The sequence below is a fragment of the Monodon monoceros genome, unplaced genomic scaffold (assembly GCF_005190385.1).
Source record: "Monodon monoceros isolate NGI ecotype Baffin Bay Population unplaced genomic scaffold, NGI_Narwhal_1 Super_Scaffold_12, whole genome shotgun sequence".
In the NCBI taxonomy this organism is placed as follows: Eukaryota; Metazoa; Chordata; class Mammalia; order Artiodactyla; family Monodontidae; genus Monodon; species Monodon monoceros.
This window is the reverse complement of record NW_021703768.1, coordinates 156,465,246-156,516,164: the sequence shown is the minus strand read 5'-3', so window position 1 is coordinate 156,516,164 and position 50,919 is coordinate 156,465,246. Positions and strand designations below refer to the sequence as shown.

The 50,919-nt window shown below is 57.5% G+C and overlaps 3 protein-coding genes, 1 long non-coding RNA gene and 2 other non-coding genes across 9 annotated transcripts; 3 read left to right on the top strand and 3 right to left on the bottom strand.

Annotated features, from left to right (window-relative positions):
• Positions 1-3,489: 3,489 nt before the first annotated feature.
• GAMT (guanidinoacetate N-methyltransferase) lies at positions 3,490-7,313 on the top strand. Of its 2 annotated transcripts, XR_003792808.1 has the most exons (7): positions 3,490-3,730; positions 4,763-4,908; positions 5,119-5,182; positions 5,470-5,537; positions 5,726-5,836; positions 6,115-6,193; positions 6,394-7,313. XR_003792808.1 is itself a non-coding variant. In XM_029218495.1 (6 exons), the coding sequence occupies exons 1-6, from the start codon at positions 3,550-3,552 to the stop codon at positions 6,532-6,534; spliced, it is 711 nt and encodes a 236-aa protein (XP_029074328.1). In that variant the 5' UTR covers positions 3,490-3,549; the 3' UTR covers positions 6,535-6,786. The 2 variants fall into 2 exon arrangements, 1 of the variants encoding a protein (XP_029074328.1); XM_029218495.1 differs by lacking the exon at positions 6,115-6,193 and having other exon boundaries at positions 6,394-6,786.
• Positions 7,314-7,409: 96 nt separating this feature from the next.
• Positions 7,410-14,089, bottom strand: NDUFS7 (NADH:ubiquinone oxidoreductase core subunit S7). 2 transcript variants are annotated; one of them, XM_029218497.1, is made up of 8 exons: positions 13,805-14,089; positions 12,063-12,096; positions 11,312-11,380; positions 10,675-10,792; positions 9,194-9,373; positions 9,016-9,062; positions 8,123-8,211; positions 7,410-7,579 (listed from the first exon to the last, which is right to left on the bottom strand). In XM_029218497.1, exons 1-8 carry the CDS (start codon positions 13,818-13,820, stop codon positions 7,482-7,484), a joined length of 651 nt encoding a protein of 216 aa, XP_029074330.1. In that variant the 5' UTR covers positions 13,821-14,089; the 3' UTR covers positions 7,410-7,481. The 2 variants fall into 2 exon arrangements, with proteins under 2 accessions (XP_029074330.1, XP_029074331.1); XM_029218498.1 differs by having other exon boundaries at positions 13,797-13,815.
• On the bottom strand, positions 14,084-14,157 carry TRNAN-GUU. Its single transcript has one exon. It is a non-coding gene; the product is annotated as a tRNA-Asn (tRNA).
• Positions 14,158-14,289: 132 nt separating this feature from the next.
• Positions 14,290-14,362, top strand: TRNAF-GAA. The gene has a single exon. It is a non-coding gene; the product is annotated as a tRNA-Phe (tRNA).
• A 3,586-nt stretch (positions 14,363-17,948) lies between these two features.
• PWWP3A (PWWP domain containing 3A, DNA repair factor) lies at positions 17,949-35,777 on the bottom strand. 2 transcript variants are annotated; one of them, XM_029217945.1, is made up of 14 exons: positions 35,630-35,777; positions 34,613-34,741; positions 33,949-34,034; positions 32,562-32,632; positions 30,295-31,026; positions 29,049-29,150; positions 27,286-27,356; positions 25,904-25,980; positions 25,382-25,442; positions 23,863-23,938; positions 23,475-23,525; positions 22,624-23,060; positions 21,390-21,478; positions 17,949-18,266 (listed from the first exon to the last, which is right to left on the bottom strand). In XM_029217945.1, the coding sequence occupies exons 2-14, from the start codon at positions 34,667-34,669 to the stop codon at positions 18,212-18,214; spliced, it is 1,965 nt and encodes a 654-aa protein (XP_029073778.1). In that variant the 5' UTR covers positions 34,670-34,741; positions 35,630-35,777; the 3' UTR covers positions 17,949-18,211. The 2 variants fall into 2 exon arrangements, with proteins under 2 accessions (XP_029073778.1, XP_029073779.1); XM_029217946.1 differs by having other exon boundaries at positions 35,753-35,770.
• A 132-nt stretch (positions 35,778-35,909) lies between these two features.
• LOC114893428 lies at positions 35,910-42,394 on the top strand. The gene is made up of 3 exons (XR_003792879.1): positions 35,910-36,134; positions 39,235-41,130; positions 41,281-42,394. It is a non-coding gene; the product is annotated as an uncharacterized LOC114893428 (long non-coding RNA).
• The last annotated feature ends 8,525 nt before the right edge of the window (positions 42,395-50,919 follow it).

Genomic DNA, 50,919 nt, shown 5'->3' with positions numbered 1-50,919 from the left:
TGCATAATACTGCTAAGAACGTGGATGCACAAATAAATGCCCATCTGGTCCCTTTTACTTTAAAACATAACTGCATGTAACACTGTATACACAGAAAACATACAGCTACATGGACATTGCCTGGTAGAGGGGAGACCTGGGCAGAGGGTAGGGATCATGGGGACCTTGTTCTGTCATAGCGGCCATGTGACTTGTAATTATGTCATGTACTTATTACTTATTCTTGTCCATCCCCCCAGTAGGCTATGAGCTCCAGAGGAGTCAGGGCTGGGCCCCCTGAGGTGAGGAATTCAGCATGTGCTGAATAAATGGGTGACTTTCACTTCCCAGGAAAGAGCTGCGGGCTGCTCTGTAAGGGGGGCTGACAAGCTTTCTGCTCAGGGCCACACAGTAAATATGTTTGGCTTTGCCAGCCTTCAGGTCTCTGTGGCAATGACTCTGTGCTGTTGTAATTGGAAAGTGCCAAAGTCCATATGTAAACAAGTGGTCCTGACTATAAACTTTATTTACAGACATGCCAGTGTGACTGTTGTATAATTTTCACGTGTCTGGAAATAGTCTTTTGATTTTTTTCAACCATTTAAAAATGGAAAAAGCAGGACTTCCCTGGTGGCCCAGTGGTTAAGACTTCATGCTTCCCCTGCAGGAGACATGGGTTCAATCCCTGGTCAGGGAACTAAGATCCCACAAGCCTCGCAGCATGGCCAATAAATAAATAAATAAATAAAAATGTAAAAAACATTCTTAGCTCACAGGCTGTATCAAAACCACAGAAGGGGGATGTGACCTGCAGGCCAGAGTTCGCCAGCTCTATAATGTTAGAATGTTTTGATCAACTGTGTCCCTTTTCTAATCAGAAAATAAATATTTTCCTTCTTTTAAAACATCTTTTAAGACTGTGGTCTGGAGTCAGGCACACCCCTGTTCCCATCCCCTCTGCCACTGATTTGCTGTGTGTCCTTGAAAAAGCCACCTTCCCTCTCTGAGTCCGGGTCTGCAAACTGCAGATAACAGCAGCACACTCACGCTAGACTCTCTTGAGAAAAGTGGACACAATGAATGACCACGTGTCGGTAATTCATTTGAAGACATCAGATGGGCAAGAGTGGTCACTCCACTGAGAGAAGAGGACCCCAGCCAAGGCTGGAACACAGACCCCTTGGCTGAGTCGCCAGCCAGATTGTGCCATGCCATCAGCCACTCTTGGGGCTAGAGTCCAGGCTGCATGTAGGTGACCACTGGGAGGTGGCAGCTTGGCCAGACACGGGCGGTTCCTTATTTCCTGGGCACCAAAGCTGCAGGAAAGGATCCCAGTTGACCACCACCTCGGCTTCCTCTTAGTGTCTGTGTGGGCAGTAGCCTCTGAGACTGACCCCTACTTCTTGATATTCATAGCCTCCTGGGATTCCCTACCCTCGTGTACCTGGCTTCTAACCTGTAGGATACGGCCAGGGAGAGGGGATGTCCTTCTGTGATCAGATGGCAAACGGTTCTGACTTCCGTCTTGCTAGAAGCAAGTTGTCACTTCAGGGAGCCCCACATGGCCAGGGACTGAATGGAGTCAACAGCCAGTGAACAAGCCTGGAAGCGGATGCCTTCCCCAGCTCTGGGCGACACCTTGACTGCAGCCTTGCCAGAGGTTGTGAAACACAGGACCCGGCTAGGCTAAGCTGCACCTGGATTCCTGACCCACCGAAAAATGATAAACATGTGTTGCTTTAAGTGGCTACATTTGGGGTAATTTGTTACATAGCAGTAGCTAATGAATACAGCCTGCCTTCTGTCTCCGGCCGGGCATTCCAGGGCATTGCTTGAGTTGGGTGCCAGTAGTGAGTGCCACCTGTTTACGTGGGTGGCCCAAGGATGCTGGCATAAAGATGCCTGCAAAGCCCCCACCACAGTAACCAGGACAGCTGTAAGGAAACTAGACAACACAAATTCACATGGGCTCACGAATTCAGCGTGAGCCCAGCCCTGGTGCCTGGTGACATCTACTCATCCTGCCTCCGCCTGAGGGTCTCATGGAATCTGTGCTGTCCCATCCAGACCACATTAGACCCAATGTGCCCTCAGGAGTCATCAAGCATTTTCTGTGTGCCAGACGGGTCGGACAGACGATATACCCATGAAGAAATACCTTCGCTGAGTGAAATACCAAAGAGAGGTACTGAGAGATGAAACAGCTTCAAATGGGCCATAACCAGCCTGGGGGGACCCGGGGGGCCTCCCAGAGGAGGTGTGGGCTCGGGCATGAAGCAGAAAGAGAAGGAGACCAGACCAGGAGAGAGGAGAAGCTGTCCAGGCAGAGGGGAGAGCGTGTGCAAAGGCCCAGGGGCAGGAGGGACACAGGAGCTCTGCGGGGAGTGGGAAGGGCCACGGGGAGGACTCTGGAGCCACGTTAAGGCTGTGAGCAGCCATCCAGAGGTGGACACAGAAGGGCAGGGCTACCTGGGTTCAAACTCTGTGACCTCAGCCTCTCGGGGCCTCAGTTTCCCCACGTGTTCACTGCGATGTGCAAAACACTTGGCCCAGATGGGGTGTTCCAGGCTCACAGCTGGTGGCCCCCTGTGTGCAGATAGATGGGAAGGGGAAGTCATGTTTCAGAACCTGGAGGAAACCCCAGCTTACCTTGGGGGCTGGTCTCAGCGTGGCCGGCAGAGGACACAGCTGACCCCCAGGGCTGCCCTGGGGCAAGGCTTTAAGGGTGGGCGCTGCAGGGCTGCCTCGCCTGCCGTCACGGGCTGGAGGGCCCGGGGACCGCTGGGGTGGGCATTTCAGTCCCAGCACCGGAGGCCCCTGTGCGCTGAGCCCCTCATCAGGCCCCTGGGGTCTGAGGTGCCCTGGGAGAGTGAGGTGAGCTCAGGAAAGGGGAGAGGCAGCCCCGCACAGGAGTCAGAGTGGGGTTCATTAGGGGTTCCCACACCCCACCCTCCCGGCCATGAGATTACCCGCTTTGCCTCTGGAGCCTGTTTCCCCACCTGTAAAATAAGGACGATAGAAGAAACCACTGCAGCGCTTCTGAAGATTAAGTGATTGTATTTATTTTTTCTATTTATTTTGGCCGCGCCATGCAGCTTGTGGCATCTTAGATGCCGGACCCGCGTCCTGGGCGGTAAAAGCGCAGCGTCCTAACCACTGGACCGCCAAGGAATTGCCTAAGTGATTTTATATACTTAAGGCACTTCCAACCGTGTCTGGAAAATCCTTAGACCCTCACACCCCGGCAAGGAGGGGGCTATTGACGCGGTGGTGACAGACGAGGAAACCGAGGCAGGAAAGCGACTGGGTGAAGACTCCGAGGGCTCGCTGCTCTGGTGCCGAGTCCGCCCGCCAGGCGCTGGCGGCCCGGGAGGCGGGGGCGTCGCGGGGGTCCGGGAGTCAGTGGGGGCCGCCTTCCCCGCTGCGGCCGCTAGGGGCCGCGCGGGCCGCCGGGCTGTGCACTCGCGCCCCGCCCCCGCCCCGCCTCCCGTCCGCCCCCTGCCCAGAAGGCCCTGCAGGGACGCGGCCGTTCCCTCCCCAGCTCCCGGGGCGCGCCGTCCAGCCCGCAGCATGAGCGTCCCCGCCGCGACCCCTATCTTCGCACCCGGAGAGAACTGCAGCCCCGCGTGGCGGGCGGCGCCCGCGGCTTACGACGCGTCGGACACGCACCTGCAGATCCTGGGCAAGCCGGTGATGGAGCGCTGGGAGACCCCCTACATGCACGCGCTGGCGGCCGCCGCCGCCTCCAGAGGTAGCCCCCGCCGGGCGCGCGGGGTCGACCGAGGCCGGGGCCGCTGGGACCCGGCGCCCGCCCGCTCTCCAGCGACGTGGCGGAACCTCTGCGCTCTTCTCTTTCCTCGCCTGGAAAACGGGGCCGCTCGCGAGGGCAGCGGGGTAGTCCTGGGGCGCTGCGGGCGCCCTGAGTACCGGGAACCCTCTCTCCGGGGGTCACCGAGGCCCCGACCCCAGGAAGGGGTCGGGGTGGGCCGGGGGATGGGTTCTCAAACGCGGAACTCAGCCGCCGGACCCCACCCGAGGTCGAGGACAGGGGAGTGGCGGCCTGGCGAGGTGCTGCCCAGGCCCACGTGGGTAATGCTCCTGCCCAGGAGTCGCGGGAGGCCCTGCCCTGGCTAAGAATAGCTCTGGTAACGCTGAGGCCTGGAGACAGCTGTCGGGAGTGGCCCTGCACCTGGTGTCAGAGCCCGCGGGGTGCTGAGGGCTCCCCACGACCCCCAGAGGCCGGGTGCACCAGCTCTGGGCCTGTGTTCCCATCTGGCAAATGGACACAGCCAGTGTCCCTGCATGGTTAGGGCGTTTCTCCCCTCCTCTTTGACCCAGAGGGGCTCGACCCCCGCCCCTCACTGTTCCAGGCCTGGGCCTTGAATCCTGGTCCTCCCTTGCCCTTACTTAGTAGACTTCATTGTTTGTTGTGGGGGGAGGGGGGCAGGGGATGCTGCCCAAATCAGGAGATAAGCGCCCTCAGTGCAAACAGCATGGGCCAGAGCTCAAAGTCCAGGGTCTGCCCTGCCCCGTGGGCCAGCCCAGAAGCCGCTGTCCGTGGCCTCCCCGGCAGGCCACCCTCTCTGGCTACTGGCCCCGGGCCCACGCTGTTCCCTCTCAGGGCTGCTGTGTTCTGTCCCACCCCCCACCTTTGCTCTGCCAACCTGTTGCTCCTAGTAGCAGTCGTTTCTCTCTGCCAAGGCCCTGCCCCCGCGCCCCCTCCTCCAGGCAGCCTCCTCAGCCCCACCCAGTGTGTAAGGCGTGGCCCCCTCTGTCTGCCCAGGGGGCCGGGTGTTGGAGGTGGGCTTTGGCATGGCCATCGCAGCTACGAAGGTGCAGGAGGCCCCCATCGACGAGCACTGGGTCATCGAGTGCAATGAGGGCGTCTTCCAGCGGCTCCAGGACTGGGCCCCGCGGCAGCCACACAAGGTGCCCGCCTCTGCCCGAGGTCCCGCTCCTCACGCTCCTTAGGGGGAAGGCCCTGCCCGCGGAGTGGGCTGGGGACCTGGGGTGGTCGCAGACTTGGGGGAGGTGGTCTTCTCTCTTGGGAGTTCCTCTGCCCCCTCCCTTGCAACAGGTGGAGAAGTCCTGGGCCCCCTTTGACCCTCAGCCTTCTCTTTCTTTCTCCCCTGCACCAAGGTGGTTCCCTTGAAAGGCCTGTGGGAGGAGGTGGCGCCCACCCTGCCAGACAGTCACTTCGATGGTGAGGGGCTCTGGGCACTGGGCGGGGGGCCTCTGCCTGGTTTGCCAGCCCCTCCTTTGCCTGCTTCTGAGGCACACATGCCTTGATGTGTCACTGGGGTGGCAGAGCCCGGGGGGCAGGCACAGACACACATACAGGACCCTGGCACTCAGGTGCGTGGACATCTCAAGAACGACCGGATGGGACACAATTCGTAGGGGCAGCTGCAGCATAGCGAACTCTGGGTTCCCGGCCGCCTCAACTTGCAGCCAGTGTCCTGACCATGTGGCTTCTGTCCTCCCGTGCAGGGATCCTGTACGACACGTACCCGCTGTCTGAGGAGACCTGGCACACGCACCAGTTCAACTTCATTCGGGTAGGATCGCTTGCGGTGGGATGGGGTCTGCCAGCCCTAAGGTGGGGGTCAGCCCAGTGGGTGCGCCTGCCGTCCCCACAGGAGGCACCTCTCCTTCCGGCGTTCCTCTGACCTGGCGGGAGGCCCGCTGGGAATGCCTCTGCCCATCCCCACCCCCTCCTGACCACTGTCCCCCCAACCCCGGCCAGGACCATGCCTTCCGCCTGCTGAAGCCGGGGGGCGTCCTTACCTACTGCAACCTCACTTCCTGGGGGAAGCTGATGAAGTCCAAGTACTCGGACATCACCACCATGTTCCAGGTGCTGCAGCCTGGGCACTCCCTGCCCCGCCCCACGCCCCACCCCTGACAGCAACTTTGGGTGGGGAGGCAGATGGGGTCAGCTGAGACCTGGGGAGGGTCCCTTGCCTCTGGCCCTGGGGGCTCATCTCTTGGGTGGACTCTGAGCCTCCACTTGTAAGTCAGGAGAGGTTTCTCCCTAGCTCAAGGACCTTAGATGGCTCCCAAGTGCCCTCAGGATACAGGGATTCAGCCCAAGGTCCCCAGCGGCATCCCCTCACTCTGCCCTTGTCCACTCAGGGTGCATCTTTATGGGTCTAGCCACCCCTTGTCTTGGGCCTTTGCCTACTCGGTTCCCTCTGCCTGCGAGGACGTGTGGGTGAGCAGCCTGGTGATACCCCATGACAGCCAGGAAGCTGTGTGTGGACACCTGGAGATTCCCACCCAGACCTGGGCTTCAACATTTTCTTAGCAGCCCCGCCCTGCCCCCAAGGGCCTTGGCACTTTTAGGGGTGGCTGGCAGGGTGCCTCCTGAGGCCCCAGGGCCCTGGAGGTGACTCGGCACCTCCCTCTGGCCAGGAGACACAGGTGCCAGCCCTGCTGGAAGCAGGCTTCCGGCCAGAGAACATCCACACACAGGTCATGGAGCTGGTCCCACCGGCCGACTGCCGCTATTACGCCTTCCCACAGATGATCACGCCCCTGGTCACCAAGCACTGAGCCCACTGGGCCCACCGGCTCCGCTGCCCACGCCACCCTGGGGGCTCTGGGCTTCAGGAACCCCTAACCCCCAGACCCCTACTGAGCGCCTTCGTGGCCGGGAGTGCAGGCTCTGGCCCCTCGGCCCTGGTCCAGACCCACACCAGCCACATGACATCAACAAGCTTCCCTAACCTTCTCTGCAAGGGGACGGCCACTATCTTCCTACCATGGTCCTGAGAATGAAATAAACACTAACACTGGGTTTAGCCAGTCAGCACGAGGACACAAACGTGTGCTTGCTTTACTCTTCCTGCCCCTCCAAAAAAAAGTGAAAGGAAAGAAACCTGTTAAATTGACCACCACCGAGGCAGTGGCTCTACCACTCCAAAGTTTCTGATCCTGCCTCTGAGCCCCCCGCTGAAGACATTGTCAATTAGTGCCCACTGAAGACATTGCCAATTAGTCACCCATGGCCTCTCCCGTGGCCCTCTGGTGGGCAGCTGGGGTCCCCAGAGGAGGTGGAACTAGGTCAGGACCTCATAGCGGGTGGCAGCCCCAAGGCCCAGACCCTCTGGTCCCACCCAGTCAGGCTGCACCACGATGCCTCGCTCTGAGTCGACGCCCCTCCAGCCCCAGCACAGGGACACCCTGGATCCGTCTGCCCTGGACCCTGGTGCCCAGCTGGTCGCCACGGTGTCGTCTGCTTCACCCCGACCCGCTCTTGGATGCGTCCACTCCCCTCCTTCATGGGTGGGGCCTCCCACTGGGCCACGCTGGGCCCGGCTGTCCACTCCAGGGGCCTCGGCACCTCCAGGCACAAGAGACAGGCCTGACCCCGCCCCCCTCCCAGGCCCCCACCCCGGCCCACACACCGCGTGGAGCAGGGCAGCCAGGCGGATTTATGGGCTTTATTGACCGCCTCTGGGGGAACAGCGCAGACGCCGCAGGGCGGCCAGGCAGCAGCACTACCTGCGGTACCAGATCTGGAGTCTCTTCTCGCGCTTGATCTTCTTCTGCAGCTGCAGGATGCCATAGAGCAGGGCCTCGGCTGTGGGCGGGCAGCCTGGGGGGCGGGTGGCACCTCAGTCTTCCTGCCCTTCCCCCTCCCCTCCGCTCTGCTCCAGGTGGGGGCAACCAGGCCACTTCCCAGGGTGGGGAGGGGCGAGACAGGGCTCTGCACCAAGAGAGCTGGGGGGCTTGGCCCATCACGGGAAAGGAGCCAGAGGCGGGCAGGGTGGGCAGCTGCTGACCCCAGGGCCGAGCTCCCAGCCAGGATGAGGGAGGCCTGGGCTACCCCTCCCAGGCCGAGCTGCCCTGTCCCTGGCCCTCCCGCACGTGACCTGGCTCGGGACCCGGGAGGACAATGTGGGCTGCCTGCCAACCCCCAGGCCACGCCAGCGTCCGGTGAGGACCCTTGGAAAGGAATGGGGGCAGACTCTTCAGACTAGGAGACCCTCCAGAGACAGCGAGGGGGAAAGGCTGCGGTGTCACTCTTATTCTTGGACCCAAATCTGCTTATTCTTAAAAGGGGGCAAGCTGTCTCAGTGGGGCTGTGGGGATTCTGTGAATCGGGTGAGGGCCGCGTGGGCACCACCTGGGGGCTCACCTGGGACGTAGATGTCCACGGGCACAATACGGTCGCAGCCCCGCACCACAGAGTAGGAGTAGTGGTAGTAGCCACCTCCGTTGGCGCAGCTGGTGGGGAGGGGAGCGCCAGCCGTGAGAGTCTCTCCAGCGACCCCGGCCTCCGTCCCTCCTTGCAGCCCCCAACCCGCACCCCCTTCCAACCTCAAGCAGGTGCCAGGCGGTCAGGAAAAGGGCAAGACTGGGACACAAGTCACAGGAAAGACAGCGGCCACCTGAGACCTTCTGTGGGACCGGGTAGGACAGAAACAAACCGTGGGACTATAAACAGACGACCCTCAGTGAGAGAAGCCAGATGTGAAAGGACACAGCATGTGATTCCATTGATGGGAAACGTCCAGAACAGGGCAGTCCACAGACAGGGAGTGGGTTCCTGGTTGTCAGGGGCTGGGGGAAGGGGGGGGGAGTGACTGCCGATGGAGACGGGCTTCTATTGGGGTGATGGAATGCTCTGGAATCAGATAGAGGTGATGGTTACACAACACTAAGAATGCATTAAAATCCACAAAATTGTACGTTTTGAAAGGGTGAACTTTGTAGTATGTGAATTCTACCTCAACCAAAAAAGTCAGGTGACTAAATGGCTTTTAATGATATGGAGAAATGAGGTGCTGGCTAGACGGTGAGGAGGCTGCAACGCCCCCCCGAGCAGGACGTCCTTCCTGTGGTCATAACACAGAGAAACAGAACGAAACTGGACAGGCTGTTGGGGTTGGGGAGCGACTATAACAGGACAGAAGGGGACGTTCTGGACAACCCCGATCAGAAAGCAGCACAGAAATGAGACTGGAAGAGACAAGCCAGCGTGTCACCGGCGTGTCTGTTGCTGGAGCCCCCGCCCCGCCGGGCACTCACCTCCCCATAGACACGACGTAGCGAGGTTCTGGCATCTGGTCATAGACCTGGAAGAGACAGGGGTCTGCGTGCCGCTCGAGCCTGGGGGTGGGGGGGCGGGGCGGGGCTGGGAGGAGGGGAGGGGAGGGGGTTGGGGGAGGGGGAGGGGAGGGGAGGGGAGGTTGACGGTGGGACCCACCTTGCGGAGCGCGGGGGCCATCTTGTTGGTGAGCGTCCCAGCCACGATCATCACGTCGGACTGGCGGGGGCTGGCGCGGAAGACCACGCCGAAGCGGTCCATGTCGTAGCGGGGTGCTGCCATATGCATCATCTCCACGGCGCAGCAGGCCAGGCCAAAGGTCATGGGCCACAGGGAGCTCTGCAGGGCGGGGAAGTCGGCCCGTGAGTGGACGAGTGGCCCACTGTGTTTAAAGAAATTGGACAATTTCACATAGAAAAATCTGTTTCTAGCCTTTTCTGGGCCCTGCCCACAGCAACCATGTGACCTCCAGACCCCGAAGGCCGCCCTGGACACTGGTCATCGGCCTGAGCCTGATGCCCCAGCCCAGGACTGTGTGACAGGAGGGCCAATTGAGTTAGGCCCATGGGTCTACACTTCCCAACAGCCACATTACCAAAAAGAAAAACAGACAAAAATAAAACCAAGTGCAATTAGCTTTAATAATATAGTCCACATAACCCAGCATATCCTAAATCCCGGCCTCCAACATGGGCACTTGCTGCTCTGAGTGCCCAGTGGCCACACACAGCACAGGTCTAGACCCTGGGGCTCAGCACCCTGGAGGGTCTTGTTCCCAACACCGCCTGGACTCAAAGTGCCAATTCCTCCCGGAAGCCCTCCTGGATGCCCTCTGACTTCTCTCTATCCTTTGGTGCCTGATATCGCCCCTGCCCCCACCCACAAGCTGTTCTCCACCAGAGCTTTCTCTGCTTGTCTGTGTCCAGTCTGGGATCTGGCCAAGGTCCCTGCTGTCCTGTGGATGACCCAATTCAGGTAACAGGGCTCGGGTCACACAGCAGGCAAGGGCTGCCCAACACGGCAGGACCATGACTCCACAGCACACGGCCACAGCGACCATCGCCACCCTGGAGCTGTGGGCCTGGAAGGACACTCACTGTGGACTCGCTGGTCACACACAGATACCAGGACAGCACCAGCCCGCCCGTCAATGGGGGATTGTTACCCAGCTGGGCGCCCCGAGAGCACTGAAAGGAACCACTGTCCTGGGACAAAGGACACACGTCCAGGGGGAGACACGGACAAGCACGTGAGCGAGCAGACTGTCCCACGGCGAACGTGGGGGTGGGGTGGGGGATTAGGATATTTGCTGGGAAGGAGCTACTGTTTCCATCGTGTATTTCCAGTTAAAAACATGGGTTTTACGTTAAGAGAGAAAAGAGGGGAATGAACAGAAGATGGAAGGAGAAGAACAGGAGGGAGGTGGCTCATCTTCTCTGGGGGCCGATGCGGGGGGCAGGGAGCACCGAGGGAAGTCAGGCCAGGAACTGCTGGGGGCAGGGCAGGGGTCCTGAGACAGAATCAAAGCCACAGGTCCCCACACGGAGGGGCCCTGGGGGAGTCCGGCCCACTCCATAGCCATGGGAGTGTGGCTGAGCAGCCAAAGGGGGCCCCACGGACGCAGACGAGGAGGGGCTCACCCGGCGGGCCCAGTTGATGAGGTCGTCCAGCTTGGCCACCACATACTCGCCCCGGCTGCTGGGAAGGGCGGCGGATTTGGGGACCACGGCTCCGGCCTGGGACACGGCGGGGTGGGTGCTGGGCACGGGACACAAAGCAAGGGGAGGCGTCAGCCAGGCAGGTATCCTGGCCGGGCCCAGCCCAGAGCAGCCTCTCCGAGGGCAGGACAAAGCCGTGGTCACAGCGGGTCCCCAGAGCAGCACTGGGAGTAGCCGTGAGGCCAGGTCTGCAACGTCCCTGCGCCCTGGCCTGGGGCAGGACATGCCTGCTCAACACCGGAGTGAAAGATGGTGTGGACAGGCCTCTACCGCCTCACTGAGGCCCAGCAGGACCCTGTCCTCTCGGGGACTGTTTCCCCGTCTGGAAAACAGGCTCGGCTGACACACTCTTTAGCGAGGGCCCTCCTGGTCTGGAGTTGTGCAGCCATTGGCCTGGGCGCACAAGAGCGGGCTGGGCAGGACTCTGAGGGCAGGGACCCGCTCACATACCCCGCTGGGTGGCGGGAGTGCCCCGGAGTTGCCACGGGCTGCTGCTGTGCTGGGGTGGGGGGATGTGGAGACTTCAGGGTGTGTGGGCTCCCGGGAAGGCCGACCTCACCTGCTCGGGCTGTCAGCAGCCAAGCTCGGATGGACCCCACGCACCTGCAGAGCTGCGCCCATGCCGGAGCTGCGGGGAGACAGACTGCCCATGACTAGCAGCCCAGGGCGCCCCAACACGCTGTGACAGGGTTACCCCGGGGCCAGGATGGGGAAGCTGACCAGGGGGTCTAACCCAGCCCACTGCCGGCTTTCGTAAGTAAAGTTTTATTGACACATAACCACACCTATTCACTTCCTTGGTGTCTGGGACTGTTTTTACAGAGGCAGAGCCAAAAACGTTTACCATTTGGCCCTTTAAGGAAAAAAAAATCTGCTGATCCCTGGTCTAGAGAGTGCCTGGTTTTCATTTGATACTTCCTTCATTTTCCCCGTCTTCCCTTTGCTTTGCAGTGAGTGTGTATTTTATCTGTAGGAAAAAGGCCGTATCAAAACAAACTCAGCCCAAATCCGAGGGCCTGGCAGCCACCTGCCTTCCTGCCCCAAGGAGGCCTACACGGGGCTGCCATCAGAGCAAACGTGCTGAATGCCTTTCGTGCGCCAGGTAGCGACTGGGCTCTGAGGGTACTAGGGCAGGCAGATGTGGGGCTGGATGCCAGGCGGCCCCTGGCCTGGTGCTGATGGAGGGCCCGCCCGGATCTGAGGCCCCCTGACAGCCCCCTCTGAACCCCTCCCTGCCAGGGCCTCACTGCGGGGTGTCAAGATCAGAGATGCAGACACGCAGGCAGGCAGGCAGGCAGGCAGGCACTCACCGAAGAGCAAGGATCCCGCGGAGCAGGCCAGGAGCTGCAGAAAGAACCACAGGGTGGGGGCAGTGAGTTGTGGCAGCACCAGAGGCCACAAAAGGCCCAGACGGTCCAGCCTCCAGGTGTTTGCCCATCAGGCCCCCCACGTGGTGCACCCGCCCTCTCACCCTCAGTCTATCTACATTCCACTTAACAAACAATTGATAAAGAGCAATCTTTCAGGGGAATTCCCTGGTGGTCCGGTGGTTAGGACTCCACGCTTCCACTGCAGGGGGCCCGGGTTCGATCCCTGGTCGGGGAGCTAAGATCCCGCAAACCGCAAGGTGTAGCCAGAAAAAAAAACCCAGTGATCTTTCAGAATGTGAACCAGACAGTGTCATTCTCCTACTCCCAACCCCACACTCCACGTCAGAGCCACCTTCCCTTTCCTCAGGAATGTCAGTGTCCCTCCTGTCTCAGAGCCTTTGTACTTGCTGTCCCCTCTGCCTGGAGCACCACTCTCATGGGGCAGCTTTCAGCTCAAATGCCTGGGTCTACACTAGCTCCGCAGGCCCTCTAGATCCTGTCACCCCGTTCTAACTCTATCCACATGTCCTCCTGTGGCGCCTGCCTCCCCCTGATGCTAGGGCTTCCCTGGGTTCCCCAGTGTCTGTCTCAGCCTTGGCTCAGCCTGACAGGCATGTGTCAAGTCAACAAACCCATAGACATCAGCGAGGCTCCAAGCCCTGGGCTGGGAGTTCCGGGGTTTCAGAGGCTGGGCAAGGAGTCCAGGCCAACGGCCCAGCCCCGGACTCTTGTGCAAGCTGTTCCTCTCTGAGCCTCAGCTCCCCCACCTGAAAATGTAGGGCTTTGGGTAACCTCACAGCACAGTAAATGCCCTTCACCTCCAAGGTGAGGGGATTCCAGCCTCTGGACCAGACATGCTTAGCAAGGGGCCGCTGGTGAGGATTCAGCAGACCGGTGAGCTTGCACGGGAAAGAAAAATACCCTCTCTATTGTCACCAACGTCTTACTGAAAATTGGCCTTTCCTTAAAATCTGAGTGTAGCCAAAACCACACCAGTATTAGCGAGACCGAGGCTTTTCACCAACAGAAATGACAGTGGTTTCCTAACCCCGACATAGAGGCTGCAGCCAACCCTGTGTAAAGGAACGTGTCCACTTCTCACTCCTTCAAAGTCACAGCAGTAGGCAGATCCGTCACTAAACCTCGGCTTTCCAGGCATGAATAATGAAGCACCCGGGCTGCGAATTGACCCCCGGTTCCCAGACAGAATCCTGGCAACTGTCAGTATAACCGCTTTCCTTTGCAACCCTGTGAATCCATCCTATGCGTTTAATCGCTAATCGGAGGAAAGGTCCCCGGAGCAGCCAGGGTTTGGACGCCTTCTCTGCAGGTGACCGTCCCCTTCCCGGGGTGGCAGGGTGCCCCGGGGTCGCGTCCCTGCCCGGACAGGCCGCGTGACCACCAGCGGTTCCAGCCGCTCTCTGGGCCTCAGTTTCCTCGGATGTCGGGGCTGCTGCCCCCTCGCCGCCTCCTCCCGGAAACTGCAAGGGCAGCATCCCGGGCCGAGCCTGGGTCTCTCCGGCTCCCGCCCCGGCCCCCTCCGAGGCTGGGAGCCTGCGTCGCCCTCGGCATCCGCTTCCCCAAGCGGCCGGGCGGAAAGGCGCCCGGAGCGACCCAAGCCCCGACCCCGCCGCCCCGCCCCCGCCACCCCGACCTCGCCCCCACCGCCCCGACCTTCTCACCCGCCAGCGCCGCCATCTTGGCCTCGGCCTTCAGACAACCTCTATGGTCCGTCCTCTTCAGAGCTCCGAGTCCCCGGGGCCGTCGCCCCAAGTGCCTCGGCTCGTGCTCGGAAACCGGAACTCGGGCGGGAACGTTCCGCCTCTGTGGAATCCCCAGCACCGCGCGCCGCCGGACGCCCCACGCGGGATAGAAGGATACGGAAGCGCGCGGGGAGGGTCGTGGCAAAAGAAGGCGAGCCGTCCCCTCTCTTCTTACCCGGGGAAGGAAAAGCGAAAGCACGTCCCTGGGTGGGCTCGAACCACCAACCTTTCGGTTAACAGCCGAACGCGCTAACCGATTGCGCCACAGAGACGGTGCTAAGGTCTGCTTCCCGGCGCCACCCTACGAGGCATGCGCGGCCCGCACGGGCGGCCCGAGCTGCGCCTGCACGCAAGCGGCTCAGTGTGGGGCGGAGTCGGGGGTGGGGGCAACCCCCTGCTGCGCAGCCGAAATAGCTCAGTTGGGAGAGCGTTAGACTGAAGATCTAAAGGTCCCTGGTTCGATCCCGGGTTTCGGCAGACGTTTTGGTGCCCCCAGCGAACAGCGTTCTGTTTTGCTCCAAGCTGATCCAGCTTCTCCCAGCACTTTTACCCAGAATGTGTCGGTTTTGACCTTTCCTCCCCAGAATACTCTCCATTCTTCAGATGAGGAGCTGGGCTGCTGGCTCATGCCAATGCGGGAGGGCTTAGAACAAGGCCTCATCCCCACCCACCCCGGTCCACCCCCAAAACTATGATCCCAGCCCAAATGACCCCCTTCCCCACTCCCATTTACAATATTTTTTAAGTGGCAGGATCAGAACGAATATAATTGTCAAAAGGAACACTACTGAATACCAAAAGGGAGTTTGCAGAGACACCTTCTGCTCGGATGTCGTTTAACTGTGACAGTCCTGCTGGGTACCTATTCTGCCCATTTTACAATACATATGGGGAAACTGAGGTTCCCCCTTTCCCAACGGGGGAACGCAGATGAGGAGCAGGGCTGGCTCCTGGCGAGGGAGGACCACCCCAGGTGTGTCGTGGAGCCCGACTGCGCGGTCCCGGGAAGGGGAGGCGGGGCACCGGTTGGTGTCACCATCCCGGTGGTGACACACAGGAGAAAAGAGAGGGGCTGGGCCGAGGGCTGGGTCTGTTGGGAATCCTACACCTCCTTGCCCTCAGTTCCCACAGCTGGCCAGGCTGTGGAGCTGGAATTTTTTAATTAAAATAAACCTTGTACTTCCAAATAGTTTGATTCAGAGAAAAGTTGCAAACCTAGTACCAGAGTTCGCTGTACTCATCACCCAGTCTCTCCTACTGCTAACATTTTACACTGACCTTAACAATTCATGACCCAATGTATATACATCGCCAACTCATGTCCAGACATTATTCAGGCTCCTGTTTTCTCCTAACGTTCCTTGTCCTGTGAGCCAAGCACCTGGGAGCCGAGCCCCCAGCCTCGCTCGAGCCTTCAGACATCTGACTGCGACCTCCTGAGACCACAGCCCAGTCAAGAGAGAATGCTGCTTCCAGCCGCCAGGGGCCGGTACAATGCTAAGGCAGGGATGGATAACTAATACAGGAGGGGCCATCGGCTGTCAGGGTGATGGATTGGATGGGGAGCGGGTGGGGGTGGGGGGGGGGGGGGGGTGGATAGGGGAGGTAAAAGCCTGCATCAGGAAACTGGGACTGTCAAGGGCAAGCCCTGAAACGGAGAAGCAGGTCTGACAGGGCAGGGGGTTAACAGAGGGTTCACCATAATTCCAGGAACACTGAGGGTGAGGGGGTGAGGGCAGATGGGTAGGTGGGGAGGAGGTGGGGGGGGGAGGAGGGGGAGCCAGGGCTGGAGGAGGTGGGGAGCAGGACCTGAAAGGGGTGGAGCAGGGGCAGGAGGATGGGGGGTGCAGGGGCTGAGAGGGGAGCCGGGACAGGAAAGCCTGGCCGTAGAAGCCATGCACTGGGGGGAGGGCCACTGACCACACTGCATAGACGTGCCTGTCTGATTTGAGATTCTGTGTGTGTGTGCATCCCTCGTCTTAATCAGCTTCCTAGATAAATGACAGACTTAAAGAGGTGCTCAAGTGAACACAAGGAAAACTCCCCCTTCCAGGAAGTGGTTTTGTTGATGCACTGCTCCTCGCACTGGGGGGTCTGATCGTCCCCTCATGCCATCTGGGCTGGAGCGAGAAAGGTACAGCGACTGTAGGACAAGCATCGCAGGGTCTGGGGTCAGGGGTCTGGCTGAAAAAGGTTCAGGAAGGGTGGCTGTGAGTGGTGGGAGGTGACCGGGGCAGGGGTGGACACCTGGGGAGGGGACGGGACACAGTGGGGGAGCAGGGTGGCCGTGCAGAGATGTGGGCTGCTGAGACGCCAGCTGGACGGAGCCCAGACAGCTGAGGGGGGACACCGGGTGAGGGTGGGTGCAGGGAAGCTGGGGCTGTGGTGGACGGGGGTGCAGGAGGCCACGGGCCGGCCGGTGGGGGCCCTGGCTGCACCCCGTGTTGTGCTGGGTCTCTCTTCTTGATGCAGAAACAGCCCAGTGCGCTGGCTTCCCGGGGGCCAGGGCCACCTCACTGCTCCTCCTGGAACATTCCTCACTTGGTCGGCTGGCTCTGCCTTCCTAACCACTACCCAGCGCCAATTTGGGGCATCAACAGACGCCCACCCAGCACTGCCTGCCCCAGTGGCCCTGGGACAAAGTTTCAAGACAAACAAAAACATAATACAGTGGGAGTGAGGAGCTGAAGACACCTGCCGGGGCACAGGACTGGGATGGGGCTGGGCGCCGAGCAGCGGAAGCCTCCAGCACTTCTGGTCAGCACCCGGCACACCTGAGACACCGGCTCGGCTGGGCTGACATGGGACCCGCCTCCCCAGCCAGGGTGGGGAAGGAGCCTCCAGAAGCAGCCATCGGGGACAGCGTGGCCGGCCCGAGTGCCCGAGGTGGGCTGCGCGTGGGGCCCAGGAAAGAACAGGCAGGGCTGCAAAACGGCATTTAATTCCAGTCTGAATAGTTCAATTCCACAACCAGAGCTCAGAACACAGATATATAAAAATACTTCACGGTAACGGAATAGTCCACGTGGATGCCTCACCCACAAGAGCACCCTGGTTCTCCATCCTGACCCACTTCAGGGAGGCTTGCTGTCTAGACCTTTCTAGAAGGGAGCGAGGCCACGGCGGAGATGCTGGCGGGGCCATTCTCCCAAGCCTGGCCCACACGGGATGCCCCTCCGACCGCCCTGGGGGGCAGCTCAGCGGAACCTCCAGGGCCGTGTCTGCACCTCTGCTTGGGTTTCAGCAAAACCAGCAGAGACGCCACACGCAGGTCCCCGCAGTGATCTCTGCACCTCCTTCCCGCAGGGACCCAGCCTCCCGTCAGGATCAGGGCCCATGTCCCCGGCGCCTGCGAGAACCTCTCCCCAACTGTCTTCTGCAGCGGCCGCACGCTGGCCGGTGCGGCTTCAGGGAGGACTGGCCGAGCTCAGATGCCGCGGCGCAGCCATCACGGTGGGGGCTTGGCCGTTTCCTTCCACAGGCAGCCTCGCGTCAGCTTAGAATAAATAATCCACCGTGTGTCGCTTTAAACCAGAACAGAATTTCTGTGACCACGTCAAGGACCGGGCCTTCACACAACTCTCTCCAAAGGTGGGGGGGGGGGCCTGAGCCTGGGACCCTCAGGCATCGGGGGACCCATCTGTGCTTCGGGCTTCCAGACAAAGGACTGGTTTCCACTGGTGCCGGGCCGCGACCCCACGGCCCAGGCCCAGGCTGTGCACACAATGACCTTGGCCGGGCTGGGGGGCGCAGCAGCCCGGTGGGATCGTCACAGCTATCTGGGCAGTTGGCTGTGCGGTGACAAGGCCGGGCGGGGAAACCCACATGGAGGCCGGGCGGAAAGAGGCTGGAAAGACTGCCGGTCCCTCTGCTCTCCTGCACGAGTCCCAGCAGAGGCTAGAGCACGGGAAAGCAGCGGGTCTCGGGTCCTGCCTCTTAGAAACACGGGTTTGCCTCAAAAACACGTAACAGAGGCATAGCGAACTCAGGAGCCGTCATAAGAGGAGCCACACACAGGAGGGAAACAAACGGAAAAATACACTGATGTTGCGGGAGCCGTACGTTCGTATCAGAGTCTTTGAAGCTCCTGTTTAATGTTGGGTACAGTGCTTTTCAACATAAAACACAAACGTGCACCTTCTGTGAACCTACACGGTACAGTCACAGGTAATGACATAAAGTTAAAAATAAAAAAATGCCTCTGTCCTTTCAAACCCTTTCATGAGCTGTACCTTCCACAAGAGCCAGGAAAACAGAGGCGGCAGCCGTCAGGGAGGCCAACGGCCCGCCTGTGCTCCAGAGCGCAGGGCCTTGCCTCCACCGGCCTCAGCTTCGCCGGCTCCTTTCTTCCAGGAGCTGCGTATCAAATATTTCTTTTTCCCTGCAAAACCAAAAGGAGATCACTTCGTTTTAGTCAGCAATTGTGTTTTAATAAACATAAACCCTCTCCCAAGGCAAGAGAAATCAAAGAAAAATAAACAAATGGGATCCTAACCAAACTTATAAGCTCTTGCACAGCAAAGGAAACCATCAACCTATGGACTGGGAGAAAATATTTACAAATGATGTGACTGAAGAGGGCTTGATTTCCTAAATATACAAACAGCTCATACAACTCAATAACAGAAAAACAAACAACCCAATCGAAAAACGGGAAGACCTAAATCCAAATTTCCCCAAAGACATACAGATGGCCAACAGGCACGTGAAAAGATGCTCAACATCACTAATTATTACAGAAATGCAAACCAAAACTACAATGAGGTATCTATCACCTCACACTGGTCGGAATGTCCATTGTTATGAAGACTACAAGTAACGGGGGATTTCCCTGGTAGCGCAGTGGTTAAGATTCCGTGCTCCCAATGCAGGGGGTATCACCTGATCCCTGGTCAGGGAACTAGATCCCACATGCATGCCACGACTAAGACCCGGTACAACCAAATAAATAAATATTAAAAAAAAAAAAAGTCTACAAATAACAAATGCTGGAGAGGATGTGGAGAAGAGGGAACCCTCCACCCTCCTCCTACACTGTTGGTGGGAATGTTAAGTTGGTGCAGCCAGTATGGAAAACAGTACGGAGATGCCTCAAAAAAGTAAAAACAGAATTACCATATGATCCAGCAATCCCACTCCTGGCATATACCCAGACAAAACTCTAATTCGAAAAGACAGGGACTTCCCTGGCGGTCCAGTGGTTAGGACTTCACCTTCCAATGCAGGGGGTGTGGGTTCCATCCCTGGTCAGGGAGCTAAGATCCCACATGCGTCATGGCCAAAAAACCAAAACACAAAACAGAAGCAATACTGTAACAAATTTAACGAAGACTTTAAAAATGGTCCACATCAAAAAAATCTTTAAAAAAAAAAGAACAGATACATGCACCCCAACATGCATTGCGGCACTCTTCGCAACAGCCAAGACATGGAAACAACCTAAATGTCCATCGATGAATAGATAAAGAAAATGTGGTGCACATATACAATAGAATATTACTCAGCCATAGAAAAGAACAGAATAATGCCATTTGCAGCAACACAGCTGGACCTAGAGATTATCATACTAAGTGAATTATTTGTAGTTTTTTTTGGCCACGCCACACGGCTTGTGGGATCTTAGTTCCCCAACCAGGGATGGAACCTGGCTGCGGCAGTGAGAGCATCAACTCCTAACCACTGGACCGCCAGGGAAATCCCCATACTAAGTGAAGTAAATCAAGCAGAAAAGGAGAAATACCATACGACGTCACTTATATGTGGAATCTAAAATATGACACAAATGAACTGATTTACAAAACAGACACAGACTCACAGACATAAACAAACTTATGGTTGCCAAAGGGGAAGGGTGGGAAGGGATAAAGTAGGAGTTTGAGATTAACAGATGCACACTGGTATATATAAAATAGATGAACATCAAGGATTTACTATATAGCACAGGGAGCTATACTCCATATCTTGTAACAAACTGTAGTGAAAAAAATCTAAAATAAAGAACACAGACACACACACGTGTGTACATATAACTGAGTCACTTTGCCGTACACCTGAAAGTAACATAATATTGTAAATCAATTATACTTCAATTAAAAACAAACAAACAGGGCTTCCCTGGTGCACAGTGGTTGAGAGTCCGCCTGCCGACGCAGGGGACATGGGTTTGTGCCCCGGTCCGGGAAGATCCCACATGCTGCGGAGCGGCTGGGCCCGTGAGCCATGGCCGCTGAGCCTGCGCGTCCGGAGCCTGTGCTCCGCGACAGGAGAGGCCACAACAGTGAGAGGCCCGTGTACCGCTAAAAACAAACAAACAAACAAACAAAAAAACCAACCAACCAAAAAAAAAAAAACCATAAACAGAGAAGTGAGTGTTTCATAGGGACCAAGTTTCAGTTTGGGAAGATGAGAAAGTTCTGGAAATGATGGTGGGGATGGTTGCCCGACAGTGTCAATGTGCTCAATGCCACTGAGCTGTGCGCTTAAAAGGGTTAAGATGTTGAATTTTACGTTATGGGTATTTCACCACAATGAAGAAAAATAAACTACAAAGAAAAAATGGTGAAACAGCAAATTGTCCTTTAAAATGGCTATCTGTTAACAAAAAATTACATGATCAGTTAGTTGACTGGCTGCCCCTCTCAGGATCAACAAGGAATATGCTCCTGAGGGGGACGACCCAAAGGTAAACGGAACACAGCAGCCTAAGAACCCCAAGAGGAGACCCAAACCCTGTCGTGGTGCCGAGGCTCGACGGTTTGTGCACAAGAACCTAAACGCAACTACGGTGTGAAAAGAAGCGGGAGGTGGATGCACCAGGACAGACCCACTGCCCGACTGACACCCGGCCCAAGGGACCCCTGGCTGCCCAGCCTCGGCGCCTGAGGCGGCAGGGCGAGGCCGGGGCACAGCCCATGGCCCTCCATAGGCATCTGGGGTGCCTGCAGCCGGTTGAGGCTGCGGGAAACTCAGGACGCCCTCCGACCGGCAGCCCGAGCGGGAGGGTGGTGCCAGCTGGAGATGGGCCGCTCAGACCTCACTCTCCCGGGAGCACCGTCTCTTTACCGGGTGTGCAGGGCAGCCGCTGAGGCTGGGGACAGTCTGTACCACGAGACCCTAGTTGAGTCTTCAGCCTGTCACCGCCACGCGGCCCCGCCTGCTCCCAGCCAGGCCTGGCAGCCCGCCCAGAGACGGGATTAGGGGCTCCAGACCGCCAGTCCAGGGCGCTAACCACAGCAACGTGAGAGGAACATCTTGATCGCCGCATTCTTCCCGCCAGCCGGGGACGTCCGGACAGCGGCTGCTGCTTAATCTCACTGTTTCCTCAAATAGCCGTGGCATCGAGGCCACGGGGAAGAACGCTGGGGAGGCGAACGTCAGCCCCACGAAGGACGCAGGGCACGGCGGGCCCAGCTCTGCCCGCTCGGACCAGGGCCCCTCAGCCCAGCCACCGCAGCCGCCGGCGCATGGAGACGGAGCCCTTCAGGACGCAGCGCGGCCTGCCTACCGGTAGCTGAGTGAAGGTCCTCGTATGTACTTCTCCTCAGCCGTCTTGTAGTCCACAGCATCCACCGCAGAAATCGCACAGATGATGGCCTGCAAGAGGGCAGCACACGTCAGGCTCGGGCCAGGCCCGGCCGCTCGCACAGAGCTTGGAGGAGGTCGCGTGGGCGGGTGGTCCAGCCATGCCCCAGCCGCCAGGGCCCTCCCAGCTCAACATTCGTGCAGTCTGCAAAATCTCTGCTCCTGGTGTTTCCTAATTAAATCTACAATGCTCTCTTTTGGATGAGATGAGAGTTCATGTCACTAAAAGCAGCGGAAGGCAGAACCTGGGGACTTCCCTAGCGGTCCAGTGGTTAGGACTCCATGCTTTCACTGCCAGGCCTGGGTTCAATCCCTGGTTGGGGAACTAATAAGATCCCACAGGCCGTGTGGGGTGGCCATAAAAAAAAAAAAAAAAAAAGGAAAAAAACAAGAAAACACAAAGAAGTAATCTGAATATACAATAGATGCCTGATATCAAAAGATCACTGTTACTTTTTGCAGTGAAATCATAGTATAGTAGCTATTTATTTTTGAAGAGTTCTTCTGGTTCAGAGCAGGGTCTCTCTCCCCTCGGCACGCCTGACACAAGGGCCGTCCTGGACTGTGGGGTGTGGAGCGGCATCCTGGTCCCCACCCACAGGATGGCAGAAGCCCCCCACTCGTGACAACCACAGACAACCCCAGACATCCCCCAGTGTCCCCAGGGGGCAGGATCACCCTCTGTAGAGACACACATGAAAGTATGCACGGATAAGAAACAATCCAGAAGGAGGGACTGGAGGTGCAAGTGGAGCAAGGCCACACTATTCCAGCTGGTGACGGACACGTGAGGGTTCACGGTGCTACTTAATTTTTCTTAACGTATTTGAAACCTCCACAACGATAAAGCTCAACACTTTAGAGCCTGGTGACATTTTCCCACACATTCATTCACGGCCAGCAGCCTCCCTGAACTGAAGAACGGCCGAGGGGCCGTGCACCAGCTCCTCGACCGCCCGTGCCCCAGCTGAAGCCCGTTCGCAAAGCTTAAGCTCCCCTTCCCCTGGGCCAGGGACCAGCCGAGGGGCCCAGGCCGCAGCGCCCAGCCCACAGCGCCTCGGGGAGACGGCTCAGGCGGCACCGCCCCGGGAAGGCTTCTGGAGAACGACGCCCAGGCCCCGGCACCCCAGGGTGCCGCAGGGCCCGCCGGCGCTCACCTCGGGCAGAAGCACGTCCAGGACGAAGCGGATGCCGTCCGCGTGCCCGCGTGCCAGCAGCCTGCTGCCCGCCTCCTGGTACACCCCCTGCAGGTACTTCACCACCAGGTCCAGCTGCTCCTCGTCCTCCAGGTAGGTCTCCACGCAGGTCACGTACTGACCCGAGCTCAGGAACGTCTTTAGCCACCTGGACGGCTTCCTGTTCTTCAGGATGGCCCGCAGGTGGCTCTCGGCACCCCGCGCCTTCACGATGTACTCCACCAGCTTCTGGTTGGCCCGGTCCCGGGCGGCCCGCGAGCGATCAGGGAGCACCTTCCTGCAGGCCGGCCTCCTGCCCCGCGGGCTCCCGGCCGAGGCCTCCTCGGGGCCCACCCCGCTCAGCGGGGGGAACCTGGTCCCCTGGACGTCCCGCTGGATGGACTTGCGGACGGGGGAGCCTGCGGAGGAAGCGTACTCCCGTGACTGGGCGCCCTCGGCTGCGCCGGGACGGTCCCCGAGGGCTCTCCGCCCCATAGGACCCCGGCCCCTCGCCCCAGCTCTGCCCTCCACCCTGCTTCAGCGGCACCCTGCAGACGCCAGTGACAGGTGGGCAGGGAAAGGGCCACGCAGATGCCCCGGCCCCAGGCGGGTGACCTGGGCGCTGGCGGCAGGTGTGGGTGTGCAGCCGCCCTCCCGGCCCCACGGCAGAGGGAAGCAAGGGGACCCCGTGGACCCAGGCATGGCTGGACCGTAGGCCTCAGGCTTGGGGCGCGCTGCCCACCGCACACACCCCTCCAGAGCTCAAAGAAGACTGCCACTCCTAACGGGCAAAAGAGCGGGTCCCACCTTAAAGGAGCTGCTGGTGGACTTACTTATATCAGCCGCGTAGTATTCCAGGAAAGAGCCAGCGAAGGAACCACAGCCTGCACGGGGCGGGAGGGAAGTCAGGTCACACACAGGACTGGGCTCTGCCGCGTCGTCCAGCCGGTGTGCGCCCTGACCTCAAGCCCGAGGACCCCCCATGGCCGAACCTGGGACAGATGGAAACCAACCCGGATTCAAAGGAAACTGTTCTGTTCAGACCCAGGATGAGCCTCCACCAGGCGCCTGCCCATCCGCAGGGACGGGAAGAGAGCCTGCTCGGGGCAGGGCTAGACAGCTATGGGGACCGGGCCACCCTCTGCCCTCGGGGGCCCTCAGGGGAGGCTCCGCACTGCTGCCCCCCGTCAATTCATGCAGGGGCTCCGGAGCCCCACGTACCCAGTCGGACCCTGTAGTCGGTGATGAGGGAGACGCACCAGCCGATGGCCTGGTCGAAATCCTCCTTGGCCTCGTCCTGCAACAAAAGCCAGACGGCGGGCGTCAGCTGGGAGCACCTCCGAGGTCCCGCGTCCTCAGTCCCCTCGTCCAGGAAGGGGCCTGCAGACGCCCCCGCACAGGGCTCCCTGCGAGGCATGTCTGGGGCCGGGGCTGCTCAGAAAATGGTCACCTGTGAGCCAAGCCCTCGGGGCCGAGAGAGACACCACAGACCCTGAGAGCAGGAGGGCGAAAACCCACCGCAGGGCAGCTGACGGGCCATCAGATTGACAAGACATGAGGTTGCAGGAGATGAACCCCGTGGGAGACGCCTCTGGGCCCGTGGCCCTCGACTGTACACGGTCAGTGGGAAGAAGTGCTGCCCCGGGGGAGGGACCCCTGGCCTGTGATCCTCACAGCAACCCAAGGCCGTCACCCCCGGTGAGAACCCCTAAGCTGGGAAGACCAGCGAGACCAGCCTGAGACCCACAGGCGTGTGATGGGAGGGGCAGGCAGCTCCAGAGGAGGAGGGCACTTGGGCCGTGGCCAGGCCCGCTGACCAGCACCTGGGACAGCAGGGTGGCGCCGGCACATGCCCGAGCTCCCACGGCCCGTTTCCAGGGGACGTGCCCAGGCATCCGGGTCCCGCGAGACCTACGCGCCATCTTCTTGAACCCAGGCGTCCTTGCGATAAAACCCATTCCTCAGGTATTTGAGGCACACGAATCTCAAACTCGATTCCCCCCTCCCCTCTGCCCCCGCCCTCCGGTCCCAAGAGCCCAAGGCTGGGTCCAGCGTGGGTGCCGACCTTCCGAGTAGCGCCCGCACGCAAGGCCCGTGGCCTGCTGCCCTCAGAGAACAGGTGGTTGGCGGGAGACGCCCTGACAGTCCTACCGCGTCCCACTCACCGTGGGAACCAGCTCAGACGCTGCTTCCCACACGGGAAGGCATCACCCCACGCCGAGCGCAGAGCCCGCTGACCGGGGGCCAAGCAGACACCCACGTTGGAGCGGGGCTCACGGGCCCCATTGCCCGACCCAGTCGCAGTCTGTGTTTTTGAAAGTTGGGACAACGAAGTGGTGGGTGTTTCAGAGTTAACAGACAGCACCGTGTGGACCAGCTCCCGGGGACTCGGGCTGGGCCAGTCACAGGGCCACGGCGATGGTGTTCCCTGATGTATGTGGCGCTCAGGCTCACGGCCTCGGGGTCTATGGTGCCCTTCCCGGGGGCGGCTCAGACACAGCCGCAACTTGTGGGCCTTGGCCCTGGGCTCTCCCACCTCCCTTCTGCGCAGGGCGCCCTGTCCTCCACGCCAAACCTGTTCAGTGGGGAATGGCCAGCAGCCGCCCCAGGGGCAGTGGCCCCCAGCGGAGCAGCCGAGGCCAGGCGTCACTCCCATAACTACCGCTGTCTGAAGGGCCTCGTGGTGGTTACCAGCCACCAAGCCAGCCCTTCAAAGCAGCGCAAACAACCATCCACGTACCAGAAGCGCCTGCTTTTCTTTACAATCAAAGTGCTTCAATCGCCGGAGAGACACCGCGATGCTGGAAGCAGAGAGAGCAGAGGTTCACGGGAACCAGCCCCATCTCGCGACCTAAAAGCGTCCTTCCTCTGGGAAAGCGTCGGGCCTCTGCCAGTGCCGGCTCGTCGGTGGAGGGAGCCTCTCGGAGCCGGGCCCAGGTGTGCCCACACTTCCAGGCCAGCTCCGGGCAGACGGTGCTCCTGCCCCCAGTCGAGGACTAGGGGGGTGACTGGGCAGGGGGCTGCTCACGGCCCCTGCAGGGAGCCAACTTTGCTGCAGTTTGTGGGAAACGGGGGCCCAAGGAGTGTCCGGCAGGGCTGACTCTGGAAGCCAACAAGCAGTCTGGAAAACCCGACCATCTGGCCGCGTCCCTGAACACGACCTTTACAGGGACCCTCATCTGGGGCTCTGGACCCCACCCCGGCCCCCTTCGCCAGCCTCCACCCAGAAGCACTCGGCAAGAGCGGAGAACAGTGGGTTTACCCTCTCCCTTTGGGGTTCATGTTTCCTTCAATGAAAAGCACACTCGCTTTCTTATCTCTTCGCCTGATGCTTTTGACCTGTTGGCAGATCCAAGAAAACCAGGTGTCAAGGACCCAGAAGGTCGTGGGTTTTCGACACTTTCCTGATGGCACCTCGTCAAGCATGTGATGAGGAACGCAGCCGGCTTGGACTGACAGCCGACACCAGGGAACGCTGAGAAAGCGTCGCGCGGCCCTCAGCGCCACTCCGACCGAGCAGAGCCAGGGCTCTACAAGAGGAATCAAGGCTGCTGCCTTCAGCACTTCCGCTCGGCTCAGGGCGCGATCCTCCTCACTCTGGGGGATGGGCAAAGCGAGCTCCAGGAGGCCCGGCCGGGCCCAGCAGAGGTCAGGCGGGAGGCGGCAGGCTGTGGACCCGGGAGGGGCCCCCCCTCGGTGTCACCAGCGCCGTGGGTGAGGCTGGAGCCCGCAGGCCACTGGCACCCATGAACCAGCAGGGCCCCCGGGAACTGGGGAAAGCGGAAAGGCGGGGAGAAGGCTGCCAACCGCAGGGGGACACTGCACCTCGGGAAGCGAGGGTCACCGATAATCAGCCCCCCAAACCCTACGGAGCCGCACGGCAACCCCGGTTCAACTGCACGTCTGCGCTCTATCTACAGATGCCGCAAAGATTTCATTCTGTCCTTCCCGGGACGGTCAGTCACGTGCCAGGAGGCCATGCTGACCTGGACGAGCTCAGACTCATCGCGACAACAAAAGCCGCTCCACTGTGGCAGCTATCTTTCGGATTTACACGCCACTGCCTCTTCCTAAAAGTTAAAGGACTACAGCTAGAACCATCAGAATCCTGTCCCTGCCAGAAGACAAAGGGGGGGGAAATTAAGGTGGAAATGGCAGGAGCGAGGGCAACCGGGTGGTGCCCCTGCCTCACAAATTCTCCAACTGACCATGGGCACCGTCCAAGCAGGCGGAGGAGGCACAGCCAGGACGTCAGCCACACTTAAGGGTGTCCCCTGCACTGGGGGCGCAGCCAGGACCTCAAACACCTGCTGTGCAACCGATGCCCACCCTAATCTGCTCGCTAAAAAGCTGAAATGTAGAATATTGAAAATGAGCAAACCGTGGGTATTTTTTGGAGGCAGGCTTTCTAAGCCTGCTTGATAAAAACCTGACCTATAAGCCTCACAATCCTTTGTGCCAGAAGGCTGAGACCCCCTTTCCTTAGGTAAACGTGTCCACGTCGATGCTCATGGACCCAGCGTTTCCCCGGTAACAACAGAACAGTGAACCAGCTGCCCGGGTCCTGGTGTCAAGAATGGAGGACGCTGGACCTCAGGCTCGGGGGACCAACTGAGCAAGCAAGGGGCAGAGAAGGATTCTTACCACTGCGGGCCAGAAGGGGTATTTTTGGTATTTAAGCCAGACTAGCATTCCTACTTCAAACGAACGTGGTTCTAGAATTGAAAGAAAGAAAGGAAAACAAAAAGAGACAAGTTAGATCCATATCAGGCACCAAAAGCAACTGCTGGAGAAAACACAACCACGGAGACACTGTTTAAGCCCAGCGTTGACCCGAGAGTCTGAAGGGCAGGTTTGTAACTCCTGCCCCTGGAACCCAAATGCCGACCACAAGCGCGGCCAGGGTGACAGCTGGTTTCCTAGCAGTGACCGTGTGCCGTGCTCGTGGGGACAGGGGCGGGCAGGGGCTCGGTGCCACCTCTGCAACTGCTCTATAAGCCTCAGGTTACTCCAGAATAAAGCACTTTTTAAAGAGCTTGGCACATAAACAGAAAGGAGACCACAGCACACAATGAAGACCCCATATGGGGACTGAATTTCTGAGAAGCTCATCTGTCTGGGAAACTGGGGGCTTTAAAGGGTTAAAATAAAGAGAACTATTCAAGCAATCGTAAGATAACTACAAGTAACTTCTCAACAAAATTTAACTGCATCCTCAACCAAAAAAGTTCCAGAATGTGTAAATAACTCAAATATTCAAGAACCGGCCGCGCTGTGGTGTCTGACAGGAGGAAGGGCTGTGAGAGAAAGGGGACCTGGGGCACAGGGAGCTGCCTGGGGCACACGCAGAGCGCTGGTCACCCGCGAGAGGAGCGTCGTGGCCCCCAGGACGACGGGTCACGGGTGCAGACAGCCAACCCGGGCCGACCGGCCAAAACACCAGCAAACCAAAACCAAATGGAAGACAAAACCGGGAGAAAAGAGCCAACACCCGGGTTTCCGGGGCTGTAACTGACCCCCATGTGGAGACGGGGATGGAAACGCCCTCTGCAAGAAGGCACGGCGGCCCCCCTGCGCCCAGCGAGCCCGCGGGGAGCTGACCCCAGTGACTCCCCAGGAGCCCAGGCACTGCAGCCCAGGCGGAAGCATCCAGACACCCCAGTAACCAGCCGCCACCAGGAACAATCGGCAGAGCCCGCGGGAAACGCCCGAGACTCGCGTACACAGAAAGGGCAGGGAGCCTGCTGCGTGGGGATGACGGGGGACGGGGTGGGGTGGCTCTAGGCCAGCCCCCCGGCCGTGCAGGAGAAGCCCCCAGGCCTCCGGTGCTGCTCGTGCTACAGCCTGTGCACGCGTAAATGTTTCACAATAAAGAGATCCAAAACCAAAACCAAAACCACCCCCAGACCACGTTAAGACTAACGGTTAACGGGCGAGTCTAATACTGAAACCGGTGCTCAATTATTTAGTTGAAAGCAAACTAGCTTTCCGTTCCTGGCCGGTTCTGACCTTTGGGCCTGTGTCTGACCCCCTTCCGGGGAGGACAGGGGCAGCTGACCTGTGCCCGGGGGCGGGGGCACTGTGCACACATGGGGGCGCCAGGCCCCTGCTTCTCCGGACGCCACCCGGGAAGGCTGCGAGGCAGCGCCAGGCCGCACCCAAGTGGTGGTGACAGAGCCCATCTATTCACTTGGCTGCCGTCCTCCATCCCCTCTGAGGGGACAGCAGGGAGGCTGGGCTGTCGCGCCCCAAGGAGCCCCCCCTCACGTGGTTGTCTTGGACAGCGGACCCCGGACTCCCTGTCTGTAAGCCCTCGGCTCAGGACGAAACCCAGGCAGCGCAGCGAGAGACCTTCCCCGGACGTCGGGCACCGCAGGCCTCCCCCAAGGAAGGCGCCGCCCACTCACCACGGTATAGGAGGATTCTCGGGGGCTCCTCGTCCTCCTCGTCCTCTGCCAGGAGAGAGTTCACGGTGTCCAACTCCACTGACTCTTCAGAAGGCGGACGGGCTGCCAACAAGGGTAGATCAGACTTTCCCCGTCACAGTCCTGGGGACTCAGCCCGGGAACAACACCTCCCGATACGTGGGCATCGGCGCAGAGAGCAAAGCTGCCGCGACGCAGACTTCCCTGCGGCCTCGCTCAGGCAGGGCACGTCGGTTAAAGCATGTTCAACAGAATAAGAGAGAAAGGAGGGCAGGAGACCGCGAGCGCAAGCAGGGAAGGTGGAGGAACTGGGCAAGTGGTCCTCGCGTGCGGCTTGTCCCTTCACGCAGGCGCCCTCGGACACGCGGGGAGGGGGCGGCCCTGGGGCCAGGCCCCTTGGGAAACCATCCCTGCGCCTCCGGCGCTGGGGAGAAGGCCCCTTTCAGGGGCCGACGAAAGGCAGAAACCCAGGAGTGACTGCGGGGCAGGCAGAGCACAAGGTATCAGCCGTGCAGAAATGAAGATTTGCAAATTAGCATTTCAAAACTAAGTGGGATGCTACAATGTCCAAACGGAGGGAATCATAGCGCCTGGCTGCAGCCACACAAAAATACATGAAACGGGAATCCTTAAAAAGTCAGGAGCCTTTCAAGTGAGTTAATCACTTCTGAGATTCCTGCCAATTTAACGGGAGTGCATCATGGCTTCTGCCACGGGAAGAAGAAAGGAATTAATCCTCGGGGAGCAGATGCAGCATTATCACAGCCACATGCTTCCGCCCCGCGCCCCTCCACTCCCTCCCTCCGCTTCAAAACAAAAATAAAAACACACAAGTATTTGGGAGCAGTTGAGGTAATTATAGCCCAGTGGGAGAGACACACGAAAAGGACTTAGGAGATCTCTGCTTGGGATCTATCTTGGTAACAATCTAATTCAGGATCTGGTTAAAAATACACGGGTGGGGCTTCCCTGGTGGCGCAGTGGTTGAGAGTCTGCCTGCCGATGCAGGGGACGTGGAGTGGCTGGGCCCGTGAGCCATGGCCGCTCAGCCTGCGCGTCTGGAGCCTGTGCTCCACAACGGGAGAGGCCACAACCGTGAGAGGCCCGCGTAACGCAAAAAAAGAAAAACAAAAAAACAATACACGGGTGTCTGGCTCCGGATGGGCCGCAGGAGAAGCAGACGCCGCCCCCTCCCCGGCACACGACTCCTCCTCTCCGGGGCTTTTACCTCCCTCCAGGAGCCGGGCGTCTCTGGTCTCCTCTGTGGGGCCGAGCTGAGTGGGGCTGCGCGGAGCCATGCGGGGCCCCGGCCTCTGGCCGCTGTCCGGGCACAGGTGCTGGGCAGGGTGGCCACGGGCACTGGGGCCGCCCCGAGGACCCTCGGCCCCACCTCTGGGAGAGGAGCGCAGGGCTGCCAGGCCGGCCACCATCTCACTCTCTTCCTCCCGAGCTCTCTCTGAGGACGGAGGCGCTTCCTGACCCCAGCTGGGCCCCCGTGCTAGGTTCCTCTCCCGTTTACTCGGTGTCGTTGTCCGGTTCACCGTCCGGTTTGCCCGATGTTTTCTGGATCCCCGTCCGTCCTGAGCACCACTGCCGGCCAAGGAGACAGCTTGGGCGCGCAGGCCTCTGCTTCTCCGGAGCCCCTTCTTGTGGTCCACTCTGCACCCGGGGTCCTCCTTGCGAGCGGGCAGGCCGGACAGCCTCTGGGGCGCACGTTCCCTCCTCGTGTGCCCAGGACTGCCCGACGCGTATTCGTGGAGCAAAGGCGAAGGGCTGGGGTGGCAGAGCGAGGAGGCCGGTTCCGTGGGCTTCGCTCTCAGAGACCGAGTGGTCCTCTCTTCCCTGGAAGAGCTTCCTTGACGCGGACGGGTCCTCTCATTCAAAACATCCAGAGCCACGCGGAGCGACCGCCTGTAGGCCAGCTCCTCCAGGGGCGTGGCAGCAACCTCGTTCTGCGAAGCTGAAGGACAGAAAAGGAGCAAAGCCTGGTGATGGGCCCTCCACCGGCTGGGGCGTCTCACTGGGACCGCTGGTCTCGGCACCTGAAGGGAGGCTGACGCTTCTCACCTACATCTTCCCAAAGGAGGGACCCGGACGACAAAACAACAGTTGAGGGCTGCAAGGCTTCCCTTTCCCAAAAGCAAACTGACTGACCCTACCCTGATTGGGTTACAGAGATACATTCTTCCAGGTTACAAAACAATGCCGCCGGCAAAACCTATTCAGAGTTTGTCTGATCCTCTCTCAGCCTCACAGTTTCAAATTCAATCAGGGTCAACAGAAACCCACACCAACTAAATAAAAACTCTGCGGGCAGTGTACTCTGGGGTGGGGGTGACGAACAGACAACTAAGAGGCTCCTCGTGGGCCGGTAAATCGCCCACACTCCTCTGCAAGGGCGTTTCCAAGCCAGCAAGCGGCACCAGGGGCCTGGAAACTTCAGCCTGACCTCCCCGCTGCAACAGCTTTCCTCGTTCACTCTGACGCGCAGGCGCCGTGCTCTTTATCTGAACAGGGGACGGAGGCGACGCCACAGCTCAGCAGGCATAAATTATGCCTCCATCAACACAGTGTTTGCCTGTCTAACGGTAAAGGCGCCCACAAGCAAGTGGCCCCCCAACACGGGCTGCACGAACAGTCACGGCATCCAAGAGGTGCTGGTCGCTGCCGCCCGAGGCGGGCATTGTGCTCTGAACGAGAGCGGTTTCCCCAGAGACGCAGGAACATGGACCCTACATCACAGTCACCTCTGGAAGATACCCTGGGCAACCTTTACGCAAGACAGAAAGCTCTCCGCACGTGAAGTAAGCACTCCCAGTCTCAGCAGGGAGAACGCTTCCGCGTCTGGGCCTGCGGAACGGCGCGCCTAGGCCGGTGCCCGGTCTGTCTCCCCCAGGGTGTGTGCACCTTGGGCAGAGCTGGGCCGGGCTCAGGCCAAGTCTGTCTGACCTGCGACGAGATGCCAAGGAGGCTCCACTTCCAGCCCGCCTCACGCCTCCCCCCGCCCCGACAGCCCGCAGACACCGTGGCAGCAAGGCTGGTGCCAGTCACACCCTTTTTTCTCCCCTGGGCTCAGCGATAGAATTTAAATACACATCCAACTGCTTCTCAGACCTTGGGCGGAGGCCAGACCAGCAACAGAAGCACCTCACTCTTGCTACGCGATAAGCAAAACATAAAAAGAGGAAAAGCCTTTCCCCCTTTCTTCAGGGAGGTGCCCCCCTTCTGCATGGCCTGCAGGGCCGCAGATGTGGCCTGTGGACCCTGATGCCACCACTGGCCATCCTGGGAGTCAAGAACAGGATGGGCTCGAGGGGCAAATTCTAGAAAGGATGAAGAAAACAGACCCATCTCCTCCAGCTCAGGGAAATCACATTCCCTTGTACGAAGGGGAAACCCTGAACAGGGTCACTTTGCAGACCTGAGTCTCCATCTTCTCCCAAACTGCCTCTTACTTAATTAAAACCTCAGAGTTACTCAAAAACATGCTCTTACCTAACGAGGAAGCGATGCCTTCAATGTGAGACTTCTTCAGGATCTGGGCTCCCGTGCTTTTCACCTTAATTCTGCAGGGACAGGAACGGCCGTTATACGCCACCAGCCATGCCACCAAGACGTTTTCAAACATGTTTTGCTTTAAACGACAAAAGAATTAGATTCATTTTCTTCCTTTGCACCCTTCCACTCAAACCAAAAGTCACGGCCAACTGGGAATTCATGCACCTGAGGTGAGAGTCAGCAAGGACCCTGGTGAATGTTTTTTTTGTTTTTTCCTTTCCCCTTTTAAGACAGAAAAGGTTGGCTGGATTTAAGAGCAAAAATGAATTCAGGGCTTCCCTGGTGGCGCAGCGGTTGAGAGTCCGCCTGCCGATGCAGGGGACGCAGCGTTCGTGCCCCGGTCCGGGAAGATCCCACATGCCGCGGAGCGGCTGGGCCCGTGAGCCATGGCCGCTGAGCCTGCGCGTCTGGAGCCCGTGCTCCGCAACGGGAGAGGCCACAACCGTGAGAGGCCCGCGTACCGCAAAAAAAAAAAAAAAAAAAAAAAAAAGAATTCAAATTGTGACTTTTATGCGGCAAATCCCACTTTCAACTGCACAAATAACTCCTTTGTTAGATTTTCAGGGTAGAGCATAATGTCACTAAAAGCTGTTTACAGACCAGCAGGTGTGTTTTAGTTTAGAAGGATGGGCTTTCCTTTCAAACTCAAGTATTCAATTACCTTCCCAGCCTCGGGGAAAGTGTGAGCTGCGGACTAAGCAGGCTCAGGAGCAGCTCTGCAGAAAGAGCGATGGGGACGCAGGGAGGCGGGGGCAGGAGCTGACTTGGTTTCATTCTCTATTTAGAATTGGGAATTCTCCAGTCAGACACACATGACCTGGGCATTTGAATCATTCCCGGTCATCTACGTCCTTCCACCACGGACGATCAAGAACACAACGTAACGTGCCTCCCCCACACCCATGCGTTTGCCTTCTGAACGCTAAACGACAGTTTCTTATGAGAGGCACAGGCTCAGACATCAAATATCCCAAAACTCAGGGGACTGTTACACAAGTTTCTGGAAAAAAAAGACATACAAATACATCTGTGAGAAGGAAACAGCCCTACTTGAACCCCAACGAGCGTTCACCTCCCGTTTAATTTACATTCATTCCATTTTTGTACTGATCTCGCTGGACATCAGTACCTCGTATACATCTTCAATTTCCAAACTTTCGTGAAATAAAATCAGTTGTTTTCCTCTTTGGGTTATTTTGACCCCATTTATAACTAAAAAAATCAGAAGCCCTTAAGAGTGCTCTTCGCTTTTTTGGGGAAGGAGTGGTGGTATCCGAAATCCCATATGGAAAAAAGATAATATCACAAAAACACAACACTTAACTTTTTGTCTAGGGAAAGTATCTGAACGTTTAGAAAAAACTCCTTTTTTCTCTTATTTTTGGCTGACTTCTCAGTTCCGGCCAAGACCTACATTAGAAAAAAAAAAAGAAGAAGAAAAAAAAACCCTGTTACTAAGACACAACAAACAGCTAACACAATGTAAGAAGCCGTGGCGACCCATAAATACAAATGCAGCAGGTGATTCTTAAAGGAGCAAAGGACTCCAGAGGCAGGGAAACCGAGGCACAAGGTGCAGCAGCAGATCCAGACCAGTACCAGGGTTTTATCTGGCCCTCTTCCCACTATGCTGCTGGGAAGTCTCCCCGAGATACTCCTGTTATTTACTATCAGGGCTCCCGGCCAGCTATTTCCTTGAGTTACAGCCTTACATGCCTTTTTATAGCTGACTCTGTTAAATTTGTGGGGTTTTTTTCCCCAGTGTGAGGAAAAAAAAAAGACACTTTCGGAAGCATAACCTTGTAAGCACTCAACCAAAACCCCATTAGACGGGGAAGGAGGGAGAATCGGTGCCAACGGAGAGGAGCGCCAACTGTTCAGACTCAATTATTTCGCTGAAGCAGCTCCTAGGTATCTCCTGATAAAGATTTTACTTGTCACTCGAAAGTCATTTCTAATTCCTGAAATTACAGAAGAATGGCTGTCACCTTTGCAGGCCATAATCGCTTTTTCCATCTGCAGAGGACATACTTGGCATCCATCATGATTTAGGCTCATGTGGTAAGCAGTAATGATTTGGCACAAACAAAGTACTTGAAGGTCTGACGCGATGTGCCCTGCAACAAAATTTGCACGGTGGTTTATAACATCGTTTGCTTCCCATTTCAACGCAGACACAACCCTCAAGGGCAAAGGTTAGCGGGGCTGATCCTCAAGGAGATGGTTCAATTCCATCATCCTGCACTGAGTGGGCTCAATGCCAAAAAGAAGTGACTGGCCTCAGTGCCTAGGGAGACGCCTGGATGATTTTCATAAATAAAATACAGCCAAAGTCCCTCCCAAAGGTTCTGTCTACATTATTTTTAAAAGGCTCCTGAATAAATCAGCCTGCCTCCAACGTCGGCGGGAGAGGCGTTGTAAACAATCAAAGCTTAAAAACAATCAAAGCTTACAACCCTCCCATGTTTGGGGAGTTAACAGTTGACCACAGCGCAAAAACATAAAATCAGAGGAAAATGACTGCTCTTTTGGCTGCCGTGTCCCTGAAAGGACTGGACAGCTGCAGACCGTTGATTACATCAATGGGGAAGGCTGGTCTGGCGGTGACAGTAAAGAAAAGGACGTGGGGGGGTTCGTTTGTGCAAAGAGGGGTTCACCCCGGCAGGAGAGGGTGGGTCCAGTTAGCAGACGATGGGGGCTTCAGGGAGCAGAGGGGGGGGGCTTCAGGGAGCAGAGATAGGGGTTCAGGCAGCAAACGAGGGGTTTCAGGGAGCAGAGGTAGGGGTTCGGGGAGCAGAGATGGGGATTCAGAATGCAGAAGTGGGGTCCAGGCAGAAAAGGGGTTCAGAGAGCAAAGGGGTTCAATGAACAGAGACGGGGGCTCCCGCGGCTGGGCGGGTTACCGCCCTGGGAAGCCTCTTTCGGGGTTCGCCCCTCCCCCAGGCCCGCCCCGCCGCCTCAGCCCCCGCCCGGCCGACCCGAGGGGCGCAGCCCGCCGGGCTCACCCGGCGCCCCGCCTCCCCAGCACGGCGTCCCCGAGCCCGGCGCGGAGGGCGAGGTGGCCGCGGCGGTCCAACAGCGGTTGCACCCGCGCCGCCCCAGGCGCAGCCGTCCGCGCCCGCGCTCACCGCCTCCGCCGCCGCCGCCGCCGCCACCTCCGCCGCCGCCGCTCCCGCGGGCCGGGGGCGGGGCCAGCCTGGCGGCGGTACCAAGCCCCACCCCCGTCGCCGACCAATGGGGAGCCCGCGTTCGCGCCACGGCCCCGCCCCTTCCGCCCGGCTGGGCGCAGAGAGACAGGCGGGCGCGCGCTAGGCTGACTGAAGGGCGCGGGCGGGCCTGCGGGCTCGAGGTGGGCGGCGACGGCGGCGACCTCCATCTTCCGGCCCGTGCTCCCGCCGCCTCCTGCCTGCGCCTGTCAGGCCCGCATGGCTCTCGAGGCCCCTCCCCGCCGAGGCCCTGAGGAAAGCCTCGAGAGCCTTCCAGAACCTTCCATGGCCTGAGGCGCCTGAGGTGAGGCGTCGCGGCGGTTCCGACCCGCGACCACCAGAGGGGTGGTCGTGCGTTTCGCACATGACCCACTTGTGTGGGCGGTGACCCGGGAAGCAGGTACTCTGCCGGCCGCGTCAGTGCGGTGGTCGCCGTGGGGTCGGTGTGAAGACACAGTGTGGGGTTCAGGTGTGTGAAGTGAGGACCCCACAGACGGCCGCACACGCTAGTGTGTCCCCTCCGCCCGGACCCAGAGTGTCTGTTGGGTCGAAGGCAGAATTCTGGGTTCGGCGTCTCGTGGCGTCGCGTTCGGGAGCCGGTTCTGCTCGGCCCGCTTCGTTTGGGGAAGTTTTGTGTCAAACGCGGCGGGTCGCGAGGGGGCCGTGGACACCGGTGCAGCCCACGCAGGGCCAGGTGGCCGCTCGCCCCGGTCATGCGGCGGTCGGAGTCCCTGTTCACAAGATCAAGGTGTTGAGCGGGGTCCCTTCGTGGCCTCCTTAGGGCCCCGAATGCATGGAAACACGGCGGGGCGTCTCAGTCCACAGGCCATTTGGATGCTCTTTGAGAAAATACAGATTCCGCCGTGGTGCAGGCTGGGTCGCTCAGGGGTGTGTGTGTGTGTGTGTGTGTGTGTGAACACGTCTTCATCTTTGACGTGGTTCATGGTTCAGCAACAAACATAATACGTTTTTTCTGCCATCATCCGGTTAGCAAAGGTGAGAGAAATCCTCAGGCCCGGCCCCAGCGCGGGATGTGAGATGGGCAGCCCGTAATTCGGGGCTGCTGAGACGTGTGAATTGGTACCTTTCTGGAAAACGACTTGACGTTACCTGTCAAATGCCTCGAAAACGTTGCAGACCCTCCAACCCTGCAATTTACACTTCCAGAGATTTATCGTAAAGATATAACAGATGTGCACAAAGATGGGTGTGCAGTGATGTTTTCTGCAGCGTTACTTATATCGTGGAAAAAATCAGGAGGCCCTGAGATGTCCAACAGTAGAGGTGTGGTTAGCTAAAACATGATCGAAGTTATTTTTTGAAATGTCTTCGGTAACAAGAAATATTTATGATGCATTTCCAGTAGAAGGGGAAAAACTTTTAATGAAAGCCAAACAGACTTCTGAGAAGGGTGGATCTTGTCAAAGGATGTTCCCTCACTGACTCTGCCAGTCATTTGTGCTGCTTCAGAAGTAGACCCTTTGGTGCAACTGTGAGTCTCGATGATTTGGGGTGTGTGCTTATTCTTTAAACGAATGTTTGAGAGACTACTTGGTGACAGGAACTGGGCATACAGTGGTGAGGAAAATAGCACTCGGGGAACTCAGCCTGATGGAGAAGACATTTAATAAAATCACAACTAAGACTGAAACACTTTATGCTGGCACTACTATAAGCACTTCGAAATTATTAATTTTATTTAACGCAAGAACCCTAAAATGTTAGTATAATAATCGGCCCCGGGACTTCCCTGGTGATGCAGTGGTTAAGAATCTGCCTGCCAGGCTTCCCTGGTGGCTCAGTGGTTGAGAGTCTGCCTGCCGATGCAGGGGACACGGGTTTGTGCCCCAGTCTGGGAAGAGGCCACATGCCGTGGAGCGGCTGGGCCCGTGAGCCATGGCTGCTGAGCCTGCGCATCCGGAGCCTGTGTTCCGCAACGGGAGAGGCCACAACAGTGAGAAGCCCGCGTACGTACGCAAAAAAAAAAAAAAAACAGAATCCACCTGCCAATGCAGGGGACAAGGGTTCGAGCCCCGGTCCGGGAAGATCCCACATGCCGTGGAGCAGCTAAGCCCGTGCGCCACAACTACTGAGCCCACGTGCCTAGAGCCCGTGCTCCACAACAAGAGAAGCCACCACAATGAGAAGCCCGCGGACCGCAATGAAGAGTAGCCCCTGCTCACTGCAACTAGAGAAAGCCCGTGCACATCAACGAAGCCCCAAGGCAGCCATAAACAAACAAATAAATAAAAAGAATTATACCGTCAGTATGATGCATTTAAAGATAAAAAATAATAATCAGCCCAGTTGTTTTGGTTATCACTGTACAGCAAAGGACCATGAAGCCCATTAGCTGAAAGAACCGAGTTGTTTGCTCACAGTTGTGCAGTCTGGCCTGGGTTCAGCTGCGTGGTTCTTCTGCTCATTTCGCCAGTGGCCACATGGGTGCTTGTGTTCACCTGGTGAGTCAGCCAGAGCCTGGGCCTGTCGGGTTTGTCTCTCCACGTGCTCTCAGGGCCCGGCCCCTCCACATGCTCGCTTCAGCAGGGAAGCAGACTTGTTGCCTACACGGCTGCTCAGGGTTCCCAAGAGCACAACGGTGGACACTGCCAGTCCTTCTTAAGGTGTAGGCTTGGAGCTGGCACGGCCTCAGTTCCACCATGTTATCTTGGTGAAAGCAACTCACAGGGCCAGTTCAGATATAAGGGGAGAGGATTATACCAGCAGATGTGATTCATTGGGGACTTTCAAGGAAACTGAGATAGAAAGAGGTTAAGTCACCTAAGGCAGAGCTAAGACTTGAAACAGGAAGTCCCGCTCCAGAGTCCAGATTGGTAACCACTGTACCAAAAAATAAATAGACGTTCTAAAGAAGTTAATACAGGAGAAGCGCAGGGAGCTTTGAGAATTACAAAGAGACAACCTTGTCTGGAGCAGGGGTGTGGGTGGGGATCAAGGAAATAACGTTTAACCCTGAAACCTGACATCTGAATGGGTTGGGAGAGAGCTTTCAGAGCTTAGGGAACTGTGCAAAGGCCCTGGGGTGGCAGAAGGCCCAACTCGTCAGAGGAACTAAGTGAAGCCTAGTGAGGCCAGGACCAAGGTGGAGGTAGAGTGACATAGAGGAGTCCCTCGAGGCTTGGATGTGCCCTAGGAAGATTTTTTTTCTATCTTATTATTTTTAAAATAATTATAGATTCATAGAAATTTGCAAAAGTAGTACAGAGAGGTCCCTTGTACCTGTCACCCAGCTTCCTCCAAAGGTTATCTTATGTAACTATAATATAGTATCAAAACCAGGACAGTGACATGGGGACAGTGCGTGTAGACTTCTGAGTCATTGTATCTCTTGTGTGGATTTGTGTAACCACCAGTCAAGATACAGGGCATTTCTCTCCCCACAGAGAGCTCCCTGCAGCTACCCTGGGTAGACCCCCACCTCGCTGCCACGCCTCACCCCGGGCACCAGGACTCTTCTCCATCTTCGTCATCCTGAGAATGTTCTACAGAAGCGACAGTGCAGCACGGAACCTTTGGAGGTGTGTTTCTCTTACTCAGTGCAACACCCAGGCGATGCCTCCAAGCCCTCGAGTGTATCAGGACTGCCTTCCTTTTTGTTATCGAGCAGTATTCCATGCTGTGTGTGTGCCGGATAATCTCCCTATCTTAAGGTCCCTAACCTCAGTCCCATCTGCAGAGTCCCCTTTGCCATCTCACATGATATATACAGAGTTTCCAGAGATGAGGGTGTGGACATCTTTGAGGCCCATCTGCCCACTGCAGGGATCGAGGGGCAGTGGGGGGACCTGAGTCACCTAGGCCTTGGATGTACCATGTCTGCCCCACATCCCACGAATCCAAACATACCCACCCAGCTATGCCTAGGTGCAGGCCGGCTGGGAGAGTTGTCCTTATTCTGGGGGCCACATGCCTAATCAAGAATGGGGTTCTTCTATTTGAGGGAGAAGGGATATTGGAGGGCAGCTGACAAACTGTCACAGCAGAAGCCATCCACACCTCACCCCTGTGTAACTCAGAGCAGCATTTTTGTTACTTGGGACCCTTACCATAGCATGTAAAATAGAGGGGAGGCTGGTGCTGTGACTCTGGGGGGCCAAGAACAAACCCCAATGAGAAAGGCACCTGCGCGTCCTGAATCGCTCCTGCCGAGACCCCAGGTGCCAACGGCCACACCTCAAGCTGTTGTGCCAGCGGCCTCCTGTTGGCCGTTCTCCACCCGGTCTCCCCCCTGCTGTCAGTGTCTTTAACTGGGTGGCAGGCAGAATCCTAAGCTGGTCCCCAGTGGCTCACGCCCTTGAGCGTGGGTAGAACCTGCGATGTGATGAGCACCACATCCTGATCATGTGATACTCTGGCAAAGGCAAAGGGATTTTCCCGATGGAATGACGGTCCCTAATCAGTTGACCTGTAGCTAATTAAAAGGGAGATTATCCTGGCTGGGCCGGCCAGATCGAAGGAGCCATTTAGAAGAGAAAGAAGACTGGGTTCTCCCGGAGGCTGCAGAGGCTCTCCTGTGGTCCGTGGGGCAGGAAGATGCCATGCGTTATGCAGCTCCCAGGTAAGGAACTCAGCCAACAACCTGTGAACTTGGAAGAGGCCCCAGCCTCGGATGCAACCCAGTCCCAGGTGACACCTGGATCACCACCAGGGGACCCTAGCAGAACACCCAGCCACACGTGCCCGGGCTCCTGACCCACAGAAGCTTTCAGATGGTGTTGTTTTAAGCTGCCATTTGTGGTAACCTGCTGCAGTGCAGGCGTCCCTTGGTCCACTGAGGCAGAGTTCCCAAGTTCCCTCTCCCGCCTTCCTCCGTTTCTGTTCTCTCCAGGGCCACCTCCCCCTCTAGTCCCAGCTCAAGTTTCGTGAAACCCTCCCTGGGAGCCCAGCCCAGGGAGCGGGTTCTCCCTCTGAGCCCATGGCCGGTCTGAACCTAAAGCATGGTGGTCACTGGCACTGTTCCCGTCTGTTTGGTTCTCTCTCCTCCATAGGGCACATCCTGCCCACTTGATGCAGACGTGGTCAGGGCGCTTGCATTGGCTGATGAAATGTGAGCAGAGCACCGTGGCCAGCATGCATGTCCCCTCATCCCCTTTCTGTCCACCCTGGGGACCGGCTCTGCCCCTGATGCTGGCTGCCCCTCCAGCCGGGCCCAGGAGTAAGGAGGATGGTGATACACAGATGAGCGCCACCAGCTCTGGTGGACAGCTGGTGGATGAGTTCCCGTGGCTGCAAACAATGACATCCCTGACCCCACACTTCCGGAGACATCTGAGATCGAGGTGTGGGCTGCACTGGTTCTTTCTGGGGGCTTGAGGGAGAATCTGCCCCACACCCCTCTCCCCGCTACTGGGGCTCTGGCAATCCTTGACTTGTAGACACATCCTTCCCCTCCCTGCCTCCATCTTCACATGGCTTTTTCTCCCTGCCAGGTGTCCCTGTGTCTCCTCTTATATGGACACCAGCTGTTGGATTTAGGGCCCACCCTAATCCAGTACGGCTTCATCTCAACTAATTACATCAGCACAGACCCTATGTCCAAATAAGATCACATTCTGAGGTTCTGGGTGGACCTGAATTTGGGGGGGGGATGATGTTCAACCAAGTCCCGCTGGTGTCTGTGAGAAATGAACCTTAGTTGTTTATAGATGCTGAGCTGCGGGGTGTTTGTCACTGCAGCACCACCGTGCGAAACCTCGCTGATTTATGCTGTAATGTAATTATTTGTCTACATACTCGTCTACCCGAGACGCTGACCTCCTACTGACAAGAGACAGTGTGTTTCGTTACTGTATCGTAGAGGATGGTTGGGGAAAAAATTAATTTTACCAGCTGGTATCAGAACTCATTTTAGAGAGCAACTGGGCTTGTTTAGGAAAATACCGTAATTAATACTAGGGGACGGTGAGCGAGGCCCTGAGGACGTGAGATGAAAGGGCCCACAGGGAGACAGCTAAACTCTGCATGAGAAAATAGCTGCATTCTGGAGGAGAGGGAAAGGAGCCACGAGAGGTGGGGACCCGTGGAGATCAAGAGACAGAGAGACGGCGGGAGACGACGGAGCAGGTGGGGGTCAGGGACCTCCGACATCCCATTCGCGGGCCTCAAGCCACGAGGCGGGATTGGCCCGAGCCTTGAGGAGCTGGAGCAGCTAAGCTAAAGCAGAGAACTGGCCTGCCCGGCCCAGCCCAGCAGCCCACTGGGGCCCAGCAGCCCGGCGCCCCGGGCAGCACCTGGAAGGCGCGCAGCACAACCGTGTCCAGCAAAGATGAATGCTAGCGTGGTTGCTGGAAGGCGCCCGCAATTCACAAGGAACCCAAGGAGAACCAAGCTACTAATTAAAACAAGGAAACCCTAATGTGCCCAGGTCCCCAAAGAGCCGAGGCCCAGCTCACCTGGTACTGCTGTCAGCCAGACGTGGGCGCAGGGCCGAACTGGAGGGAGGGCACGTGGGCTAACGTCATGTTCTTTGGCTCTGTTTGGCTGCCTTAGGCCGGTATTACTTCTGTATTCTGTTTTTTTTAAAAAAAGTAAAAAATTTTAAGACCACCAACATAATGCTAGCTCTTCTGTGATCTGTGTCCGCCTCTGTCTAGGCCCCAAGGGGTCGTCAAGTGCTGCTGAGCTAACTGCTCTTTGCCGTACCGTGTTGACCCCCATCCCCACAGCTGCCCCACTGCCAGCTGTCCCGGGAGCCCAGACTCCTCACTTGGCCTTCAGGCCTCATCCATGGCTCTGCTGACCACTGTGAAGGAGCCGTGTGCCCTTCTCAGCACTAACCCCATTGTGCAGTGACCGGCTTTAACGCCAGGGTAGGGTCTCCCCCTGCGACTGCTGATGCTGAGGCCAGTCGTTTTCGGGGGGGGGGGCGCAGGCACTGTGGGGTGTAGAGCAGCATCCGTGGCCCCCATCCACTCGATGCCAGGGGCACCCTCAGTCGTGACAACCACATATGTCCCCAGACATGGCCCAGTGTCCCAGGGGAGCAGAATCCCCCTCAGGTGAGGCCCACAGCCATAGACTAATTGCATCCCTGCCAGCAGTCCTGGAAGTAGCCGCGCCTGGGTCAGTTTGCTCCCTGCAGTGTCCTCAGGACGAGCCCTGCACCTGCACCCAGGGTATGCTTGACTACTGGTGTCTGAACAAATGAAGGGAAAGGCAACCCTCACAGCAGGCAGATTTCCTCCAGAACTTCCCTGTGTAGGTCAGCCCTGCCCTTTGGGCGGGGGCCACAGCAGGAGGAGGGGAGAGCCCAGGGGTCAGGCGGCCTGTCCCGGGACGTCCTTCACCAGCTCCCGATGTCAGCCCACCCCATCTTTCTCCCTCCGCCATTTCCTGGCATTCCCAACCTGATTTTGGCAAATGGAACTTGGTTTTCCTCTTCACGCAAAACCTTCCTGCCTGAGACCCGAGACAGTCCAGCCACGCACCTCAGTAACCAGCCGTGTGCATTTGGCACATGGTTATTCTCGGGGCTCAGGACTTGGTGCCATCCACGGGGGCTGTGCTGGCAGGGGACTAGCACCTCAGATGAAATGCTAACGGGGCAGCAGCTGGAGTGCCTGGACCGGGAATCCCAACACAACATAGATCCCGTCTGTAGAGCGCTCCAGCTACCCCTGGCCTTGGAGAGAAAAGTGTGTCACTAGACAAGGATGCGGCCCCTCTAGAATCTGGAAAAGGCAGGAACCAGAGTCTCCCCTGTAGCCTCAAGAAAGAAATGCAGCCCTGCCCACACTTGGATTTTAGCCCGTGAGACCCATGTTAGACTCCTGATTTCCAGGACTGTGAGAGAATCAATGTGTGTAGTTTTAAGCCTTTGAAAAAAATTGCAGTTGTGGACAATGGAATAAGAAGAAAATTATCCATGCTTTCTAATCCCCATTTTATGTATTTCCAACCCACCTTTATAAATACCAAAAATATTAAGCATGGTGATATTACTAAGAACACAGTTCAAAAACACATACCATCTCACACCCATTAGGATGGCAAATACTAAACAACAACAAAAACACAGGAAATAACGAATTGGTGAGGATGTGGGGAAATTGGAACCCTCTTGTGTGGCTGGGGGGAATGAAAAAAGTACAGCTGCTGTGGAAAGTCTGCAGGGTCCTCAAAAATTTAAACATAGAATCACGATATGCTCCAGCAATGCCACTCCTCGGTACATACCCAAAAGAAGGGAAATTAGAGACTCAGAGATATTTGCATACGCATGTTCATAGCAGCATGACTCACAACAGCTAAAAGGAAGAAACAACGCAAGTGTCCATGGACGGATGATGGATAAACACAGTGTGGTCCATCTACACACTGGCATGTTATTCCGCCTTAAAAGAGGAGTGACTTCCCTGGTGGTGCAGTGGTTAAGAATCCACCTGCCAATGCAGGGGACATGGGTTCGATCCCTGGTCCAGGAAGATCCCACATGCCGCGGAGCAACTAAGCCCATATGCCACAACTACTGAGCCTGCGCTCTAGAGCCCGAGAGCCACAAGTACTGAAGCCTGCTTGCCTAGAGTCAGTGCTCCACGAGAAGCCACCGCAATGAGAAGCCCACGCACCACAACGAAGAGTAGCCCCCGCTCGCCGCAACTAGAGAAAGCCCGCATGCAGCAACAAAGACCCAATGTGGCCAAAAATAAAAATAAATTTAAATAAAAAGAGGAGATTCTGACACCTGCTACAACGTGGATGAACCCTGAGAACGTGATGCTCAGAGAGGCGCGCTGACACAGAAGGACAAATACTGTCAGATTCCACTCACATGAGGTCCCTGGAGGAGTCAGATCCACAGAGACAGGAAGTAGATGGTGGGGGCCAGGGGCTGGGGGAGGGGTGGGGAGTCAGTGTTTCATGGGGACAGAGCTTCAGTTTGGGAAGATGGAAGACTCCAGGAGATGGATGGTGGGGACAGTCGCACGACAACGTGAATGTGCTTAATGCCACCGAGCTGTGCACTTAAAAATGATACATTTTATATTTTACCACATAAAATTTTTTTTCTCTCTAAATTCATCCCTACAAGCAAGCATTTCCCGTACCGTGTGGGATGCTTCCTTGTGTGTTCACTGTTCGCATCAGAGGGCGACCGACACCCCGCCAGGAACATGACCCCGTCGTGGCCCCCCTTCAGTTCTCCTGTCGCTGCGTCCTCCACTCCACGGAGATCCCAGGCGTCCCCAGACCAGGAAAGGGCGGTGCGCTGCAGTGTCTCTTCAACAAAGAGTCAAGGATTAGGCCCCGTTGAGTTTCCATCCTGTTTGCCTTTGATTTTTTTAAAAAAGCCTTTCATTTTAACTATTAGGCATTTCAGGGCAGGCTGCACAGTGTCATCTGCATTTCAAAAAAGCGCCGCTGTGAGGATTTGTTTTCTTCCTTTTTTCTGTTTCCTTGTTCTTCTCCCAGACGTCGGTAATCTACAACCGTCTTTTGTTTTCTTCAAGGTCCTCTATCATATTATCTCACATTGTTCCAGGCAATAACTTTCTTCTTTGTCTGCAACTCATCCACAGGACACAGCGCTGACCGCCCCCGTCCAGTCCCCCCAGGGTCCAAGCCAGCACTCAATGTGGCACCGAGAACCCAAATTTCTCAGGGTCACCCCAGCCCCGTTTCGGTTCCACCCAAGACACGCTGAGCGGAAATAAGGATTCTGCCTTTCTAAGGCCCCGAGAAGCTCGGCAGCCACTCTCGGCCGCCCGCTGCAGGAGGACCCCAGAACTGAAGCACCGGGCTGGCTCCTGGCTCCAGGCTGGGCCCCAGCGGGAATCGGGCTGCACACCAGAGGCACAGTGACTGTCGCCTGCGTCTCACTGGGCGGGTGCCCCTCAGTTCCACCGTGTGGATTCGAAGGATTGTTTATTTCTGTGTCTAATTGTCACACGGGGGCAGTTTTCAAAAATTGTGGTAAAACACACATAATCTAAAATTACCATCTAAGCGCACAGCTCAGCGGCACTAAGCACATTCACACTGTCGTGCAGCCATCCCCACCCTCCATCCCCAGAACGTTCCATCTTCCCAAACTGAAAGCCCGTCCCCGTGAAACCCTGACTGCCGTCCCCCACCCCCGCCGGCGACACTGGGGCCGTTTTGAAGCTTGGGTTCAACTTTCCGTGTCCATACACGTCTGTCGTTGGACAGAATAGGCCGTCATGGATCTGGTTAAGAGATAAAAACTGCAAGCATGTAATGTTTTAGTTGAGTCACATTTTATACTCGCCACGGTTCACGGGTCAGCCTACGACACGAACCGTGGTATATTTAGGCTTTTAATTCTTTGGATAAGGAGCAGACGACTTCTCTGTACAATCTTACTAAAACAAAGTGGGACGACGCCGGCAGGTGTCGGTCTCTCTACCATCCAGAATTCCATTCTCTAGAATGTGAAACTGATCAATAAAAATTGAAAACCCCACGACTGCATGTCAGAGCGACAAGAGCTGGAGAATGGTCGAGTTTCCAGCTGATGACGAGCACATCTGGAAGACGGACGCGCTGCTGCCCTGTTCGCGCTCCCGAGTGCACCCCTCTCCCAGGCTGCCCAGGTCTGTGTGTCTCCCACCGTTTGGGACATCAATTGCCGACGCCCTCGGCCTGGCCGCTGAACGGCCCCACGTCACCCATCAGCGCTCACCAGGACGCACTGCCTCTGTGGTACAATGTAGCTGTGAACGTTTCCGTAAACAGTCCCTCTGTTCTTTCTTTTCTTTTTTTTCTTTTTGTATGAAAATCCTAGGCTCTGATACCTGCTTTCAACAGCGCCATACATCAGAATATAAGGGAGTGAGGGAAACAGAGGAAAGATAATAGAAATAAACTTCTGTTTGGATACAGAGTGCGTTTGCTGTATTCTCAATCATGCTGCCGCCCGCTCAGTAATTTGCCTCGTCCTCGGGGGCGCGCGAGGTGGCAGCAGTAGCTCTCAGGATGGAGAGACGGCCTGGCGAGGGCGGGCCTGTGGTGGGGGCCTGTGTCCTTCTGTAACTTGACTGCAGGAGCTGTGATTCACATCTGCACATGTAACCGAATGGCAGGGAAACACAGACAGATGCACACGTGGAACTGGCAGGATCCGAATGGGCTCCTGGGTTGTGCTGGCAGCAGTGGCCTGGATTTGATGCTCTGCTGTCTGGTTACCCTAGTGTCTGGGATCTAGCTACTCTCTGGTATCTAGGTGCTGTATTATCTCGGTGCCATGGTTACAAGATGTCACCGCTGGGGAGGCTGGAGCAAGGGTGCTCTAGTACATACAGAACTGCCTGTACATTTCTTTGCACCTTTCTGTGACTCTAGAATTACTTCAAGTAAAAAGTTTGAAACTGCATTTAAAAAAATGAAGGCAGTGCTCCAGAAATCAGTTCTCTCCCCAGGCCGGCGGGGCTGCGGTGGACAGAGGCGAGTGGACACCTGTGTGACCACACGCCATGGAGAAGGCCTTTGAGCCCGCACGGCGGGGCGGGAAGCGGGATGCCTGGGGATACGGGCAGGTCCTTCCTCTTGGGGGCTGCGCTGTCCTGATTCTGCGTCCCCCTCACACTCAAGTCAGGACCGGTTCCCATCTGTCCAGGAGACTTGGGGGCCTCTGAGCAGCCCTGGCTACCCCCAACCCCAGGTTCCTCCCGACCTCAGCGTTCGCAGGATGTCCGCCTGTGCCCAGACCCACGAGCGGGCAGCTCAGAGGGCCCGGACTGTGGGGTGTCCCTGATGGGGCCCAGCTCCGTGGGGACAGAGCCCTGTAATGCATCTAACACCCCGCAGCACATTGTGTTTCTGCAAACCCGTGTCAAGGTCGGCGTCCCCTACTTGGAGACAATGCGCTGTGCGTGTCCTTCTTAGGATAAAGGAGGGCGTTAACATTCTACTAGCAACCGGAGGTTCTGGAAGCAACAGGAAAGCGCCGTCCTGAAAACGCAGCCATGGTGGAACCCACAGGACTCCAGGTGAGAGGGAGGCCACCGCTGTGCCCCTCAGGAGGGCAGTGGCTTAAAATGAAGTGCCCCACCGCCACAGTGACCCCGATACCCCCATGCTGGCTCTGGGTGCCTGGAAATTGCAAGGACTCCCTGAAAGCACCTGTCCCATCGGGGCACCGTCTCTGGAATCGGGGAGGCTGTCGCGGCGCGACGGTGCCCTCAGAGCTCTCCAAAAACAGTGCCTGTCCCCAGGATGGAGGTGGCGAGTTGAAAGGAAGCTTTTAAGTGCTGTTCCCGTCTCCTGAAGCCAACGGTCCCAACACAAAGGTGCCGGCAAGGACAGGACTGGAATCCCAACGACCTTGACAAGATAAAGACACCCTTCAGCAGTGGCGAGTCCAGTGTACAAAGAGAAAGCGGGTGTGGGGCTTGAATCGGACCTCCAAGTCCACGTGTGAAGACCTGAGCCTCAGGACCTCAGACCGAGACCTTGTTTGGATATAAGGTCGTTGCAGGTATAATCAGGGGGCCCTGATCCAACACGATGGTGTCCTTACAAAAAGGGAACATGTGGACACAGATGCGCACAGGGGAGCGCTCTGTCAGCCTAGGGCAGGGTCTCCGCCCCCCCCCCACTGCTGCATCTGTGGTCATCCTCTTTGGGGACCGTCCTTGGCCACTGTGGGGTGTGGGGCAGCCTCGCTGACCTCCACCCACTCGATGCCAGGAGCCCCCCCAGTGTGACAGCCACAGATGTCCCCAGACGTCGCACAGTGTCCCCTGGGGGCAGGACTGCCCCAGTGAGACCCATGACTGTGGGTAAATCTCTATTAAAGGTGTCTCAGGTGATGTGCTGCCTTGTTCAGTTTAAAAGAACATACAGTTTCCTTTAAAATGGTCCTAGAGAGACGCCACCAGCGATTAAAAGAAGTATTTCCTTCTGAAATCCAAGGAAGGGCACATACTTTTTTTTTTTAATATGAATGACCAAACATTTGAGTATTTTTTTTAAGGACACAGAAATGTTACTTTTTGTTTTCAGATCCTGAGATCTGAGGTTTTCCTTTAATTTTTTTTTTTTTCAGAGTATGATTCCCGTTAAAGTTCAAAAACAGGACAAAGTAGACATTTCATTTAGGATTGCAGATACAAGTGGTATCCTTTCATTTTTAAAGGTCATAAAATATGAGTAAAACATATATAACGCCAAAACGAAATAATTTTAGAAAACAGAAGAGCCCGGTTATCAGTGATGTGAAATATGCCAGAGGTGCTGACCCGAGGAGATCTGAACAAAGCATGGTGTCAGTTCATCACGTCTCGAGTTCGTTGTTTGTGACAAATGTACTGCACAAGGGGAACCAGGTGTGGGGCTCCCAGTTCCTATCATTATTTTATCGTAAATCTAAAACCCCTCTGAAATCTACAACTTATTCCGAAGCAACAAGGAAAGTGAGTTTGGTTTTGAGAAATGGGCGCAGAGGTGCGGGGACAGTGGGCCCAAGGGGAGACTGGGTGGCCATGGGCCGATGGACGGTGTCCAGGTGCCCTGTGTGCGAGGGCAGAGCACCGGGGAGAGGCTGGGGTCAGCTCTCCGTTCCAGGAACCACTCAAGCCAGCGCCTGGTCCTTCCGAGGGTGGTGGCCTTTACGATGCCTCGTGACTGCGGCGGAGGGAGCCATTGCTCCCAGGGCGGGTTTAGCGCCCGCAGGGCAGGGACAAGGCCCGACTGTGGGGGGCGGGGGGAGGAGCCAGCAGCAGGCGTGGGGTCGGCCAGGTCCCAGCCCCCGTGCAGCCCAGCCCCGTGGCCACCTGGGGAAGGCACACACCGAGCCGATGACAGTGCCTACCCCGGGCTCTCCCCTGACCCGGTGAGGGAGGGACGTGGACAACGGGCATGTCTTCTGCAATAATAGTAAAAATCAATGCCTGTGTTCGGTTAAAGGGCAGCCGTAACAAAGCACCACGAACAGGGAGGCTTAAACAACACCTGAGATCAGGGGTCCCAGGATGGCTCCCGCCGAGGGACCACCTGCACCCCACCCCCATCCCCGCTCTCTCACGGCTTCCGGGGGACACGACGCCTCCCAGTGTGTCTGTGTCCGAACGTCCCCCCTCATAAGGACACCAGTCCTGCTGCGTTAGGACCACCTGCTTCCGTGTGACCTCCCCTTAACTAACTACTCCTGCAAAGACCCCGTTCCCACACAGGTCCCACTCTGAGGTGCCGGGTCAGGACTTCAACTTCTGAGTTATTTTGGGGGGGGCACAGTTCAGTCGATAACAAAACCTGAACTCTAAGGACGCGAGTCCACATGCGACCGAAGCCAGCGCCGGCGCCCAGACCGTTCTCTCCCCTCCTTCCTGGGCACGCGGCATGAGGCCCCGTTGTCCTGGCAGCCCCACGTGGCCACGTGACCTCTCACGTCGGGACGAGGCACAAGGGCATCTCGCTTGGGATCTCAAGGGCCGGCCGGGCACTTGCGCGCTCCTTCCCGCTGCCTGGACCTGGCCCGGCGCCCATCCTCACCTCCCGTGCTGGGATACCTGCTCTACGCCTGCTCCCCCGCAGCTGCCCCGTGAGCTCCGCCGTGGGATTTGAGGGCGCCGCTGGGACAGCTTTGCTCTCCCATGGGGGCCCCACCCCTGGCTGTGCGCATGACAGTGATGCCGAGGCCCCAGGTCCACCTTGACCCCCAGAGCCCAGCCAGGGGTCCCGCCCCTTGGTTGTCAGCTTCTGTGGCAATGACCCCATTTCCAAACGGCAGAGAGGCTGGGGCAGCTCAAAGATCGACCTGAAACCACATGCCAGGACCAGGAGAGAGGCTTGCGTGGGCCCAGAGGCTCCCAAACCCCAGGCCCTGCACTGCAGGGACTGACACCGCTGCAGTGCCCGCTCCCCGGTCCTCCAACTCGGGCACCAGGATGCAGCCCCTCTCTCGGCAGGATTCTCAGAGCCAGCCTGCAGGGGCCCAGGTGGCTCCCTGCCCCATCTAGTCTCCCAGGGCCCATGCTCTGAGGCCCGGGCCTCGGTCTGGGTCCCTGAGGGAGGCTTAGGGGTGGAGGGGCTCTCTGTGTCTGCCCCCTGGCCACGCCCAGCATTCCCCAGCTCACAAAAGCTTTGTATACAGTTTGTCTCAAGGCCAC

Bases quoted from the DNA above. Each gene is read 5' to 3' on its own strand.
- GAMT (XM_029218495.1), top strand. From the start codon at position 3,550: ATGAGCGTCCCCGCCGCGACCCCTATCTTCGCACCCGGAGAGAACTGC. The intron at 3,731-4,762 runs GTAGCCCCCGCC...CTGTCTGCCCAG, and splicing joins GGCCGCCGCCGCCTCCAGAG to GGGGCCGGGTGTTGGAGGTG. The intron at 5,538-5,725 runs GTAGGATCGCTT...AACCCCGGCCAG, and splicing joins ACCAGTTCAACTTCATTCGG to GACCATGCCTTCCGCCTGCT.
- NDUFS7 (XM_029218497.1), bottom strand. The intron at 11,381-12,062 runs GTGAGTGCCTGC...GTCTCCCCGCAG, and splicing joins CGCGGGATCCTTGCTCTTCG to CTCCGGCATGGGCGCAGCTC. The intron at 10,793-11,311 runs GTGAGGTCGGCC...TCCCGTGCCCAG, and splicing joins GCTGCTGACAGCCCGAGCAG to CACCCACCCCGCCGTGTCCC.
- PWWP3A (XM_029217945.1), bottom strand. From the start codon at position 34,669: ATGATGGATGCCAAGTATGTCCTCTGCAGATGGAAAAAGCGATTATGG. The intron at 29,151-30,294 runs GTAAAAGCCCCG...CCTTGTTGGCAG, and splicing joins CGCCCGGCTCCTGGAGGGAG to CCCGTCCGCCTTCTGAAGAG. The intron at 23,526-23,862 runs GTACGTGGGGCT...CGCCCCGTGCAG, and splicing joins CGACTACAGGGTCCGACTGG to GCTGTGGTTCCTTCGCTGGC.